We start from the raw sequence: 71,360 nt of genomic DNA on the forward strand, positions 1-71,360 counted from the left end.
TTAAAAATACCTGAACTGGAGTATGTACAATTCAGTTGCGACCATCCTGCTGGTATCTATTGTACTTCATGTTGTCTGGTTCAAGCTGAGTAGAGCAAATGATTCACCATTTTCTATTCAATGTCATTTCGACCACAGCAGACCCGTGGTGTGGGCAAAGTGTAACAGAACAGGGTACTTGGGGGAATGTGTCAAAACCACCTGTCACCTCTGTGCCTGTGAGATGGAAGCCACAATTCTCATTGGAAAAAAAAAAAAAAAAATCTTAATAAAATCTAAGGGAGTTGCATACCTACTTGCCGTGATGTGCTTATTAATTGTCTGTAGTTCATTGAAGATGGACATGGCTATAATGGTAATCATTTCATTGATATTTAGCTTTGTGAGATTTTTTTTTTGCATTCAAATTGCCGGCATGTGAATCCCAGTGAACCACATCAACGACGTGTCACTCACTCTCTTGAAGAAGCCAGTTGGAACATCCAGCAGGTACTCTGAGAGCTAACGCGGGTTTCGAGACGAGCCAATTCACATGAAAACAATTCTGGAATAGAAGCTCAGGAAGTGGTTGTGGTTAAGATATTTCTGGGGGAGACTTTAGAAATGAAACTTGGCATCTTGAGTCAACTAACACTGAGCTGAGCCCTTACCATGGGCTTACTACCCCTACCAATGCTACATTAGCACTGTCTCTTACCAGTTTGCTGCTTAAAACACTATTCTCAATACATTACATTACCTTATTGGCAGACGCTCTTATCCAGAGCGACGTACAGTTGATTAGACTAAGCGGGAGACAATCCTCCCCTGGAGCAATGCAGGGTTAAGGGGCCTTGCTCAAGGGCCCAACGGCTGTGCAGATTTTATTGTGGCTACACCGGGATTAGAACCACCAACCTTGCGTGTCCCAGTCAATTACCTTCACCACTACGCTACAGGCCACCCACCTATATCCCTCTGACAGCTACTATTGTATTTAACTCAAGAATTTATGTATTTGCTACTATTGATTGTGACTGATAACTTTGCATCAGATGTCCCCTTGCCATTGATATACATTTAGGTTAATCTGAATATGAACATTGCTAAATGTTCTGTATTTTGTTTTGGCAGTGCCTGTCTTTTGGCTCAGAGAAATGCTTGCTTTGAATTGTGCCGTTTCCCCCCTTTCTGAATTCCCTTATTTCCTCTTACTTCATGCCCAATGTTCAGAAGTACGATTCAGCATTTCAGCTCTGACCTCCAGAATCACCGCAGATGTTTTGGAAGGACACTGAGACTTGGCACTATGGATGAAAAGTCCATTAACCTCTACAGCAACGGCTCAAAGCTTCAATGCCAGAATTTACCAATGCAATATCGCACTGATTAACAAAACACCCAGAAGACTAGAAGACACGGGTATGTTTCCTCTTTGCACCGGGAGTCTCCGTTGCATTGAATCCCGGAATACGGAAAAAAGGTGTTGGAATTGTTTGCTTAACAAGCAGTTCTGTAATTGCTTGACACCTTACCACTCAGGACTGCTAATACCATAAACAGCGTTGTTGAGGGATGGTTCAGGCAGGGGAATTCCCTGAAGCCATATCAACCTTCCCTGAAGTGGAGGACCTGGCGTGAAAGAAGCAGAAGGTTGTTTTTTTCCGGAGACTTCCAAAGGTTTATTGCTCACCTGCTGGGTGGGCCAGAAGGTGGTTTAGGGAGTAGATGGAGGTGGGGTTGCAGCATATAAATGCCTTACCAGTCTGAGCATTGCTGCTACATGTCATTACCATTCACCAACCTGCTACACCCCCCAAGGACCCTCTCCGTCTCCCGTTTTCCTGGGCTGGTGGAGGCAAGAGCCCTGCCTAATTTTGGGAAGAGACGCTGGAATACTGAATGAGCATAAGCAGGAATAATGTTAAATATTTACCGTTCAACAAATAATAAAATAATTTAGCATCATTATGAGTCAAATGTAAAAAAAAAAAATACATTCTCCCCTACTGTCTCCACTCAGGAGAATTGCATCACGAAGAGGACAACTCTGACTGGGCGGGTCTTCCAACAGGGCTTGGTGCTTTCATATGTGCATGGAATGCAAATTCATGTGCATCTTCAACGGTACCCAGTGTTAAAATCCACCATTTGCTTACCCAAACAGCAATTGTTCATTTTAAAATGGTTCTACTGTGCAGCGTTTATGAGTGTATGCACCCCTTTTCCTGTAGTGCATAACGTGTATATATATATATATATATATATATATATATATATATATATATATATATATATATATATGTTTTTAGTTTTTCTGAGTGACCAGGCATATAAACAACTGGAGATAATTTGATCAGAGGTTTCACAGGCAACAGCAACATAGACTCGAGCTCTCTTATTGTGTAGAGTCAGTCCTCTCACCTCTAGAGGGCAATCTAATACATTTATGGAATGGACAGTGTCTGGGCTGTTCTTTTTGAGCAGTTACTTTGGCCCAAAGTCTTTTGCTTACATTAAAGTACATTGCAATCATTTAGCAGATGCCCTTATCCAGAGCAACTTACGGTACAAAGGTGGTAAAAATATATAAGTAATTAATTGTTTTCTATTTGGTATAAAATGGCTTTATTATTATAGAAAGATATGTTAAAATGCCCGTGTATATGTTATTTCTATATTAAATTGAAATATAATATAACTTGTGATCCTAGCAGGAGCCTGAAGCCTCTTTATTTCCTTCCAGCAAAATTATCCACAGCTCATTTATAGAATCAAGAGGGAGGGGGGTTTACATTTACAGGCTTTTGTGTTTTTAATAATCAACTTTAAGGATTTAAAAGTGTTTTAAACAATATAATTTAAAAAATTAAAAAAACATGACCTGCTGTAAGCAAATTATAAAGACATTACAGCAACATGTAACATGCATAGACAAAACTGTCTTTTTGCATCTTTACCATTTAAATTTAAATGATTAATCAATCAGAATGTTAAATCAGATAAATAAAATGGAAGTAATGCCACAAGAAACCCTAATGATGACAATCTGCACTTGGTGTGAATTTTCCACTTCAAGTAAGAAGCAGGTCTGTGAAAAGTTTCTTTAGACTTTGGCCTTTGCCTCAGGGGTCAGATGAGGAGGGCCAGCAATTACGGGGATGGCCACACAGCCATCTGCTCTCCAGCCAGATGTTACAAGCAGCCACCATCAACCATCAACCATCAACCTTTCTCCTCCGGTCACTCTCTCCAGCCCAGCTAATGTCTGCTGAGCATTACGGGACAAAATGGCTGCCAGGTGGGTGCTTCACAACTGTGGTGTTCTAGGTAGGTCGGTCCCTTCCCTCCCCCCCCATTTCACTGTAAAGGGCTTTGAGGTCATGAGGTGAAAGGTTCCATTTAAATAACTGCAGTGCATTATCATCCACTATCTGCGGTGTGACCCCTCCAACATTAGAATGGAACTTGAGAAGAATTAAAGCCAAGAGTAATATGGTAAATGGCTGGCATTTATATGGCGCCTTTATCCAAATATGAAACACGCATCCTGAAAAAGTTGTGTTTGGGTATTATTGTGGTTTCATTTGACCTGCCATGATAAAATGGTAACATTTCAGTTTCACCAGTAGGGAGCGGAGCTGAGTACCTGGGACACGACATCCAAGATGGGGGCTGAGTAACACCCCATAGCGATGTACTGTAACAAAATCTCCACTCTCTTTACATTTTCATTTTCACCCTGCTTGGGATATCAAAATCCCACCGTCCCATCCCGACTGTGCGTCTGTGCATGTGTCTGTGCGTGAATCTTCATTTCACAAGCGTTGGCTCATAGATTTCCTTTCACTCGTTCCCGACAACAGAATTACGGAGCGTTTCATTACCTGCCCTTGAGCAGAAATGCGTTAATCCTCCAGTATTACTCAACGCGCGGGCTAAGCCGTACGCCTGCAGACCGGAGCGCTGGGCCTGAATCGGTGCCAGACAGCGCCCTGATGACATCTAGCGTGAAATCCCCAGAGGCTGCTGGGTATGCGAGACGATTGGCCGAGCCGCGCGTTCCTCTCCCACGGGATCGGTCACGAGTCGGCACTTCTGCCGAACACTCATCCAGCACTCACACGCTGAACACGCGTACAAAAGCTCTTTCTATAACTGAAGACGAGAGTTACTGGTGGAAAAAGGAAGAACGTGCAACAACAAACAAAAATACATATTTAAAAGTAATGCATTTGACTTTATTTAAAGAGACGTGAATCACACAACCAGAAGAAGCTCCCTTCTGCTTCTGAGGACTGTATGCTGACATTTTGGTCATACAAACGTGTAGCGTCTGCTCAGAGAGCAGACTGACGAAGTAGTATATGGGAGCTTCTGATCCCTCACACTTAAGATCAATCACAGAAGACAATGCTTAGAAGTCAAAAAATACACGTAGTGCTATTTAATCAAAGTCTCCAGTTCCTTGAAAGCAACTGCTTTGCGATTCCCATTGCAGTTGTACCCTTCCTGGGAAAACTGAACCAGATGATACATCAGCATATGGTTGCTCCAGTCATCAATGTCAGGGAAAAACATTGATGGCATTTTTTGGTTTTGTGGTACTTAAGGCAGGTGAATATTGATTCGTCTTTTTGTAGACACAAGGCACCCGATTCGTTGAAACATTCAAAAGAACACATTGCACAGAACAGTTAGGTAGCCAAACAATTACAGTACAGTGCATGTACAGTATGCTCATGAACAATCAACAGAAACCAAAAAAAACAGGCCATTAACATTTTCACAAGAAACAAGGATACCCACAGTAATTTTAACTGTAATAATAAATCAGTTATGATTAGCTGGAGAGGTTTACTTCATTATGAGACTTTGGTATCTTCTCATCCCAAAGAGTTCAAGGTTTTACATCAAATGAAAAACCTCACTTCTCCACATCACTTGGTTATACTTCATTCATACATTTTTTTGATTGTTTATATTTTCCATTGTAGCAGTCTTTAGGTTCCAGATTATAATATAATACAATAACTACAAAGTTGACAAAAAAAAAGAAAAGAAGGAAAACTGTGAAATGTGCACAGCTATAGTGTTTGTGCCACGTAAAATGCTTAAAACTGGCTGTCGTTCGTCAGCACATAGAAAAATAAATCAGTGGGGCTCATTGGTGGAAACAGGAAACGAGTCTATAAACACAACTAAGAGAGCTACAAGGTCTGAACGCCAGGAGGACTGCTCTGCGGTGGAGCGGAGCGCCCCTCCATGGGGGCAATCAGGGCAGTATGCTGGAGGTACTGCGTCCATGTCGTTCACACAGAACCGATGCCTTCCCTCTCTCAGGGACATGAGGCGGAGCTACAGCCATGGTGTAACCCGTCGCTAACTATACACCTGTACAAATATAAAATGGCACGCACACGTGCGCACACACATACGCACACGTGCGCGTGCCCGACGCATTCAACGAAATGTCAGTTTGTTTTCAAACCAGTCGGACCTACTTTTCCCCTCCAGTTTACCTGAAAGTATTTTGGTAAAAAACAAGCCGGTCTAGCACACAGATTTGCTCCGCGGTTACACATTCAGCCGCTATTTGAATATGACAAAAATAGCAAATGTTCTCCACCCCACTCCCCCCCCCTCCTTAAGCAGCGACTCACAGAGGAAATCAATGCTGATCTAACAAGCGAGGGAGGACAAAGTGCAAAACCAGCAGTCAATTAAAATTCACAGCAGACGTTGGCTGCGAAACAGCGTTTAAAATTTTAAATTAAGGTCGTGCCCTACTGTACGCAGAAAGGGAACAGCGGGGACAGCAGTCTCGGTTGTGGAGGTCTGTAAATGAAGTAGCAACGGTTACAGCTAGGCTTATGACGTCAGACATGGGCGGAGCAGCAATTTGCTACGAGTGATTCACGGATAAACTAATCATTGGGATCGTCTGTTTGCTTTGGAATAAAACATTTTTTTTAAAATCTGATTTGTTCAAACAAGTCAGTGATTAACAGCTCATTGCATATCCACCCATTGTAAGATCCATGAAACCTCTCATCGCTACACTGAAGCTTAGTGGACTGACTGACAGTGTGTAGTAACAGTGGTGGGCCAGACGTGCCCAGGCCTTTCTCCGGAGAGGATGAGTTTGCCTACACCAGGCTCCCGGGCCAGGAGACCACGGTCAGCGTGACTTTGTTCTTCTGCAGCTTCAGCAGCGGGATGAGGGAGGAGTTGTTCATGCCCACGGTGGTGGCTCCGTTCACCGCCACAATCTCATCGCCACACCTGCACGGGGGAACAGCCAAGGACGTTTCTCATCTCCCGCAACCAGCCAGGACCCACAGCCAACAAAAACACAAAAAAAGGCAAACCTCTGCATGTCCTGAAGAACAGCAGAACTGCTCGCACTCCCCCCCTCTTGCCTCTCCTCTGACCTCACCACATTTAACCTTTAACCCTTTACGGAGTGACATCACAAACGTCACTAGAATGTTCTTCACTGAACATTCTAATGCTGATGTCACAGAAAAGGAAAAGGATTCTGCCTCGAATCCTAAGCCAAATCAATTTTCAGCAATACTCCTACTCAGTATTGGGGACACACCACAGTTAGTTTTTAGGCCAAGTATTACTAGCGAGCTAGCTAGCTAATGTTAACGTCAATCTCAACACTGGCGAACGGCCCAGAGACATTACAGCCTGGGGGTGTATATTAAAGCAACGTTATTTTGTTTCGGTCGCATGTAGTTCCCACGCACATTAAAACGGTCACATTAAAAGGTTTCATTTTTGAGGTGGCACAAACAATGCAAACGAATGATCGCTACTGTGATCGAAAGGAATGGAGTTTTAAAACATGGACATAAAAATCTTCCACTCACAAAACCTGAGCAATTCAGAATTAAATACATTTATCAGGGTTACAGCAATCCCCCCTAGGAATGAAACCTGCAACCTCGGTGTCGCCCTGAACTCGCGGTTCCATAAATATTATACTGAACTGCTACCCTTGAGCCTTTTCTGCTGAAACCTTAGCACAATGCGGCACATTCATACCGACACCTTCGGCATAGCTCCCAAGCGCTCGGTTATCCATTCATAACGCACAGAAACCCCACAGAGGCGGTCGGAGAAAGGGCCCATTCACACGAGAGCCTGAGTGATACTTCTGCGCCGGGTCTACGCGGCCCCTACGCCATTGAGAGCAGTTATACTTGTGCGTTGGGGCGTCCGCCTCGCCCTGCAATTACACCGCCAAAACGTCATTATATCCCATAATCATTTGCGATTAACAGTATGGATCTTACTTCCGTTAAATGAATGGCGGCTGAAAACAGCGGCGGAGTTCACAAAGAACTGTGAAAGAGCTTGTCCACAAGTGCAAGTACACAGCGAGCTCGACATTTTGTTTGAGTTATACTTTACAAACAACATTTTAATTGCTTAACACTTAAATAACCCAGCACCTCTCCCCGTCCCTCCCTACCTCCCTGTGAACCTTAATTGTTGTCTTTCTGTGATTAACTTTTTTGTGTATCGGTATTTTTAGTTTGGCTAGGTAAGCAGTGTTTGGCTAGTTAAGTTTGGTCACTTTTGCTTTGTTTGTTTGTTAAAAAAAAGAAAAAAGAAAAGAAAAAAAGAATTCAAATAGGCCCTGGCCCTTATCATTGTTGTACAGGCAGCAGTTGAAATTATACTTCCCTCTAGGGTCTTTCAGCGCACTTATCCCTGGTTATGGGTATGCACTTTGTTGTACGTCGCTCTGGATAGGAGCGTCTGCCAAATGCCATTAATGCAATGCAATGCAAGCGGACTGAGGAGGACTCACTTCAGGCGGCCGTCGAAGTGGGCGGGCGTGCCGGGGACGATGGTCTTGATGAAGAACGGCTGCTGGCCGTGGCTCTCCTCGTACCCGCCCACGATGCTGAAGCCCCAGCTCTCCGCGTTGGTCTTCTGCAGGACGATGTCCCGGCACCAGTGCATGTGGCTGCGGAGAGAGAGAGGGGCCCGTTAACACTCCTCCCACCCTACCCTCAAAGCCATTCCGTTTTGTCATCATACATGAAGGGGGAAGAGATTTCCCCCACAGTTTGATTTTTTTATTTATTTATTAATTTTATTTATTAAATAAATCCTGCTTTGGCAGGACCGGAGTGCGAACCTCAGTCCTCCGTGTGAAAATGGCACCCCAGAAATATTGATTCTATAAATTAAAGGAAAATGCTTTGGCATTGTTGGAATTTCAGGAATGTTGGAGATGTAAAACCAACCCAGGGCCCCATTTCCTTCCATCATTTGCAGAATTTCATTTTTTTTTTTTTTGCAGTGAACTCGAGTTTTGTAGACGACATGACGCCACACGGTGATATTGCCCCAACAGGCACAATGGAGTTTCATAACTCGATATTGCACCAACTATAGGGATCAGATTTTCGTTTCAGCCCTTTAGGGACAACAATTGGGGGGGGGGGGTTTCCCCTTGAATCCCCGCTAATCAACTTTCGGCAATATTCCCACTGAGAGAAGTCAATCATTTATCAAGAGGACATGGCGTTTTCTGCTCAATAGTCCAGAATGCAACAGCGTGTTTTCATGGGGCATAGGGGTCATCTCAAACTTTTAGTTGGTTTTTAGTCATTAGGCTAAGTAGTACTAGCTAGCCAGCTAATGTTACATCTAGTCGGTTGTGTACGCCGTACCCTCACTTATTAATGACGGAGTTCTCCCTTGAATGTCTCAACCAGGGGACTTTGGCACCCTTTGACAGCTGACTGCAGGAAAAAATTATCACAACACTGGCAAACAGCCCAGAGACGAGGCCCGGGGGGTGGAAGTATATCAAAGCATCGTTTCGGTCACACGTAGTTCTCACGGAAACTAAACCGTCATGTGCCCTTTTTTTGGGGAAATTTTTGAAAAGGCAAACAACACGAATGTGCGCAGTCATGTACCATCGCTGTGCCCTTTTCTGCTCCGCTCCTCAGAACTCGTTTTTGCTACACGCCACGGGTGCTGTGCCACGTGTGAAAAGCAGTACGTTCCCACTAGAGTGGCCATCTGCCCTCACGCAACTTGGCAAGTTTGCTGACATTTCACGAAGCCGCCGATATTAAAAACGGTAACAAGCAGGTGTTTCGGGGACAGGACGCCTCCATTTGCTGAAGGAGAAAAACGGTGACGCGACCGGGACTTTGTGATATCAAAGTTACGATGGTCGTCCGTAAACGGGAAAAACGAGATGGCGATAAAGCAGCGAATTTCAGCAGGAAAACGACAACTCCGTAGAAGGGACGTGCTCTGTGGTCGGGTTACATTCCGGCAGCGTTCCAACTGCCAAGGCCCACATGTGGCAGCCATCATAGCACAATGAAGCAATATTCTGTCTGGAGCAGCTCACAGAGAAAAGCTGCACTGCAGCATGGAGAAGTAAAATGTGCGTGCACATGCGTACCTACCCACACTCTGACACACTTACAAGCACTCTCGCACTCTCGCACTCTCGCACTCTCGCACTCTCGCACTCTCGCACTCTCGCACTCTCGCACTCTCGCACTCTCGCACTCTCGCACTCTCGCACTCTCGCACACTCAGTTGATCATTCACGACATGGTACAATGAAGAAACGGTTACTGGATCATATCTTCAGTCACAGAGCTGACTGGTCAAAAGGAACACCGCAGTTTAACCAGCTCAGGGATGGGCCTGGCGCAATTCAAGGCGCAACAACACGGAAGTCAGCCCCCGTCCCGTTTATCGAGAGAGACTCTGTACCAGCAGAGTTCTGCTGGCCCATGTCAGTGAGCTGGAGTTCACACGAGCCACTGCTGCCCTGAAACAGTGCTCCAGTCCATCAATGATCGACAGGAGCATGGGACTGACCTATGCACATCACACACTTCAAAAACAAAAACAATGTGGATATTAGATTACATTCATTTAGTGGGCGCTTATATCCTAAGCGACTAGCAGTTGATTAGACTAAGCGGGGAACTCATGGGCCCAACGGCTACAGTGATCTTACTGTGGCTCCACTGGGGCTTGAACGGCAAACCTTCCACATCCCACTCAAGCACCTTAGCCTCTAGAGTATAGACTGCCCTGCCATATCATAAATGTACCATCCCAGCCAGACAAACCCTGGTTTGAGAGGTGCGCCATCATTGTTAAAATGGCCTATACCAGGGACTCCAGGGACATCCACCCCCACCCCCCCGACCCCAGCTGCGGTCCCCGCTCTGAGGCTCACCTGGGCAGGCCCAGCCAGCGGGTCCAGAGGGGGGCCCAGTTGAGGTCGTCCTCCCGGGGGTTGTCCAGCACCTCCAGCTCGTCCTTGTGCTCCGCGTCGCCTTCCTCCTCCTCCTCCTCCTCCTCTCCCTCGGTGATGGTCTGCACCACGCGCAGCACCACGCTGGACTGGGCCGTCTGGGCCTTCAGAACCGACACCGCCTCGCTGTAGGTCAGCTGCGTCAGGTCCACCCCGTTAATGCTCAGCAGAACGTCGCCTGGGCAACAGGAACCGTGGCAACCACAGGGAATCAAGAGCGTGTTTGTGCCAAAGGAGGCACGACTCACACTTTACCTGACGTGAGTCACAACCGTCTTCGCGTCATTTCACACGGTATATACTACATTCCCAACCCTGTTCCTGGAGATAAACAGCCCTGTAGGCTTTCGCTCCAACCCCACTTTGTCATCATGCCCGATTCTATTAAATTAGCAGCTCAACAAGATCTCCAGCTGATAAATGAGGCGTGCCCCGTTAGGGTTGGAGAGAAAACCTACAGGACCGTAGATCAACAACAGGAGCAGGGTTGGGCAGCCCTGATGTAAAAATGTTAATACTGTTGGTACTTTGGACGGGGGTGTAAAGACGTGACGTGAGGGTATTTCTGGCAGGCGGGAGGCGTGCGCGCGGGGCGTACCGGTCTTGATGGTGCCGTCGCGGTGCAGGCAGCCCACGGGCTGAACGCTGGTGATGTAGACGGGCACCCTGCCGCGGCTGTCCCGCCCGCCCGCGATGGTGATGCCCAGGGAGAGCCGCGGCTCCTTCTTCAGGCTCACCGTCTTCTCCTGACTGGAGAACCCGCCCGGAGGGTCCTGCACACACACACACACACACACACACACACACACATGTACGCATATTAACACACACACACAAACACATCACAAAACCATGTTGACTGAAGCAACCTGCGTCAACTTGAGAGCACTGAAACATAAATAATGCACGCATACACAGAAACCCCCCCCCCTCTCTCTCACCCTCCCTCCCCCCCCCCCCCCCCCCCCCAAAGTTTTGAGCAGCTGATACGCACAGGGCGGAACCACAGGAAACGGATTCCAGCGCCAAAAAATGTTTACGTAAACAGACAAAACGGAGCACACAACTCGCTTTGAATGAACAAAGAGGGAGAAGGTAGAGTTTTTGGCAGGTGGCTCTCGCATCACGTCATACGTGCCGAAATCCACAGCTCCCTGCTCCACTCCCAGGGCTCTGGAGCCTGCATCAGCCCCCCCGGAGGGGGGAGGGGGAGGGTAGAGTCACCATGCCCAGCAGGAAGCCCCCCCCTCCCCGCACAGAGCAAAGGAATTGGCTCTGCAGGCAAAAACTAACTGCGACTAGCTTTGATCCTCCGTCGCCCCCACAAACAAACAAACAAACAAACAAACACACACACAGGCAAACACAGCAGCCAGAGCAGCAGTGGCAGCACTCTCCCTTTTGATCAGGAGCGAGGAACGAGGGGAAGCCTTTCATCTCCCCCACCCCCTCCTCCTCCCCCTCCCCCCCTCTCTCGCTCCCTCCATCCCCATTCTGCTGTCTGCTCCCCGGGCCGTTCACCCCTGCAGAAGCAGCGCTGATGGGGCCACGTTTGTGCCGTCCTGGACGTCAGAGGCAGCGGGCTCACCGGGCACAGAGTGGCAGCCACTCACCCGACAGGACATCGACTCACTCTCTCACACTCTCTCACACTCTCTCACACTCTCTCACACTCTCTCACACTCTCTCACACTCTCTCACACTCTCTCACACTCTCTCACACTCTCTCACACTCTCACACACTCTCACACACTCTCACACACTCTCACACACTCTCACACACTCTCACACACTCTCACACACTCTCACACACTCTCACACACTCTCACACACTCTCACACACTCTCACACACTCTCTCACACTCTCACACTCTCACACTCTCACACTCTCACACTCTCACACTCTCACACAGGCACACAGGCACACAGGCACACAGGCACACAGGCACACAGGCACACAGGCACACACACTCATGCACTGGCATACACACGCACACCCACTGGTAAAACCACTCACACTCACACAAACACACACACAACCACAACCACTGGTACAACCGCTCACACACTGGTGCTCCCACTCTCAGGTAACACTCTCACACTCTCACACTCTCACACTCTCACACTCTCACACTCTCACACTCTCACACTCTCACACTCTCACACTCTCACACTCTCTGGCATACGCACACACACAACGACTGGTACAACAGCTCAGCACGTCTCCAGTCTCCCCAGCGTCACGTCAACTGTGCTGCCAGGGGCAAAGTGCAAACTACAGCAGGGCCTGGTGATCTGTTAACCGGAGCCCCACGTCTGCCTCCATACGCCCACTGAGAGCAGAGATTAACTACTCCAAAAACCCTGCCGTGTCATCTGTACAACGTCACAGACAGCAGGGCACATTTCCCACAAACAAGTTGGACTTTATGCGTTTCGTTTCACCTACAGAAAATGGGGGTGACAAATGGGTTTACACACACTCTACCCTTCCTACTGAAGAACCTGACTCCTAAATAATAATTAACATATGACATTTAAACGATCCGGGTTGGAAAAAAAAACAAAACACTGTGAAGTTTTGCATTTTCTCCAATGGAAAGAGCTGGAGCCTCAGAGCTGTAACTGAACCAGTGACTCATTTACATGGCGGCCCTGTCCGGGGCGTGATGTCACAGGGGACCGGCCAATAGGGCGAGGGCGCGCGGCGCTTACCTTCATGTAGGTGGAGCGGCGTCTGAAGTACTGCATGTCCGGAACTCTCCTGGAACCCCTGCCCGGCCCCTCTCCACTCGAGCCCCCCTCCTCAGACACCTCATTCTGCCGCATCACCACAAAGTTCACCCGCACCTCGCTGGCCTGGACACGCACACAGATAAATTAATTACTTTTATTCATCTCCACATACCAAAGTAACATCAAATGACAAACAGTACAGACACACAGTACAGAACTATGACAAGGACACTTCATTAGGGGGTATAGGTAGCAGCAGCGCAGCCTAGTCGAGGGTAGACGCATAGTCCAGAGAATTATAATGTTGTGCATCTACTGTATTAACGCTGGTAGTTACCGTACCCCACACACACACACACACACACACACACACACACACACACACACACACACAGGAAGTTGAGTATACAGTATGCCTAGCAATGGTTCTGGATTGTTTAAGCAATGTATGCGAAACAGGTCACAGGACTCTTTTGTTCCAGATTTACAGTTATCCTGCCAACTTCATAATCCTACTTTGTGAAACAGGCTCCACCCAGCTAACACAAAAAAAAGTTGTCACAATACACAATGCTAGAACATTCGCGAAAACATCCTGGGCAGGTGGTTAGCGATATGGTCATGTGCATTAGCCGGGCTGGTCGTTAGCAATATGCTCATGTGCGTTAGCCAAGCTGGTTGTTAGCGATATCACTATGTGCGTTAGCCGGGCTTGTTGTTAGCTATATGCTCATGTGTGTTAGCCGGGCTGGTCGTTAGCGATATGGTCATGTGCGTTAGCCGGGCTGGTCGTTAGCAATATGCTCATGTGCGTTAGCCGGGCTGGTTGTTAGCGATATCACTATGTGCGTTAGCCGGGCTTGTCGCTAGCGATATGCTCATGTGCGTTAGCCGGGCTGGTTGTTAGCGATATGGTCATGTGCGTTAGCCGGGCTGGTCGTTAGCGATATGGTCATGTGCGTCAGCCGGGCTTGTCGCTAGCGATATGCTCATGTGCGTTAGCCGGGCTGGTCGTTAGCGATATGGTCATGTGCGTTAGCCGGGCTGGTCGTTAGCGATATGGTCATGTGCGTTAGCGATATGCTCATGTGCGTTAGCCGGGCTGGTCGTTAGCGATATGCTCATGTGCGTTAGCCGGGCTGGTCGTTAGCGATATGCTCATGTGCGTTAGCCGGGCTGGTCGTTAGCGGTATGCTCATGTGCGTTAGCCGGGCTGGTCGTTAGCGATATGCTCCTGTGCGTTAGCCGGGCTGGTCGTTAGCGATATGCTCATGTGCGTTAGCTGGGCTGGTCGTTAGCGGTATGCTCATGTGCGTTAGCCGGGCTGGTCGTCAGCGATATGCTCATATGCGTTAGCCGGGCTGGTCGTCAGCGATATGCTCATGTGCGTTAGCCGGGCTGGTCGTTAGCGTCTCGGCGGCTCCGCGCGCTCACCTGTATGATCTGGGCGGCGCTCTCCGGGGTGCCGTGCCGCAGGTCCTGCCCGTTGATGGCCAGCACCTTGTCGTTGTTGCGCAGCTTCCCGTCCTTGGCGGCCACGCCGCCGGCCAGCAGGTCCAGGATGAACACGCCGGCCTCCTCCGACTTGCGGATGAGCTTGATGCCCAGGGGCTCGGAGCGCTCCCTCTTCACCAGCATGACCTGGATGACGGCGCTGGGGGCCGGGCCGTGGGAGGAGGGGGTGGTGGTGGTGGTGGTGGTGGTGCTGGGGGGCGGCGGGTGGTGCTCCGGGCGAGGGTTTCGGGGGGAGAAGCCCTTCTCCTGCATGACGGTGAGGCGGAGCAGAGAGCAGGGCCGGCGGAGCACCGCGATCGCCCGCCGGTGAGGGACACAGGCCACGTTCACATCGTTCACCTGAGGGGGAGGGAGAGAGAGAGAGAGGGAGGGAGGGAGGGAGAGAGAGAGGGAGAGAGGGAGAGAGGGAGAGAGGGAGAGAGGGAGACACACACACAGAGAGAGAGAGAGAGGGAGAGAGGGAGAGAGGGAGAGAGGGAGAGAGGGAGAGAGGGAGAGAGGGAGAGAGGGAGAGAGGGAGAGAGGGAGACACACACACACAGAGAGAGAGAGAGAGAGAGAGGGAGAGAGGGAGAGAGGGAGACACACACACAGAGAGAGAGAGAGAGAGAGGGAGAGGGAGAGAGAGAGAGAGAGAGAGAGAGAGGGAGGGAGAGGGAGGGAGAGGGAGAGGGAGAGACACACACAGAGAGAGAGAGAGAGAGAGAGAGAGAGAGAGAGAGAGAGAGAGGGAGAGAGAGAGGGAGAGAGAGAGGGAGAGAGGGAGAGACACACAGAGAGAGAGAGAGAGAGAGAGAGAGAGAGAGAGAGAGAGAGATAAATTCATTACTTTTATTCATCTCCACATACCAAAGTAACATCAAATGTTAAACAGTACAAACACACAGTACAGAACGATGACAAGGACACTTCATTAGGGGGTATAGGTAGCAGCAGCGCAGCCTAGTCGAGAGTAGACTCATAGTCCAGAGAATTATAATGTTGTGCATCTACAGCATTAACGCTGGTAGTTGCAATAGTACTTCACACACACACACACACACACACACACACACACACACACACACACACACACACACACACACACACACACTTCACAAAATGACTGCTTTACTGCATTTCAGGTGCAGTTCTGCTCACAGCCAGTGGACTGGGATCAGCTGAGCATGACAACTCAAAACGAGGACGTCCGTTTAAATCAGGCCTCAGAACGCTGCGATTAACGAGGAAACATGTTCCCAACGACAGCGCCCAGAGCAGCCCTCTGCTCCAGATCAATGCATCGATTCACAAAGGGGAAGTGGGAGATACATTTATCTAGAAATAAGTAATGTTACCTCCTCGGCTTCACGGCGTATCCCTTTACAGACACCACCGAGCACAAAACCCCAGAAAAAGCAGGCTTGTGTTACAGCCGCGACTGCCGCAGCCAATAGGGGCAGAGGCTCATGTTCACATTTCAAGATTTCTGATTGGCCAAGAACCGAACGAGAAGAAAACAACCCAAGGCTACAGCACCGAGGTCAGGACCTCAAATATTAATACGAACATACTTTATCTGCTTAGCTTACCGTGGCACTGCATTCCACAGAGGCCAGCAATGCTGACGGTAACAGCCTTAAACCAGCCAGTCTTAGCCCCGGTTATACACTGTGCTCTGCTTGAAAAGCGCCTCATTAATTATCATTATTATTATTAGATCACATAATACGCATGGTTTCTTTCCCTTTCACCGCAAAAAAAAAAAAAAATGGGGGGAAAAAAAAACAAACAAACTGCTGAAATCAACAGGAGAATTAAAACGGTCCAACCAGTGGCGTGTTGTAAATTATTAGCCACACCGCTAATGCCTTGCGGGCTATATATAAAACCTCAGAATCATCGTTTTCCAGACGAAGGCCCGGTTTAAAGTCTGCCCGCACGCTGGAGCATGCTGGCCCGGTGTGAGCGACCTACATCTGTCAGCCAGCGTTTGCTGACAGGGTGGAAGGGAGGCAGTGAGACTGGAAACTGGACGCTGGAGGTGCTGTGTGCAGGGTCCCTCCAGGAGGACAATGGCAGCGTTAGTGACGGTTGAGCAGAGCTCTGCGGAGCGCAGGGAGGGGTCCCAGCGGGTTTCGTATGGCCCGTACAAGCCCCGCCGCGCCTCGCTGAGAGCCACTGAGGCACAGAGCTGTCCATCACAGCAACAGCCTCCCGTATTTACCCAACACACAGGGATCATGAGTTCCTCCAAACCCTCCCGGAACTTAGGCAAGCGTTATTTCTTTGTGGGAATTACGGAAAGAAAATAACAAAAAAAAACAAAAAACATTTTAAATATCAATGTATTTTTTTTTGTTTTTTTTTTTGCTGAATCCGTTCTCTTTAAACCCTGCATTATGTAACTAGGTAATTTTTGTCACCGTTTGTTGAATTTTTGAACTCACATCCAGGAGCAACTGAACTGAGTAACTGATCCGGGTAATCATTAACCGGTCGGCCGGGACAGGTTGTACAAAGTGGAATTTTAACAGAAAAATAGTATTTTAAAAAGTGAACACAGAGGGTGATGAGGGCAGGCAGGAATGAGCAGTGGCTTGGCCTCCTCACAGAATAAGGCCTGTTTAGCCTAATGCCAGGGCACTTAGTACAGAGAAGAGAGTCTATGTAGAATAACACCCATTTAATCTAATGCCACGGCACTTAGTACAGCAGAGTCTTAACAGAATAAGGCCCATTTGGCCTAATGCCAGAGCACAGTAGTCATTACAGAATAAGGTCCGTTTTGCATAATGCCAATGTACTTAGCACAGAAAAAAAGAGCATAAGGACTCTAACGTAATGGCAGGCCACTTATTCTGGAAAGACTATTTTTTGTTGTACTAAGGCCCTTTAGCGGAATGCCACGCCATTTAGTACAACAAAGAGTACAGAATACGGCCCATTTAGCCTAATGCCAGGCCACTTAGTACAGCAAAGAGTAGTTATTTAGCCACTTAGTACAGCAAAATTAATGGATGGAAAAGGGAACAGGAGGGAAAGAACAAAAACAGGGGGGCCCCCCTCGTCACCTCTAAGATGTGGTCCCCGGGGGCCAGCTTGCCGTCTCGGGCAGCGAGCGAGTCCCGCAGGACCTCCTGGATCACGATGTTGCCCAGGGGCGTGTCCTTCCCCCCCACGATGCGCACACCCAGCTCCTGCTCCGCCTCGTCCCGGTAGAGCTCCACCACGTTCGCCTCCGCCACCAGACTGGACCTCAGAGGGGCTTCTGGGACGGGGGTGAGACGCCAGCATGAATTCTCTCTCACACACTCACAGCCTCCAGCACACTCGTATACGCTCCGGGTGGAAAACAAGCACCCAGACGCTCACACAGCCACACACAGCCACACACAGCCACACACAGCCACACACAGCCACACACAGCCACACACAGCCACACACAGCCTCCAGCACACTCGTATACGCTCCGGGTGGAAAACAAGCACCCAGACGTTCACACACAACACACACACCTCACAGCCTCCAGCACACTCGTATACGCTCCAGGTGGAAAACAAGCACCCAGACACACACACACACACACACACACACACACACACACACACACACACACACACACACACACACACACACACACACACACACACACACACACACACACACACACACACACACACACACACACGTCTCACAGCACACTCATCCAACACACACACGTCTCACAGCACACTCATCCAACACACTTGTATACGCTCCGGGTGATAAACAAGCACCCAGACTCTCATACTCATGCACATGCATGCATGTACACGCACAGGTTTTACACCCGATATGCCGGGAAATCCACCTATGAGTCACCGAGGCGAAGACGCAAATCTGTTGGGACGCTTCGCGATAATCAATCGCTCAGCACCGCGACCTTCGACCTGAGGTTTCTGAGACTGCAGCGGCACAGGAGCCAAATCGATCAAGCAAACAGGTGAGGACGTTTGGAGGTCACGCGTGTACACAATGAGCAGTGATAAAGATTACGCCAAACAAAGTTACCAGGCAACCGTGAAGTTTGGCCATTATCCGCGGAGCCAGGAGACAAAAACGCTTTCGGGTGTTTCCCTTGGCGGAGGGGCCGGGACTTTTTGACAGCGTGTCATACGTTTGGACACGTTCACAAGGGCCCAGACAAACGCCTGGTGCAGACTGAGACAATGGCCCCCAGCGGTGTGACATCACAATGACATCACATCCCCTCTACTCCACCCCCGCCCTCGCACAGAACAGGCAGATCAAAGGTTGCTTTTGTTTTTTTCCCCCCCCTCCCCCTCCCCTCAGTGTCAACATGGCCCAGGAAACCATTTCCTGTCCTGCTCACTGCCCGACTCTGCAAACGGTTCTCACACAGACACGCTGCCTCTCCAAACCAGCCTCCCACATAATCCAGCCCACAGTCCCCCACACCCCACCCCAGCCCACAGTCCCCAACAACACAGCCAGACCCCACAGACAGAGCCAGCCCAGTGCTGTTGAGACAGAGGCTTATCACAAAGCCTTTTACACTGGGATCAAAGAGGCGTACGGAGACATGGATTTCCGTGCTTTATAACGACGCCGTAAATTAGTGGCTGCACATACAAACCCCAACAATCCCATAAGAGTTTAACGGTGGCTTAGCGTGTCTGGACTGTGAAACTGATGCCGGTGAGCTCTGGAGAGACAGAAACCCACGTGTGTGCATCATGCCGGGGTATAACCACAACCGACCCCACACACTGCAAAAACAGGAATTCTATCCTATTCTCTAGACTTAAATAAAATATTGCCAATGAGGTGAGCCAGTTTGATTCATTTCAGGATTCTCCACTAGGGTAAGATCATTGCCCCCGTCACGCAAACAGGAACTTAAAACAAGCTAATATTTTCTACTTAAAGAGAGAAAAAATGCTGAAGACTGAAACACTTGCTGTGGCAGATGTTTTTTTGTAGTGCAGGTGTGTGTGTGCATGGGGGGGGGCAGGACGACCGTCTCACCATCCTCGCTCTCCTCGAAGGCGGGGTTGACCAGCCCGGGGTCGGCCGGGCCTCGGGGGGCCGCGGCGCGGGTCGGGGGGTGCTTGGCGTCGGCGCCCGGGTCCCCCTCCGCCCGCCCCTTCAACTCGTTCCAGGAGGGCCGCTTCCTCTTCTCCGCTTCCTCCCGGAGCTTCCGGAACGCCGGGCATCTGGGAGAGGACGCGGGGGGAACGGGGGGGGGGGGCGGGGGGAGGGAAGAGGAGAGGGAACGGAGAGGTCAAGGCACAACTCATCACCGGCCTGCCTTCCCTTAATTAAACCCGAAGCCCATCCATTACGCCCTGTCAGTAATACCGACTAAAGATATCCCCTTAAGTGTACGCATGCTGACACGTCCACATTCAGGTGCTCAGCAAGAAAAAAAAGAAAAGAAAAAAAAAATCAATGCGCTTCATTCATTCGGTTTCGCCGGTGACGCGGAGCAGGGCGTTAGCACGTGCTAGCGCTGGGCGCTGAGAGGGACGCTGGGATTTCGCCCAGCGCAGTTATTAGAAGGAGACGACCTATGCAGATAAGGAGCCTTGTTTTACTGCATTGCAGGGAGGCAGGGAGCATACCGGCTGATAAGGAGAAAAACTAGAAACCTCTGATCGGTCTGATTAAGTCACCACTACCACCGCCGCTGCAGATTACTTAACCTCGCCTCCTCAGGCTCGCTCTCCCTCTCTTTCTGCTACACTGCACCCCCCTCTCCACTACACCCTCCATCCCCTGCTTTCCCTCACTCTCTCCCTCTCTTTCACACTCATTCACTCTCAGTCTCTCCCTTTCACACTCATTCACACTCAGTCTCTCCCTTTCACACTCATTCACTCTCAGTCTCTCCCTTTCACACTCATTCACTCTCAGTCTCTCCCTTTCACACTCATTCACGCTCAGTCTCTCCCTCTCCCACATCACCACTACACCCTCCATCCCCTGCTTTCCCTCACTCTCTCCCTCTTTCACACTCATTCACTGTCTCTCCCTTTCACACTCATTCACTCTCAGTCTCTCCCTCTTTGCCCCGAGCGACTAATCACAGGACAATCTTTACCTTCCAGTGACATCCTTGCTGACCACACAGATAACAGGCGGAACACAAACACACACACACACACACACACACACACAGTGAAAACTAATCTCCTTCCTGATAAGCATCACAGGAAAAACCGCTCATTTGAGTGGAGAAGAGGACAGAGAACACAGGGCTCAATGCAGTCAAATGTGTCTATCGTGAACGTGGAGGTACGGCTCAGAAACCCCTCAACTAAATCATCCAGTTCTGTCCGGTTACACCGCTCAACAGAAGTGAAATCATTTTGCAGGGATCCATTATTGTCTGAGAAGAAAGGAAATATGATCTAGAACGGAATGTAAACACGGGACGAGATCACTTCCTGCAGAGTTCCTCTTCCGACGGCGTTGGGCACTAGCTAGCAGCCCCCAATAAATCCTGCGGTTAGTGTATACGGTGCACTTTTGTTTTAGATTAAATGAACGATTCATACTCGACAGATGCTTTTGATAGATTCAGCAGATTGCACTCTACTTTTTGTCCTCCGCATACTCCTTTCCTTCCCGCCCTTTACCATCTCATTCCTCATCACTCTTTCACTAATCCCCATCCTCCTCCATCTCCACATTCCTCTTTCGCTCTCCCTTCATTCTTTCTCCATCACCATTTCCCTCCTGATCCCATCCCCCTCTCCCCGCCATAGTCCCCATCCCCCACTCTCCCTTTCCCTCTTTCTCCAGTTCCTCTCCTCTTCTTGTGCTTTACCATTGCCATGACTTTATTTAGCTCTTAAATAGCAACATTTTGTTTGAAATGTTGTCTCAGTGAAGCACTCTAGCTTTTTGTTTGCAGCCATGGCAACTCCAGGAGAGACAGCGTGTCCACAGCACCTCTGATGTCAGACAATAATCAGATATGAAATTCCTGAAAATGTGAGCTTCATACTCAATTTAGCTTTGCCGGCAGAGCCACTCACTGTTTGAGTAAACATGTTACTTGAAAGTTAAATGGCTCTACCGGCAAAACAAAAACAGAAAACAGTTCTATATCTCATCATTCTTTACCGGCACACAGAAAGAGGTGCTGTGGTGCAATCTCCTGGATTTGGCATGGGATGGTCACTTTATATAAGTGCTATATAAAGATGTGTATCTATATAGATGTATAAAGATGTATAGCTATATAAAGATGTATACAGGAAGCAGCAGGGGTGGCCTGTAGCGTAGTGGTTATGGTAAATGGCTGGGGCACGCAAGGTCGGTGGTTCTAATCCCGGTGTAGCCACAATCAGATCCGCACAGCCGTTGGGCCCTTGAGCAAGGCCCTTAACCCTGCATTGCTCCAGGGGAGGATTGTCTCCTGCTTAGTCTAATCAACTGTACGTCGCTCTGGATAAGAGCGTCTGCCAAATGCCAATAATGTAATGTAATGTGTTATTATACTAGGATTTCCCACACCTCCACTCTCACACACTCTCCTTTCCCACCCCTCCCAGCAACAGCCCCGCCCCTCCCATCCACAGACCACACCCCTCCCATCCACAGGCCACACCCCTCTCAGCCACAGCCACGCCCCGCCCCTCCCAGCCACAGACCACGCCCCTCCCATCCAAAGACCACGCCCCTCCCATCAACAGGCCACACCCCTCTCCGCCACAGCCACACCCCTCCCCGCAGCCCCGCCCCTCCCAGCCCCGCCCCGCCCCGCGGCCCCGCTCACCTGTTGTGCAGGTGTGGCTGCAGCTCGCAGCGCTGCATCTGCTGCTGGCAGTGCGCGTGGAAGGGGCAGAGCACCGTCAGCTTGTCCAGGAGGTTGCGCACCAGCAGGCTGGAGGCGCGGCACTGGTGCAGCTGCAGCCGCTGCCGGTCAACGGGGCAGAAGTCCTGCTCGCGCAGGAAGCTGCTGAGGCACAGGAAGCAGTAGGTGTGGCCGCAGGGCGTGTCCATGGGCCGCAGCAGCGGCTGCAGGCAGATGTGGCACACCAGCTCGTCGTCCACCTCGTCCTGGTACTCGTACAGGTGGCCCTCCTGCCCGCCGTGGCCCTGCCCGCACTCCTTACACACCTGCGCCCAGGTGAGCCCCGCCGGGGCGGGGGCCGCGCCCGCTTTGGGCTCCGTCATGGCCGCCAGGTCCTCGGGCGGAGAGCACCACTTCCCCCCCTGTTCAAAGAGTGCCGGTTTTTCGCCTACCCCCCTTTTCCTGCGTCTGCCCTTTGTCCGCTCGGAAGAGCAAAATTAGTCCAGTCTAGTCCAGAAAAGCAAGATTGTTGGGGAGATATATCCACACAAAGCCCTACTGTCCGTAGGTCTTCATCCTGGACTTCTGTAAAACGAGAAAGAAGAAAAATTGAATTGAAATGACACACATGGCCTCTTCCTCTCTTTCGCCCTCCCTCCCGCTTGCTCTCTCTCTCTCTGCACACGCAAACACACACACACACACACACACACGCCGCTCTAGTAGACTTTGTTGCGCTTGTGCTGGCCCGGCAGGAAATGACACGGCACCAGCGAGTGCCAACAACCTGGAAAAAAGATCGCAGCTGTTTCCTCTTAGCCGATTTCCTCAGGAACACAATTCTTTTCTTGGCTAAAAGTCCCAATTCACTCCATAAAAAGGCTAAACCCCCTGCAGAATAATCCGGGAGAAGAAGAAGGGAAAAAAAAAAAAAAAGAAGTCAAACTCAAATAGGAGGGAACAAAAGCTCTGTTAATATAAGAGAACTTTGTGTGAACCATGATGCAGCCAAGCAATTCTGTTACTGACCACCCCCCCCCCACCCCCACCCCCACCCCCACCCCCACCCCCACCCCCACCCCCACCCCCCTTCTCCTCAGCCAATCGAAAACAGGCCACCTCCCCTTTGGCGAGGATTTTAATCTCTGTTAATTCCCTCTCGTGGGAATGACTGCATCGATAACGAGTGTGAGACTTGGGCTTTTCTTTTTGGTCAGTCGCTGCGCACCCATGAGAATCCAGCAGGCCTCCCGCTGACTAGCACACAGCAATAAGTGCCAAACACTCCATTCTACCGTTACTGCAAGAAAACACAAGCACATGTAGCATACAGCCTGGGTCACCTAAGCAACACTTTTCCGATAAGTAAAGCATTTCTCACGATTTAGCCATTCCTTAACAAGCCGTGAATAACTGCAAAAAGGAATCTTTAAAGTCTTTAAAAAAAGAAAAAAAAAAAGGTTTTTAAAGTAAAAACTTTAAAATTTCCCCCATTGGTTTGCTGACCAAACACTCACCTGTAGAAAACTTTGCACAAACTTTCAGACTTTGCTTAAACAAAACCCCACGACCCCTCACTCCCAGCACAGCCTTCGGTTTAGTCCAGTAGGCAGGTTTAGTGCCACAGAAACGCTGCTCTCCAACCCAGCGCTCTGCCTCTTCAGTTAATTTATCTCCCGCTCTTTTCCCCCCATCCACCTTAGATGCTGATATCAGCGATGTCATGCGCCCGTCCGCTCCCGCATGCAAACAAGAGACTCGAGCAGAGCAGCTGTGTGGCTGCCTCCAGGCCAACTGAAACCAGAGCCCACACCTCCAGCAGAGCAGGGCTGCGCGCGCCTGTGAGTGTGTGTGTGTGTGTGTGTGTGTCTGCGCATGTGTGAGTGTGTGTGGGTGTGTGTGAGTGTGTGCGCGCGTCTGTGTGTGAGCATATGTGTGTGTGTGTCTGCGCATATGTGAGTGTGTGTGGATGTGTACGCCTGCGTGCGCGCATCTGTGTGTGTGTGTGTGTGTGTGTGCGCATCGGTGTGTGTGTGTGTGTGTGTGTCTGCGCATGTGTGCGCACGCCTGTGTGTGTGTGTGTGAGTGTTTGTCTGCACATGTGTGAGTGTATGTGGATGTGTATGCCTGGGTGCGCGCGTCTGTGTGTGAGCTTGTGTGTGTGTGTGTCTGCGCATGTGTGCGCGCGCCTGTGTGTGTGTGTGTGTGTGTGCGCGCGCACGCGCTCCCACGCCTCTGCTGACACATGGTGGGAAAAGACTTGTTTGTGTGACTTGTGGCCTGGCGGTCTGTGGGAGCTCTGTGCGTGCGTGACTGGGCAATGGGGAGGCATTCAATCCGTCTACACCAGCCGGGGGAGAGCCAGGGAGGAAGAGGGAGGAAGAGGGGGAGGAAGAGGGGGGGGTTCAGACTGCTGATGTTGCACTGTCGCTGGCAGGCTCGATCCGAGAGGGCCAGCCTCTAGACTGACCAATTACACAGCAGCTGGATTCTGTGTGCAAACACACACACACGCACGCACGCACGCACGCACGCACGCACGCACGCACGCACGCACGCCGCCCGAGGTCAAACAGGACAGCCCACTCACTCGTGGGGCCTCTCTTCTCAACTCACAACTCATTTTCTACCAAGCTGCTGGATTCACTGAACTCATTCAGAGAGTCGTCTACCATTTTGCAAGAGAGGCTTTTTTTTTTTTTTCGTTAGGTAAAGACATGTTCAGTACATATGCGGTCCTGCAAGGCAAGACAATTTAAGCCGGGAAAGAACATCTGGTCTTAATGCCCAAGGCATGATTTCCAGACTGAAATACAAACAGGGTCCACTTCACCGGGTGGAAGGAAAGAAAAATCAATTACCACACACTATTTGCATGTTTATACCCGCTACATCTTTTAATCTCGGATATGAACAGACCGCTACGAAGAGCCAGCTTTGATCTGCATGTCTTGCCACCCCGCACAATATGTGAGCTTGCGCTCGAGAGAGAGAGACAGGCGGAGGTGGAGGCTGGAGGGAGATGGTAGAAAGAGAGGTAGAGGGGTAGAAAAATGTGGGGGAGGGGAGAGAGAATGAGATACAGAGGGGCAGAAGAAACAGGGGGGAGGGGCAAGAGAGAGGGACAGAGGGAAAGAGAAGACAGAGTTAGAAGAAACAGGGGAAGGGGGGGGTGACAGAGAAAAGGAAGAGAGAGGAGATGAGAGGTGACACCCAGCTGTTGACTCTACAGATTAGAGTCAGGACAGGGACGAGCATGTTAATTACAGAAGGTCCCAGATGAGCACAGACTGGGCTGTCTTTTGCCCCGTGATGGATGGCCTCCGCTGTCTTCCCCAGATGCTGGTCTGAGGCGTGAGGACAACAGGCACGTCCTGCATCTCCAGCGCACATCCCAGAGCAGCGCTGAACACGGCGCTTTACAGCACATCCCAGCACAGCGCTTTATGGCAGACAATCACAGCCCCTTTCAGTACAGCACAGCACACCACTTTACGGCACTGAACACTGCTCTTTACAGCACATCACGCCGCTTTACGGCACTGAACACTGCTCTTTACAGCACATCACGCCGCTTTACGGCACTGAACACTGCTCTTTACAGCACATCACGCCGCTTTACGGCACTGAACACTGCGCTTTACAGCACATCACACCGCTTTACGGCACTGAACACTGCGCTTTACAGCACATCACGCCGCTTTACGGCACTGAACACTGCGCTTTACACCGCTGAACAGAGCGCTTTACGGCACTGAACACTGCGCTTTACAGCACATCACACCGCTTTACGGCACTGAACACTGCGCTTTACAGCACATCACACCGCTTTACGGCACTGAACACTGCGCTTTACACCGCTGAACAGAGCGCTTTACGGCACTGAACACTGCGCTTTACACCGCTGAACAGAGCGCTTTACGGCACTGAACACATCGCTTTACAGCACATCACACTGCTTTGCGGCACTGAACACTGCGCTTTACAGCACATCACACCGCTTTACGGCACTGAACACTGCGCTTTACACCGCTGAACAGAGCGCTTTATGGCACTGAACACTGCGCTTTACAGCACATCACACTGCTTTACGGCACTGAACAATGCGCTTACAGCACATCACACTGCTTTACGGCACTGAACACTGCGCTTTACGGCACTGAACACATCGCTTTTCGGCGCGCGAATGCGGTAAACACAGCCAGGGCCTGCCTGTTAATTTTCCTCAATAAATATAAATGCTGTTTCAGACCCTACCTGTCCCTGGGGTCACGAGTATTTGGGCTTCACTGATGATTAGTGTTCTCTACCTCTGACAGCAGCGGGGGGTCAGAATCATATCTCCCCAGACACTGAAGCACATGGTAAACAAAACGAAGCAGGTTCATTCTTACGACCTTTTTCCAGATCAGTTTTAGGACTTCGGACATCTCCAGAATTATTTTTATGCAGTGCACGTTCCGGGGATACTTTCACAACAAATTGCTGCATACGAAATATGAGTTCAGACTTAAACAGCGTTTTCTCCAAAGGCCTCAAAAAAACAAAACAAAAAAGACAAACAAACAATGCTTTCCGTTATTCATCTATTTATAAACCTGCTCTGAAAGATACCATAAACATAAAGGGAACACACACACACGTTATCTTATGGTTATGGTCTCTGAGCACCTGGAATTCTGGAGGAGGGATAGTCCTCTTTTTCTTGAGACAGTGAATCAGAATCAAGTCATTTGTCATCTGACGGGAGTAGGAAAACATTGTTCCAGGCTCCTAGAACATACCAGAAGTATGTGTGGATTCAGACCTTTTGACTGAATTGAATAACATGAGGCTATTATTATCATTATTATGCTACTCATACTGGGTGACTACACCATCTGCGGACAGGGCCACTGTCAACTTGAAAGGTTCCTTTCTCCACAAGACAAACATTTTTTTTGAACGTTTAACGTGGGGTGAAAAACGATCTCTTTATACCTATAAATAAACAGACGCCGTGGACCTTGCCTTCTGAGAGCAGGAGTGGAAGTCAGAACGTGACACACGCGAAGTACGCAGCCTCAGGAAGCCCTCGTTGCTGGTGCGCCTGCGTTTACCCTTCACCTGTACGACTGGCGTGTTTGCCTTCTTCAAATCAGCTCCGATCTCTCTCACTTTCACAGTTCAAGTGCACGGCGGTCGATCTTGCTTTTGGCCCCGCCCTCGCGGTAAAGTGCACAGGTGTTGGCCGTGTAGCGCAGTGCAAACTCATAAACAGTCTGGCCGGGAGTGGCGAACGCGGTGTTCCCCCTGTGCCAGCCTCCTTTCACTCCTTTCACCAGGGCCTGTCTAGATAAGCGCCAGCTGACAGATCTACACTCACCTGCCCACCGAATCAAATGTCAGCCATTTCAGTCCTCCGAGGGCCTTGTTTATAACACCGCTGTGTCCACTGCAATAACTTACCAAGATTTAAGCATACCAAGATTTAAGGGCATTAATTTACTTTGCTCTGCTTCAGAGTCCCTCAAATGGGCAAAGCAGCACCTATCAAGCCAGCTAAGGCATACAGCTTAGCAGTTCAACCACGGTCCCTTTCAAAATATGATTCCTGCCGTCCCCAGCAGCAGTTCACATACACAGCTATATCTGACACTGCGAAACTCATTCAATATGTGCATGACTGCATTCAAAGACCGCGTGTGAACCAAGACTGGTTTTAACTTGTTTTCATTATGAAGCCAAAACAGTTACCAGACTAACGAGATCAGAGGTGCCCCCATCTATAGCCCAACCAGCCTCGCTCGCTAACATAAACAACGTTCTGTTTGTCATTAGGAGCTCAGTCGGCCAGATTTTTCCACAACAGTCTGACATATCACTCTGTGTACGAAGACAATGTCTTCATTAATGACATGACAACACTATGTACAATAATGTAATAAAAACGATAAACAGTTATTCACGTAAATAATACAAATACTAAACATCAATAATAATTTTGCCACTGAAGTCTGGAAAGTTGTCAAAACCTAAACATGTGCATTTCTATCCACTTTCCAAGTAAACTATGAAATGGTCAAAACCGCCTTTAAAAAAAAGAGAAAAAGAAATCTACATTTCCGTTCTATCCAGGAGAAATGAGAGCGGACATTGTTTCTCCCGCTGGCACGCTCCCTTCGAAAATCATAAATTATGAAACTAGTCTAACTGTTACCCTGACAGCTGCGGTACAAGGTTAACAACCGCACAAACTTTTGCCGTCAGTGGTTTGTGCAAACGCAGTTCAAAATGGGAAATAACCGATATGAAAGCCATGATAAAATATCTGTACCCGGTCATTTCAAATGAAAGTGTGTGAGACACAAAACTACCAACCGATACTCTCGCAGAGCCGGAGGTTGGCTACCGAGTTAGCCGTAACTCGAGTCCCATCCATACCGCAGTCTTAAAATATTCAACAAAAACCATTCGGACTGGACCCATTTAGCCTAACTTTGACATATGCTGTTACTTAAATACACGATCGATGAGGCTACATACATATGTAAATACAAACACTAATCGGTAGACCTAAGCTGAATGATTATTTTAACGTCCTGCTTTCGTTCCGAAGAACGATACTCGCCTTACCTGTGTAGCAGGGGGTTTTCCGGAAGTGTTAAAACAAAGAAGTCGTTCACTATACGCTTCAATACGCCGTAAACTCACCGTGACTTCGACGAACTACATCGGGGAAGTGTTGTTTTTACAGTTTTGATCGAGTCCTATTCCATACGTTTCTACCCATTCTCCGACACTGCCTCAGGTGTTGTCTAGTAGGACACCCAATTTCTTCCCAGTTTCGAACAGCAAACAGGATAGGATCTGACGTTTTATACAGGAAGTCAGTGCAGGTAATATTCTAATCAAGCAGGTCACTTTTACTGCCTACATTAGCTGTTCTAATATTCTTTCATGAATATGATAACTTAATTATTTAACGTAATGATTCCCTATAGCATTTTATTTTGTCCAGATCAGTATTTACTTCTGGTTATTGTAAAAACAGTGTTCAGCAGGTAGCCTAACAGTCTATTGACAGCATTATCTTTTGTTATTTTCCAAATGTGTAATTATTTTCCGTTAGCCTACCACAGCACTGAAAAATAACAACACCTAGGTCCTAGGGCAAATAGAGCATTCGAATTGCAACCGTAGAGGAATATTATTAGACATGGAGCGCCCAAAGATGCTAAAATATTCAGTAGTTTACAGAAAACATTGATATTTTCTGTTAACTACATATAGCTGAAGCCCAAAATAATTTAATATGCCGTTTTGCTGGACTGGCTGCAAGAACGAGACATGCCAGCTCATTTTGACAGCTGTGCTGTACAACTCAAGGAAACATTGAGGTCTTGGCAAGGTGTTCTTCTCTACAAAAGCTTCACCCCCTTTTTTCCAAACATACCATTTTTGGGGATGGCCAAAAAGTTCAATTCTGGTTTTGTCAGTCCAAAGCACATTGTTCCAAACTTCAGGCTTCTCAATGTTTTCTTTTGCATACTTCAGACGCTTCATTTTGTGTTGAGATCATTCTTTCTGGTAACTCTACCATGTAGGCCTTGTTATTTAATGTATGTTGTATTGTTGTCCTGTGAACAGCTAGACCTGTGTTTGCTACTCTTTTTTGCTGTAATGTGCGGGTTCTTCTGAATATTTCTAACCAGGTCTTGGGCCATTCTATCTGAAAATTTTATTGGTTTTCCAGACCTTGCCTTGACTTCAACTGTTCCATTAATCTTCTACTTTCTGACAGTGGAAATATGTAGTTTGAAACTTTGCGAGAGTATTTGTAGCCTTCTCCTTCTTGGTGGAAATTAACCATCCTCATTCTGAAATTCTTTGACACATGGCATTCTTTGATTCTTTGAATTTGTTTAGAGGAACCCATGGTTGTTAACACCAGACGGAACAGCCACTGCAGTTGGATACGTTTGAAGGCATGGAGTTACTTCAGAATAAAAAAGTAAATCACCTGGATCTGGGCCTTAGTAATCATCTTTTTAAAAAGTAACAAAGAATAATCCAAAGGGGTTCCCAAACTTTTGCACAGGGCCCTTTTCCTTTTTTTAAATAATTTATAAACAGTAAAAAATGAAAATAAAAAGCAATCTTGCTTTAAAATTTGCCGAAAGGTCTCATGTTTTACCATTTAGAGTTCAGGTTTGCCTTCGATCACGTACAGATTCATCGCAACAGACATTTAAACCAGGGGTGTCCACATTTCTGCACTCCACTGCCAATTTAGCCTATTTTCACCTGTACATCATTTTGATAAAGCCATTCCTCAGCTTATTATACATTTATTTGAAAATGTTTTAAGTTTGTTAATGGTAACCGGCTCGTGCTCCTGGCTGAACATTCTCATGAAACCTGTCGTTCAGACATTTCTGGGCTGGTAAGTAAGTAGTTTGCATTTTGCAAATTGAAGGGAGGAGAACTCTGTTTTACTTTGTACATGAGAGTTATAAGTAATCTCATGTTACTTCTGATCAGATGAAACATGTTTTTTTTTTTGCTTCCCAGTCACCTGTGACTCAATGGAATTTACTTCACAGTGCAGTTATATGCAGCTGCTCACACCTATGTCAGGTCCCCAGGTTCCTTGGCATTGCTTACCAATACTATGAGGTATCCTCCTGACATTGCATGTGATATCATTCACGTTTGCTTTACAGAAATAGATCCTTCAGCCTTTTCATTTTGACACTTATCTTTTCTGACAGTCTTTACCAAATATTTACATTATACATTGTTCTATTCCTTCAATGTCTTAAAAATGACTGCCTCCATCCTTTCTATCATATTACCATATTTATCTTAATGGACACAGTTTTGGTCGAATTTCATGCATATAGTATTACCCTGCTGTAAAATACTGCTATGCCAGCTTGACCAGCTTGAAAATTGAGCTGGTCCAGTTGGTCATAAGCCGGTCTAGCTGGTTATGAGCTCGTCAACTAGCATGGTCAAGCTGGTCTAGCTGGGTATGAGCTGGTCAACACGCTAGTGCTGGTAATTTCTCTGATCTTGACCACCTACCAGCTTGACCAAACATAGCTTTAGCTGGTCAAACCATGTCGAGCTGGTCTGAACTGGTCAACCAGTTGCCTTGGCTGTTTTTTTCAGCCAGGTATGTATAGATTATCATGATATTTCTGTCATTTCTGATGAAAACTGGTAGCCTGTGGAAGCCAGGAATATTCTTGAACAGACGTAATGCAGTAATGATCCTTCAAATCCTAAATGACTTAAAGTTACCCTGCCTGTGCCAGGGAAAGCACAGGTTTTTCCAAATTCCGCAGACATGTGAAACCTCCAACTACTGGGCCCGACCTGTACTCCTGTTTAACAGCGTTATGACCAAATAAAATAATAACATAAATAGAGTACTATATGTTTGTGCACAAATATATGAATAATTATCAAGAAGACTCTTGTTTCTACTGTATGTCGAGAAATGCAGTTACTTCAATTCAATATGTTCACTCACAGTTGACATGTGTCATTAATGTAAAATTGAAAATAAGGACAAGAAGATGTGGTGGGCTTATCAGAAAGAAATGTTACATTTTCTCCAAATTTGGAATGCCCATTACTATGTTTTCCAAATATTTTGGAAACACAGGCATTACTTTACATGTCATTTGGCTGACGCTTTTAGTCTAATCAACTTGCAGTTGCAGGAGACAATCCTCCCCTGGAGCAATGCCGGGTTAAGGGCCTTGCTCTGTGGCCACACCGGGGATTGACCCACCAACCTTGCAGGTCCCAGTCGTGTACCTTAACCACTACGCTACAGGACACCATGCATGCATGCATCTCCTTCAAAGTGCTTGCCGCTAGCTGCAGTCTTTCACCCTTCAGTCCGGCAGCTGTGCCGACCCTGCCCTATTCCACAGTATTGTACCTACTGCCCCACTGCATCTGCACTGCAGCCACCCTGATTGACCAGAACGGTCGGTCATGTGGGGTGAGGCGAGGAGCACCCTGCCGACTTTACCCCTTCATCCCTGCATGGTGCCACGGCCAATTATCTTATGGCTGCCAGCCACAATCAGTACTGCCACGGCCAAGGCATTATTGCACTGAAAATGAGTTTATCTGGGCAGGCCATCCAGCTGCAAATGTATCATATTTGTGAAAGCTTTGTCTTTTTCAACTGTAAAATATTTCTCCCCAGCTGTATAAGGGTACCGTGTCACCTTCTGTGGTGTTAATGAGATTGATGAACATATTTGGGGACCTTTGTTCATTCATCCATACAGAATCTTTCCAGGATCCGTTTGTGGTCAAGCTTGAGTTTCCTGGCAGGGGCAGACAAAAATGTTTGGCCAAAATGCCTTTGTAATTCCTGGAGTGCATGTTTACACTGACTTTGACAGGAGACCCAAGACCATGCAGGGCCGCCGGTCAAAGATCGACCACCATAATTTACCATAGGTATGACTTTCTTTGCATCATTCTTTTGCTACCAAACCCACCCCTGGTGAGCATGCCCAGAAAGATCAATATTGGTGTTATCTCACCAGAACGCACAATTCAATTTAACACCTATAGCCACATAAATGTTTGACTATGGGTTAATATATATATATCACAGGTTAATATACTCCAGTGGCGTGACTTTAGTTTCCCCGAAAAGTAATTGTTTTACCTTAAAAAACGATGGTGTATAGTAACCTGTTATTTTTTTCCCTTTCATTTTCCCGTCAGGATTTATGGTCAACAGGAATCACAGTGGGAGAAGAGGAGTTGTCCCTGACTGATGTTCAGTAAAGTAATAAGACTTGGTTTGGAAGCCTGTAGGTTAAAAAGGCTTTTGACACTTAAAGAGTGTCAGCCTCTTACCCCCTGCAGAAGGCAAGGGAAGTCTCCCTCATAAAACTGCCCATTTCAGGCTTGGTATCAGTTGATTTACTGCTTCATGAGAAAAGGCAAAGACACAGAAAGACATTTTATAAGCAGTAGATAAGACAGGGGGTTTCAACAGGGGGTTCCTGTGTTTCTGAAAATATATTTAACGTATTCTACCAGATTTTTAAGAATCAGAAGTTAATCTTTTATTGAAAATGGATGGAGCTTTGCTGTAGGTTTTAATGTTTTTCTTTAATACTTGTAAAACATTTATTGGTACCAGCTTGTAATTTCTTATTCTTTTAAATGTTTAGTTTCCATTTTAATTTGTTATATCCCAATACTACTGAGAATATTTCTTCCTCCCAGAAACATTTTGAAGGATTATACTTTTTCAACAAAGGACAAATGCAAATTGTGTTCAAGTGAAATTTAGTGACTTCTTGGTTAACCAAGGTTCACAATGGTACAAAATAGCCCCACCTTGTGGTCTGTTGAAGGATACCAGGACACACATTTGAAAGGATATCAATTATGTGTGTGCGTGTGTGTGCTCGTGTGTGTGTCTGTCTGCCCATGTGAGTGATTCATACAAGTTATTACAAAATTAGACTTATTACAGTGAAATAATCTCTTCTCTTCTGAAGCCATGTCCACCTTTCATCTGTATTGAATTAAAACAAGTGTACTGGCTGAATTTCCAAAACTGTAAACTGTAAACTGTAAAAATCCATCACAAAACCAGGGCATTGAATTGTCTCCTGATAGCCAATTGGAAGTGCAGGAAGTGTTGTGAAACAGGCAAACACAGATCCTGAATGTGGTGCATCCTGGCTCTCACACACAGAATGTACACATGGGATGTTCTCTGTTTGAGAAAGATTTCCCACAAACAAAAACGAGGCTGTTTGTCTTCCCTTGGATCAGTAAATATCTCTCACACAAACAGGCCTCTCACACAACAAGAGAAGGGAAACTTACACCCCGTGGACAGCTGCACTCTCTGTTTGTGTTCTTTGATGTTCTCGTGAGAGAGCTGATAATGAAGCCTTGAACATCTTAATCCTGTTTAATTGAACTGCACTTTTACTGTGTATTTCGCCCCGATCTCTTGAGATGCCATTCTCTTGAGTATGGTGCGAAATTCAAGGGAGAAAAAAAAACAAAAAACAACACAATTATTAATAGCAAATTTGCATTTTTAAATACAACTCCTGTACAAATTCAATTAGATATAGTGCTCTCTGTGTAGCTACATAAAAGAGAGCACTACTTCAGTGTCACTGTTCCAAGATTTATGTAATGGAGTAAGAATTGCTCCTTGCTTTTGGTTCGGGAACAATAAAGCTATGAATGTCACCCTCCTTTAAGTTTTTAAGGTTGATAGAGCAAAAACACGAGTCGCCTTCAAAGCCAACGGAAACAGGGAACAGGAACTCACATAATTATCTCCTGTTGTGCTTGTGTGCTCTCTGTTAGCAGGAATGTATTATTTATTTTGCATCCCATATTCACACACATTTGCATTGTGGATTTGTTGACAGCTAAAATGAGAGAAGATGGTTTGAAATCCAGAATGCCATGATCTTTACAATGAGTGTAAAGATGAGAGAGGGAAAGTCACATGGGTGACAGAGAGAATGTGCGCTGTGTGACTCAGACATGTAGTGCAAGGCCACAGGAGCACAAGAGAGTCTGCCGCGTCCTGCCCGTCTAAAACAAACGGCCACCCTTAAGACCTTTCAATTACTTAAATAAAGTGCCTCGTTAAAATAAATGACCTGTGCTTTCTGCTGCTGCCCTGTCCAGACTGGTGTATATGCCTGCATGCACACACACGCACGCACACACACACACACACACACACACACACAGACCTATATGCAGGTGCAATCCAAATCACTCCATTACTGAGCTGTTGCCAGGGGGTTAGTGAAGGCACATTAACTCCACAGGCAGTAGACCCCCCCCCCCCCCCCCCATCCTCACCTCAACCCTTCACAGGCAGTACACCCCCCCACCATCACCTCGACCCCTCAAAGCCAGACAGCCAGGCATCTGTTTCAGGCCACAGCTTGCACCCTCCCCCCTCCTCCTCCCAACCTCATGCTCTGTCTGGCCTCCACATGCAGACCCTAAATCTGCCCAGGGAGACCGACGTAGTACCCCCCCCCCCATTACACACACAAACACACACACACACACACACACATACACATACAGACACAAAACACAGACACACACAAACAGACACAAGACACATACACACAAAAGCACACACACATACACAACACACACAAGACACAGACACACACACAAGACACACACACATACACACGACACACACGCATACACAAGACACAGACACACACACACATATACAAGACACAGACACACACAAGACACATACAGAAGACAGACACACACACACACAGCCCAGTGCTCCCACACCCCCACCTGTGTTGCATTGTGACATTCAAGTGTCGCTTTAACGGGGCCATGGTGAGGAGTCAGTTCCTCGTCTCCTGGCTCATGTGGCCACAGTGATAATGTTATGACTCTCTTTCCCCCCCTCCGACTCTTCTTTCTTTCTTCTTTGCATGGGTATTTGCTTGCAACCTTTGCTTGTTTCTTCGGGAGTTTGTACTTTCTATTCCCTTTTTCTGGCAGAAAAATGGCAACGTTCCTTTCCGAGGGCTTTCTGTTTGCGGGCTGCCTGCTTCAGGTTCTACCCCTGGCCCGGACGCGAGCGGAATAATACAAAGAAGTCATTGTGTCCGTCGAAAGATCTCAAGGTTACGCAAGAACGCGCAGTCACGTTGGCCACTTCAAACATAATCCGACGTCTGACTATTCGAGGAGGGGGGAAAAGGGTGTGCGTTCCAGTGTCGGGGCATACTTTGTACCTGCGATCCTTTGTGCGTCGGTCAGCAGGGGCTTGTACACGCTCAGATACAGGCGCTCGTGTTTGTATTTCCTGGCTGTGGCCGTGCTTTATGGCTCCACTCGAGGTCTGCTGGTGTGGCCTGGTCATCTGTTTGCCTGTCCTTTGAAAGGGGAGCGCCTCCTCTACCGCGGACCACAGTGCGCTTGTTTGTACCTGTCGCGTTGTCCTGCTTGTCCACTCAGCGTGACACTTTGTAACCTCTTATCACTCACCCAAAGATCAAAGCCTGACAGTGATCCTTATCAGATAATAGCCCCCCCCCCCCCCCTCCTCTGTCTGAACCACCACCACCCACAGAAAACACACACACACACACACACATGCCACACACAGCACTGTGCTGACCAGCACCCTCTGTGCCTAATGGCAGTTTGGTCTGTCCACGTCTTATCAATTTAAAAGTGTCTTGATTCCAAAGCCCTGCCTGTGTCTGTAAGGGGGGAGGGGGGGAGGGCTGGGATGGGCTGCTCTGTCCTCTGTCCACCGAGCTGGGGCTTCCTACTCCATCCTTCCACATTCAGGCTCAGCTCAGCTCAATTGGTTTTTGCGGTGTGCAAATTACGTTTGAATGCCACTGTGCATTCTGCAACATCCCGTCTGTGATTTTCCGAGGCTGTGAAGCTGTTCTTTGATTGGCTAAAACATACGTCTAGGTAACAGCATGACGTCCATTTCCGTATGACTGGTTTGAAAAAAATTGTTGCATTCCATTCCAAGGTGTGTGATGGTATTTCTCACACCCCTCCCACGGTGTAATATCTCACCATAACATGGGTGCTTCTGTTTGGCTTGGCTATCTGTACTTATCAGTGGTATCTGTACTTATTTGCAGCTATAAGGCTATTACATATACTTCATTACTGTACTGGGTTGCCCACAAGTTAACCCTCTGAGATGTTTGAGATGCTTCCACCAGTTTCTCTCTATATTTCTGTTAGGTGCATTATTGCACAATCAGGGCACACACACACACACATAAACACGCATGCATGCACACACACGCCCACGCAGACACACACAGTCACACACACAAACACGCACACACAGTGACTCAGGCATGATCAATGAATCAATATTGCTGTGTATTTATTTGCATTTTATTGTCCTTTAGACTTTACATTAGCAGTCTACACCTGGGGCAGCTTTAAACCACAGCGCAGAAATGACACTGACACGTGCAGTGTGAAACCAAATGATTTGGGTGCAACGATGCAAACGAAACGTCCGTAGGTATCACGTTTGCACTGACAGGGACAGGGGAAGGGCAGACAGGAACGTGCGGAGCAGAAAAGCTGGTGTCCAAAGTCACGACCTTGCCCTGACCTGGACAGAGGAAGTGGTCGCACCGCGCAAGACAAAGCAGGAGAAGAGACAGTCTGAGAGCCGGGGGGCGGCCGGGGGGGCTCGAACAATGGGGTAATGGGGTCGCACATTCGGACCGCGGCCACACAAAGGCCAGGGCTGGCCCACCCCACTGCCACACATTGTACCGGCGCAGGCATTTCACACTGGCCCGCGAACAAGCTTCCAATCAAACTACTGTTTAACCTGACCTCTGGGCCATGCAGATGTCGGGGCCGAGCCGGGTGGGATGTGACAGATACCTCGGAAAAGATGACTTTGTCTTTCGCCTGCGCCCCCCCCCCCCCCAGCCCCCTTCCCTTCCTCCGGTGCTCTCCATTCTCCCTCCTTTAAAGGACATCAGACAGTGCAGGAAACAAAGCCAAACGGTTCAGACTTGGTTGTGGTGGCTGCACGCTCTGGCACTCTGCATACCTGAGATGAGCTCAGCTCCTACCACAAAACTGACTGTTCAGTCATTTGCCAGACAGTCTTTGTCAAAGAAAGTCTATATAACACATCAAGCACACGCCACTCGAAATAAGGCAAACTTCAAATATAGAAACATTGAGTTCTTAGATGTATGTGGAGAATCTTTTTTTTAACATTGAGTGTGGTCTGAGAAAGGTGGGCTCTCAGACGTAAGCGGAAAACAGCCAGTGGATCTGCCTATAACCGATGGGCGAAGATCATGCCACCATTGTTCCTGCTGCGTTCTCTATTGCAGGAAGTGCCTCTATGACAGGATGTCCATTACTACCGTGTTGCCCCTTAATTACTTTTTTTTTTTTTTTTTTTAAATGCATAACATTCGTAAGCGGCAGGCAGGCCACAATTTCAATGTAAAGAATAGACTGACTATGCGAGACCGGCTATACGAAAGCGTATGAGCGTCTGTGGAGGTATAAAGGGCCGGTTTTTTCCACGCAGAGATGGGAGATGGGTGGGGACGGCCCCGCGGGGAAGCGGAGGCCCCTCTCGAGCCCTCCGTCTGGGTCTCCGGCCCTCTGGGCAGAGCCGGAGGCTCAACGGGCCAGCCCGCCCCGCCCCTTACCTGCGCTGGCCACATTTCAAGGTGCCCCGAATATCAAACAGGCGAGCGCCTTTGAAGTGGACAGAAACACCAAAACGCAGTTTTGGCCCGAGTCGTAAGGACCTATTTGTCCCCTATAGTCATTCGCTGGCTCCCTGTTGAATATCTATGCCTTCAAAGGGGCCGGGTCGGCCGGCCGGTGGGCCTGTGTTACAGTAGCCGGGACGGGGCTCGGACCGGAAGAGGCGGAAGGTCTGGGCAGAGAGGCCATCTGGCCTTCCAAAGATTTGATATTGATTTATTGGTTGTACATAAAATGGAAGGACAGCAGCTGGCTGCAGCCCTGAGCTTTCAGAGATGAAATTAGCCCAAAAGACCCTTCCCAGACAATAGGGTCCCCCCCCCCCCCCCCCACGTCATCAAAGCTCATTCTCAGCCCTTCTGAATGGGCTCGTTTCAGACATCGCCAATTCAAGTTAAAGGCTGTGTCTGGACAGCTCTGTGGGGATGGGGTGTTCTCTTGTGTTTCAGCGAAAGCTGCGTTTTAGCTGCGGCTTACAACTTTCACTGTGATGTGGTTTGTGCGACATTTGGTCTGTGACCTTGGCCTGATGTTCGTCTCATATTTGTGTGTGCGGTCCCCTATTACTTGGATTGTGAGAAAAGTGTGGACAGTGATTTGAAACGACAAAATAACTAATCTGATCTAAAGACAAAGTATTTCTGTGTCTTCACAAATCTTATTTGTTCATGGAAATACCTATTCTGAATACATGTAAGACACAACTATGAATGCCAATTTAGGCAGCATTATTCGTATGTAGCTTGCCAACTATTCTAGTACCGATTTATTGCTATCCTTCCATAAAATCTATGTAGTGTTATGTCAGAATTAAAATAGACATATGAGAGTATGTATGATCTATAACTACTTTTGGAAACTAATGTCTGGTGAAACTAGTTGTGGGAAATACTTTTACGGTCATGTCTCTGGGTCAGAAATACTCATTTGTTTTAAAAAACCTCCACCTAATGTCAAGAAGAGTGGGTCCATCTGTATTATCTCAGGACCTGAAAAGATGGAAGTGTCTGTGTCTGACTTTTGCTCAGGGTCGACATTTAACCCCCCCCCTTCACCGAAACACAGACCCCTGTGATGATATAGCAAAGCCCTAATGAGGTGAGAATTTTATTGCTGTTGTCTCTCTGGCTAGCAACCACCAGCCTTGAAAATGAATGGCTCACTTGGACCAGCCAGAACCAGCATGGCCCAGAGCGCCCTCTACTGGTCAGTTCCACTTCCTGCACAACATTTTGTTCATAGCGCATGCTATCCACAACAGAGGAGATAATTACATTGACAAGTCACGAGGCTCTCTGGCCTGCTTTAGTGATGGTATCTCTGATGGCTAAGCAGCTTAATAATAATAAAAAAAGATTTTAGACCAGCAAGATCATAAACAAAATTACTTATTTAAATTTGATGGAGGTGAAGCATAGATGGATTTCAACTGCTTAGTCTGAGTTTGTTTCAAGCAAAGACTTAACTCAAGACAACGCAGCCCACGTTACCTGGTAAAGAAGTCTCTCTTCACCTGGGTGAGTGTGGGGAACAGGGACTGGGCTGGTAGCCACTTCCCCAGCCAGTCTGAGACCCCCAGTTCCTCTGGCAATTCACTTCAAAGTGTGAGATCAAGAGCAGACATGCGCATGTGCCCAAACTAGGGCATATGGCGCATGACAATGCCCCGGCCAGCTTCCTCCTGCTGCACAAGAGTCACACACACTCCCAAAGAGGGTCCCGCGTTCCAGCTTCCAGGAGGAATACGCTCGGTCATAGGCGGGCATTACATTACATTAATGGCATTTTGGCAGACGCTCTTATCCTGAGCGACGTACAATTGATTAGACTGAGCAGGAGACAATCCTCTCCTGGAGCAATGCAGGGTTAAGGGCCCTGCTCAAGGGCCCAACAACTATGCAGATTTTATTGCGGCTACACTGGGGATCGAACTGCTGACCATCATGTACCTTAACCACTATGCTACACGCCACCCTTAGTGCCCACAGTGGGCACTATGCAGCCCACTGGGAAAGGGCCCTATCACACAAAATGGCTGACCAGGAAGGGCTCAGAGGGAGATGAAAGATGTGGAAGCGGCGTCTTTTTGCGCCTGGCCCGGTCGGAGATTCACGCAGGGCCGCGCCTGGGGCCACTGGCGGAGCCAGCCCCGGCACTAACTGACGAGACGGAGTAGCACGCGTGCACACTTCACGCCCCTTATCTCCCGCCAACGTCACCCCGTTATCTTGTATTAGGAGCCACATGCATGTGAGGCCCGACATCAAAGACGGGCCCTTCTCGGCACTTTCAAAGGGAAGCGCTGAGTCTTTTATGACTCCTGGGAGCGGAGAGATTTCTCATTCCCACTCTGACATCCTTCACTCACAGCGAATTGACGCTGCCAGAAGACCCATGATATGAAACACCCCTCCCTATGACCAAGAGCTGCATCTTTGTCTGTTTACTTTGATGTCCCTCCTCCAGATTTGGGACATAAAATGGCCTCTATCCATCCCCATGGCTGTGTCTTGTATTGTATATTGTATAAATAAAAAAAGAACTTATCTTTACCGTTTCAGAGAGAGTTGATAAAAAAATAAAAATAAAACTGTGCAAGGGGTGAAAATGGAAAACCCATCTTTTTCTCCACTGTAAAACCCGGATCACTGAGACATTTGAATTATGTGTAATGAAAAATGACAGGAGATTTCAAGAGAAATATCTCCGAGCCGACAGTTGATCGCAACAATTTCACAACACCGCTGTTCTGCGTGCTTCGGAGTCATGCTCTAATTCCTATTTTAATTATGTCCTTGAATGAACCAAAAAGTCACTTCGCGGTACAGTATACTCTTACTCCCAACACCCCACCCCACCCCACCCCCGAGCGAGGGGCAGAGAGCGGGGCTCTCTTTTGAACAGGCTGTCGTTTCCTCCGAGCAGCTCTGTTATTCCAGTAGCCTTTGTGAATGAGCCAAGTGGCTGGGCCGCAGACAGGAGGTAGGCCCTTCACAGAGAGCCCAGGTCGTCAGCCCAGCAGGGGAGGAGGGCATCCCTGCCGGGCAGACACAAGCAGAAAACAAACACTGCCCCTGACAGGAAAAGGCCAACAAGAGCCTGCGGAGAGGCACTGAGAGAGAGAGAGAAAGAGAAACACTGTCAGACCACCTGGGCATTGACAGTAAATCTGAACAAGAGCAGTGTCATTGGTTTTCCAGAAAGAAAAAAAAAAAAGAAAAAAAAAAAAGTCTATATCTCAGCACAACCGAGTACCACTCTTCCGTTGAAGGCGATATTCTGCAACAGACCATGACTGATGCTTGGCATCACTGTCTGTCTCACAATGGCCATGAATTCATGACAGGAAAAGCACACAGAGCATGTTAAGAATTTGTCTCGATAAAAAAAGACAGGAGTGACTTAATTGAAAACTACTCGAACAACATGTCACTTCACAAGTCAAATGGCAGCTCATTTCCTGAACTGACTTCATCTAAAACGGATTGATCCCAACCCTCCTCCAATAAGGATCTGGCTAAAATATGTTAGCATGCTCCAGCCATTCGTTCCATATGGTATAAAATACATAATACACATTTAAACTGCAAACACAGCAAAAAATCATATGATGGGAAATTATGGGTGTAACTGAACTGGTCTAATGCACACTCCAAGATGCCCAGAAAGAAACAGCTGGAACTAGGAGCCCTCAAACAGTAGCTTAGCAACAGTGTCAAAACCGTTATTTCAAAATGTGAAGGAACTGACCTCTGTAATTAAAAGCAATATATCAAGCATTGGCACAATGTTATTAACTACAATGCATTAACACATTAATGTACTGTCACAATCTGTTCAGGGATTGTATCCTGGTATAATATCTTGTCGCAGTCACAGTACAGAAATCCCAAATAATGAATGAATCAGAATCCAGAGCTTAATGAAGGGCAGATGCACCCCGCTAATCAAAACAAGTCGTTAAAAATAAAGCTAGCTATTCAGAGAGAAAAGGTTCTGCAGGTACTGTAAGAAATAACAGTTCGAAACAGGTCGTCGCATTACCTTTTTGACTGATGTTTGCAGTAAACAATATTGATATGAAGTCTGTTTTAAATTTGTTTAAATTTTGTCTTAAAAATAATATGCACACATCCTCCCGTAGATCCACTGCTTAATACTGTATACTTAATATGTATAATTAAAGGATGCAGTGTACATTGAGTCGAAGTGTCCCTGAGCAAGACACCTAACCCCCAAATGCTCCTGACGAGCTGGTCGGCGCCTTGCATGGCAGCCAATTGCTGTTGGTGTGTGTGAGTGTGTGAGTGTGTGTATGAATGGGTGAATGGAGAAGCATCAATTGTGCAGTGCTTTGGATAAAGGCGCTATATAAATGCCTGCCATTTACCATTTTTGCCATTTGTTGAGAAATCATACCACTGGATTCCTGTGTCAAAGGCTCCACCTGCTGGTTAAAACAGAAACCTGGAGCCTGGAGCTTAAAGTCTTGTTGTTGATTTCTCAGGGTACAGGCTGTGTCAAATTATAGAGCCGACAGGCAGGTGAAATCGGTGGGATCCTAGCCTAACTGCTGAAATTGTCAACAGCTCACCACTGATATGAAATTATGTTTAATGCTAAAGAACCATTCACAGAGAACATGGCAATAAGCCAGACCTGCTAATAGGTTTAGATAAATAATAAAGAAAGAACTTGTGTTCTATGCAAGCTTAATTTCTCAAGACATTGGCTGTAACAAAAATACAGCATACGAAGTGATCCCCAAAGACCAAAAGGTGCCTTCAACCCCACAGGCCTGAAGGAGGCTTCAGTTCCTCCTTACAGCTAGACCCCACCCAGTCTGAGCCGCACGCACCCCAAGATCGTGCCCTTTCCCCCACTTGCCAAACACAAATTTGGAAAAGTGTGTGCAGAGCTCCCCCTGCTGCCCATTATACAGAATACACAATTAGTCGATTTAATTTCCCTCAGCACAACATTCAATTTACTTATTCGGGAAAAGGAGCAATTTTCAAAATGACCATTCATAAATGCTAAATCGTGCCACTATTTGTAATTTTTTTCTACAATTTTTTTATTTGATTTATTTATCAGTACCATTTGGTATATGACTTCCAAACGTCTAACATAGATAGCTTGGTTAAGCATATCCCACAAACAAAATTAAGTCAAATAGATATCTGATCAAAATAAAACAATGAGTACTTCAAAAGGTAAAATAGGCCTGTGTACAAAATATTAGTTCTTACTGCTATGGCATGTCATGGCACGTTTTGATAATTTCAAAGAGAACCTTAATTCACAATAAAACATACTTTATGGCTTCCTACATCAGCACCACTTAGTGTATGGTATCCTGACTTGAAATACGAGTAAATATGACACAAACAAAATAAGGTAAAATAAATAATTTACTCACAATTCCAAAGTTAGGTCAGAAAATGTTTTTTTCTTTTTATGTAAAAAGTTTCCAATCAATATGATAGGAAGTTCTTCAAAATGTATAACAGGCCTGGCATATTTACAAAAACTTGAATTGATACTGTAATGCATTTACATGTTTCAAATGGTTGAAACAGGAGCTCAATTTACAGGAAGATATAGATACTGCATGTATAAATCACAGCAGAATTCAATTAAAATGCATGTTTGAAATAAATTACGATTTATTATTATTATTATTTATTCAGTTGAGAAGTTTTGTAGAAAAATGGTTTGTGAAATATCTGTTTTTTAATTTTCAGATTTCTTTTTATTATGATCATATCATTTTCTTTTCTTTTCTATTTTATATCAATGTGAAAAACTATAATTATACAAATGCAAAAGATGTTTTTTACCAAAAATGGTCATTTAGCCACATTTTTGATGATATGTATATGTAAATGTTCCTGTAATATGAGGTCCTGGTTGAACTGATCAAAACATGTTGAGGCATTTCAGTACCAATATTTGTACATACTGTAAGTCATTTTGATTGGAAACATTCTACCTGACCCTGTACTTGGTTGAACATCTAACACATCAAATACATTTTCTGCCCAGACCTAACTTTGGAATTGTATGTATTTTTTGATAAATGATCTGACTAACATTTTACTTGTGGCTGTTCTCAACCAAGATATTTACTGGTATTTCAAGTTTGGATACACCAAGTGACGCTGATGTAGGAAGCCATCGTACATGTTTAATTGTGAATTAAGCTTCTATTTGAATTGAAAAAATGCCAAGACATAGCAGTAACAACAGTATTAATTTTTTGTACATAAGTAGGCCCATTATACATTTTGAACTACATGAAGTTTGAATATGCAACACTTCTATTTGACTTAATTTACCTTGTGGCTGTTCCAACTCATTCTGGATCCCGCAGTATAAAGAAAATTCACACAAAGTTTAAGCAAAATTGGAGTGATCAACTCCCACACCTCTGCTTGATTTTTCACGGAATGAGCCAATGTACACACAGTGGGTTATTCTATGTCCAGCTCAATGTCCCACTCTGGAGGGCGATGCAGCTTGGCCTGATTTCCTGGTGTGAATACTTGGCTACTCCTTGCCTACCTGGATCAAAATTCTTCTGCAGCTAATTCTTCTGCGGCTAATTCACTGCAGCCTGCACAAGTGAAACATTGAGAGTGCCAGACAGTATAAGTAACACGTAACAATCACACCACAAATCTCAGACAAAGTGCACATAACATAAGCTGCTTGAAAAAGTAGCTAAATACATCTTTTATTAGTAAAAACATATATATATATATATATAATGACATTTGGCAGACGCCCTTATCCAGAGTGAAATACAGTTGATTAGACAGGAGACAACCCTCCCCTGGAGCAATGGGCCCAACAACTATGCAGATTTTATTGTGGCTACACTGGGGATCAAACCTCTGACCATCATGTACCTTAACCACTACGCTACAGGCCACCCCAGCATGCACCCCAAAAACAGCTGAACATTCTGGCTTGGTTAAACATAGCTCTAATAAATGAAGTGCATTTACTTTAAATAATAGGGTTTTTTTTTTTCTGATTAAGTACAGGAAAATATTTAATCAATCAATGTTGAGGCAAAAACTATGGAATCACTCAATGTTGAGAAAAAAATTATGGGATCACCAACAACAAAAAAATCACAATTAGTACTTTGTTGCTTCTTCAAGGAATGGACTCCACAAATGAAAAACAATATTCTCCATCAACCTGGTTCCAACTTTCTTGAATAGCGGTCGACAGATCAGCTTTGCAGGATGGAGCCTTGTCATGGACCATTTTTTTATTTTATTTCCACCATAAAATTTAAATCAGATTAAGATCCCGACTATTTGCTGGCCATGTCATTGAGTTGATATACCTTTCCTGAAGAAAAGCTTCAACACTCTTTGCTCTGTGACAAGATGCATTGTCATCCTGACTTCCTCATCACCAAACCATTTTCTATTGATGGAATGAGAAAGGGGTCCAAGATTTCAATGTACACCTGTGCAATGTACACATGTGACTGTTGAGGTAATGGTTTACTGGTCCTTTACCTGACATGCAACCCCATATCATAAATGACTGGGGAAATTTGCTTGTTTTCCTCAGGCAGTTATCTTTGTATGTTTCATTGGAATGGCACCAGACAAAAGTTCCAGCATCATCGCCTTGGTCAATGCAGATTTGTGATTCATCACTCAATATCAATTTCATCCAATCATCCACACTCCATGATTTCTTCTCTTTAGCCCACTGCAACCATGTTTTGTTCTGTTTAGGTGTTAGTGCTGGTTTTCGTTTGGCTTTTCTCTATGTAAATCCCATTCATTCAGCCGATTTCTTACAGTTCGGTCACAAACATTGACTCCTGTTTCCATCCATTTGTTTTTCATTTGTTTAGTTGTGCATGTTATATTTTCAAGGCATATTGCTTTGAGTTTTCTGAGTGCTTTGACATCTTCCGTGGTCTACCTGTATGTTTTCCTTTTGTAACCTTACATTTTGTTTATACTTGCACCAAATATTAGACACAGCTGCCTGGGAACAACCAACATCTTTTACTGTGTTGGAGTTCCTTCTTGAAGGAGTTTCATAATCCTTTCCATGTTTCAATTGACAGCTCTCTTCTTGGAACCATGTTTCCCTTCAATTAGTCAAGTCCAACAGCTTGATAAGGTCTGCAAACACTGCAGACTAACTTGCATATTCAGAAATACAAATTACAAAGTGATTCCATAATTTTCTCCTGGACATTGCGTGATTCCATCATTTTTTCCTCCACTTCATCGGGAAAAAAGTATGCCATTAATTAAAATATTCTAATCTAATTTGTTTGAGGTATGTTTCATGAAGCCAGAATGTTCAGCTGTTAAATAAAATTAGTTTCGTGTCTCTGTCATTTGTTTATTTGCTATGAATTCAATTTTTAAAAAAAGCTGGTTGAACATTCTCTAAGTGCGCTGATTCCATCATTTTTGCCAGGGGTTGTAGATATTGAAACCGCCCAAGAGAAGTGCACCGCAACCAATTTGCAGCTCTTTTGAGATGTATGCTACGCAAAGGGCGTTCAGGTTTCACAGGTTATGTTCCGAAACTATCTTTTTTCAACCAGGCGTTCTTTTATGCCACATGCCATTAATGTAATGTAATGCAAAACGAGTTCAGACACAATTTGTCAAATTATGTTGCAGTAGGGCTAGCTACAGTAAATATTATTTTTCTGTATTAATACAATATATTTCATGTTTTTAAAATAGCTATATTAACCAGACTTAGACTTGTGAATGCGTTTTCTTTACAACCGTAGCCTAAATGATTTCAGTCCACACGAAAGAGTGGTCCCGAGGTGAACTCTTTGGTATTTTCTCACCATGAGTTCTGTGTATTTTTTGCAACCGAATCCTTCCCACCCCTCCTCCACCCCATACTCCACCCCTTTTCGCATAACTCTACAGACAACATGACTGGTTGTCTACTGAGAAGATGATGTCGGTGTAAACATCCACTGTGTTGGATTTACTAAATTACAGGCAATACATCCAGATTGAACTATTGTAGGCCATTCATTCTAACCGAACAACCGAATAATGGCAACCGTCAAAAAGGATGAGAGACTGACAAATTCACAGAGCTTCCTATGCGTGGGATTTGCTGGAATCTTCAGCAAAACAGCCACGTCTCCATTGGAGGTTGTAAAGATTAAAAGTCAGATTGGGACGTTTCACAGCAAAATAGGTTTTTTAAACACTTTTCTTTTAATCTACAAGAATGAAGGCCTGCGAGCATTGTGGAAAGGAAATATGGTTTCGTGCCTTCGGTTGTTCCCTTACAGTGCGATACATCTGGCAACCTACAAAAAGTAAGTATATTCTTGATTATTGCTTCATAAACACAGTCAGTCACTCCATTTATGAACCAACACTAGCTAAATAGTATATTTTTGGAAGTGCGTGTGGATTTAAGAACGTAGCCAGTCTAGTTAGCCAGCTCAGCTAGCTAACGGTGCATCATTTCGATTGATTGTGCAGCTTGGCTACAAAGTTAACAAGCTGGTTAACTGTTTCACTAATAAATAACACATATCAAACAACCAAAGTTTATATGTAGCTTATGCGAATAGTTAGTCTAATGGTACACAGCAGATTATTAGCCATTTAAGTGTTAGCATTATTATCTGGCGAGCTAGCTTGTTGCTGTCGTGAACAAACTGTAATATTGGTCTGTAGCTTGCGAATGTGTTGTTTCTCATTGAAATTAGTTGTGGGGCACGACTTTGTCGAGCTTTGCCGCATCAGTTAAATTTAGTTTCTTATTCTTATAATTTGATTAGCAGCTTGCGGTTTGTTTTCAAATTCACTTCCTCTTAGCTAAATTCACTGCTGTTCATGTTCCGTGACATAACGCTCACGCCTTCCATCCTCGTCCAATGAATTTGCTTGAAGCAACTCAGCCGATAACAGCGTCAGCAAATACCTGGACAGATCCGTCGTGGGTTTGTTTGTTTAGCTCAGCTGCACCGGGCGTATCATACAGTTCAGTGACCGGGAGAGCTTTACAAATCACCTATCAACGATTAATCAGTTTTCGGGGTACATTTATGGCTGAGTGAATCTAATCTTGCCATTGAGTAGTGTCAGCAAAGTGTGACCTGCCACCCATAAAACCGATCACGTTATGAAACACGTGCAACTATTATGCTGAACCCAGTAGAAAACATTCTGTAAATCACGTCAGGGCAGAGTGACATAATCATCTCCATTTTCGTTGAAAATCGTAGGCCTAAACTTTGAACAATGTATAGTGAAGCAAACTGTAGCTTTTCTGGAATTAATACGCCAGATACTGTGCATGGATGACGTATATTCAACGAAAAGTGATCGTATAGGGTTATACTTTAGAAAGTACCGGTAATTGCGTTCTAATTTCTACCGTGTAAGCTATAAGAATAGCTGTGTCGTATTAAAGTGTCTAATTATTATTTTATTTTTTTAAATACTGTCCATATTTGAAGAAAGAGTTCTGTTTTTTTTTATTCAACCAATCAAATGTGCTTGGATGCACGAAATGAAAATGAAAAATTAAGTTCTCGTTATTCAGGCGTTCGAGGTTTTTATTTCCTTTTTTTGTTTTGTTCAGTTTCAGTTTAGCCGACACCACTCGTTTTGACCAATTCATAACAATGGTTTTAGGGGATGCGTACATTGCAAGGATGTGCTAGCCGAACCAGTACTTGCGCTGGTGCATATTTAATATGTATTTATTTGTTGGGTTCAGGATTGTCCACTTGCACATGGACGAATTGTGCTACATCTCTCAGTGGAGGGCTATTGCTGCCGGTGGACTGGCCGGGATCGCCGCTGCCCTGGTCACGTACCCCCTGGAGGTGGTGGAAACAAGGCTCATCGCCCAGAACTGCCGGCAGCCTACGTACAGGGGAGTCCTACACAGCCTCTCTAGCATCGTCCACCAAGAAGGACTGAAGTCCCTCTATAGAGGCTTCTCCCTGACAGTCATCGGTATGCTTGAAACTTGAAGGACGGACATGTTATGCCTCATATTATCAATAACATAAAAGCATGTGTGTTGTGGGAATTTCGTTAAACTGGCTTTCTGAATCTGGCCACCTAGTCATCGCCCCACATCCGGTTGGCTACACAGTGCCATGCATTCCTGCCCAGTTGCATTCCCAGGTCATCGCTGCAGATGTGAGCGGAGTTCTCACTTAACCTACTTGGTTACAAATCACAGTCAATATATCAATCAATTATTTGTTGACGTAATCGTAAGTTGTTATGTCATTTAAAGTTTTAATTAAGGCGATGGGGGCAGAATGTGTAGCATCCATTAGGAAATTTAGTTTCTCCGAGAGCGCAGTGTAAGAGATGTCTGCACTGGACTTATTTGACCAGAGGGATGCTCACCCCCTACTGGCCCATCAACATCACTTCCAGCAGCAACTTAGTTTTCCCAGGAGGTCTCCCATCCAAGTGCTAAACAAACGTACGCCTGCTTAGCTTCAGCCATTCGGTAGAAGCCCGATGTATGGTGGTATGGCTGCTAATTCTTCTAGATGCTTGACGTGTGCTCACACTTGCGTGTTCAATGCGTTATTAAGACGCAGAGCCTCGTGAGAATCGAATATTAGTCTGCAGCCAAATTGTAAATGATAGTACAGATTGGTGAAAGCTATCCTCTTAGCTCCTTCAGATAGATCCTTTTTTTGAGAGGTTCGGTTTGAGAATTGGGCTGGATGGATTACCTAACGGATGCTACGCAAAATGTTGTGTAAGTTCCATGGGCATTTACCATCTGCTAAATGCCTGTAATGAATGCATGTAATGCATAATGAACGGAGATCTTCGTTCGGCCGCAATGCAGTGCCTGGTTTTTGCTGTGTTCCCGTAGGTGCTGTGCCTTTCTCCCTGGGCTGTTATGCGGTGTACATTAATTTGGAGAATCTGTGGCAGGAGCCCAGCTTTCGCTTCACGCCGCTGCAGAACTTCATCAACGGTTGCGTGGCCGCGGGTCTGGCCCAGACCCTCTCTTTCCCCTTTGAGACGGTCAAGCGGAAACTGCAGGTCAGAGCTTTTTACATGTACATGTTCACTTCAGTTTACACGTCAGGATATCCTGTCCGATGTTTTTTTATTCTCCCGGTTTAATATATGGGAATGCTAGAGGACACATTTTGGGAAATGTGCAAGATCAGTCCAGAAGAGGGCACACTAGCCCCCGGTTCATTTCTGTGGGAGTCATAATAGCATGGGTGAATCTCAGACCCTGTGCGCCTTTTAGACAATGTTGAAATTACATATTCAAAATGACATATTACACAAACCAGATTGTTGCATACAACGTCCTTATTTCAACAAAATATGAACTTGTTTTAATGAACCTGCCAGATATTGTTCTTTGGCATTTCTGATTTTCATGTGGTTATTGAGTGATTTTGTTCACTTGATGTTTAGAATGCATAGGAATAACAACAAGAGTTGCGAGGGAATAAAAAAAGATCACTAGACAACAAATTGGACGGTTGGAGGCTAGTCTGTGAAATTCAATAAATATAAAATTTGTGTGTATCATGAAACAATAATGGTTAATACCATATTGTGCTGCATTGTAATGAAGCCTTACAGTGCTACACAGGATAGTACCTTACCATAATGATAGCGCATCTGTGCTACGGGTTCTCGTCCACATCAGACTTGCCCCTCTTGGCACAGGGAAAGCAGTTATTGGAGGAACAACCGGACTTGAAATGGCACGTGTGATTGTAAGAGCACTTCGCCTGCATTCGGTGGTCTATTCTTAGGCCTGAAGGTGTTGGGGCAGCTGGGAATGTGGACCTTCAGGGTCCAGTGCTGGTATCCAGAGCTGTAGATGCCATCCATAAAAGTCCATAAACCGCACAAGAGGCACACTAGTGCCTGGGTTATGGTGAAATCTGATGGCAGCATTTGTAAAAATCTATCTTGTAACATTTTGTTATAATTACGGACGAGACTATGAAAGATGGGAGAATGAAAATGTAAATGGCAAGTGTGCGGTTCAACAGACAATTTTGAGACCTTAATTGCATTGGAGCTGACACAACAGGAGACGTTAAACAGAAACAGAAAACCCACTCGTATCCAGCCGTTGGAACACTGGGCGACCAAACGCAGTAACCTTAGCAGCAATTCATGACTGGAGATCAGATGACGAGACAACTGAACACAGTTAGACGTTTATTTAGGTTTGTTCGTGTTGTAGAAGTTCAGTCTCACAAAAAAGGTGTTGTCCAGCTCTCCAGTCTTACATGGCAACACAATGTGCATTTGCTGAAAGCCTGAAAAGACAGGAAATTAAATTTGTTGACCTCTGACAACATGCTACAGCCCTGTATAATGTCGACTGTATGTCAAAAAAACATGTGCTCAGCACTGGGCAGATTGTTTTAGATTCAAACATCTCAAAGAATTCATAATCTTGGAGTAGTGCACTGTAAAGTGTTTGCCAATTTTGCATATTAACGTTAGGCAATATACAGGTAGGTCCATAGATATTTGGACATTGACAAAGTTATTGCTATTTTGGCTGTCTACCACAGGATATTGGAGTTGGAAGTAAATAATGAATATGAATATTTTTTATACTTGATTGCATATGCCTTGCATGCAATGACTTCCTGGTGTCTGTGACCTGTCAACATCATCAGAGTCTGGGTATCTTATTTTCAGGTTGTCCTACAAGCGATACTGAAACTCTTTGCATTTGAATGGATCTCTATGGGAATTGGGGGGCGGGACTAGATTCTGATTATGCTGTGCAGTATAGAACACATTTCTTGCCTAAGTGGCGTTATGGTTTTTTCTCCTGAATAATTATTCGACTGAATCCCATGGAAAAATTATTCAGGAGAAACAACCCTTGAAGTGATCCATCCATATCTGCTGCATATCTGACAACAGCATGATGGTTTGAGGGTCAACTATCCTGTGGTAGACAGCTAAAATAACAATAGCTTTGCCAATGTCCAAATATTTATGGACCTGACTGTATGCATGATTTAATTCATGTTGTCAAAGATCTGGGCTGATACCTTGATGTAGAGTGGGGCTGATCAATTTAATTTCCTGTCTTGTAAGGCTTTTCCGTTGGATCTAAATTGAGTTATTTTTGTTCAAAAAGTCTTCGGTTTTTGGCGGTATTTGGTGAGCCCGTAGCCATTGTAGTAGACCTGTGAAATGGCATTGAGATTAGTTTTGAAATGGGTGAGATATCGAATTTCACAATTTCATGTTTTGAATGGAAGTGCCAACCAACGCTACCGCGCTCACTATAATATGCTATCTATATATAGCACAGTATGTTGTGTGGAAGGCCCTGCCTGTGAGTGTGGGTCTTGTATGGTCCCTCAGGGCTAGCGTTGTGTTTCCTACACAGTCGTTGGGACTCCTTGTGAGATCGGGGCTTGTTTTTCCATGGGGGACGGGCACTTGCCTGCAAACAAACTTGCTGCAGCTTGGTTGCGTAACCTCACGACTTGGAAGTACCTCTGAAAACCTGCATTGCCCAGTGGAACTGAACCATAAACGGGAGCGATAAAGAGCAGACCCTCCCTGTTGTGTTTTCGTCACATGTCCGCCCATTTGTTGCCGGACATGTGACATTTGAAAGAGACAACATGTGAGCTGGAGTGTGTAAATATAGCATTTGAGAAATACAATAATTATTCTCGACATTCACAATGTAGGGAGTCCAGATTCACAGTTGTTGTCCCACCCCCCCCAGCACTCTGCATTTAAAGACAAGGAAAGTTACACTGACGCTGTGTTTCAGACAACAGAACTATTGCCATCACACACCATGTCTGAAAATGGCAGAATTGCACATTTTGTGAAATGCTCGTTTTAGCTGAAGCTACTGTTGCAGGTAGCGGTCTTTAAGTACAATCTTCTGAAGCAATCCTAACATCCTGTGAAGGGCAATGGGCGTCACTACCCATACCAAGTGAGTCAGAGTGACTCGTGAATCACTGTGCCGACAATGCCTTTAAGGGAGGCTGATTGCAAAACTCTACACTCAATTTGCTTTGTAAATGGAAGACATAGGCTCTATTGCTAAATAAAATTCTGTAACTGGCAATTAATTATATTGCTAATTCAAAAACAATTTCCTGGTCCTGACAAATTTCAACCATTTGGTCATGAATGTCTTTCAATATTCGAAGAACATTGGACATTGTTTAATGCTTAAGCAAGCTCAAGAGAAAGTACTATCAGTATTACTACAAAGTTGTTGTTAAGCCACGCTTCTATAAAGGAAAGATGGATACACGTGGATATATGTTGTTTGGTCTACTGGACATCACCCCTTGTGAGCCTGAGTGTGTTCCTCCTTCCAAATGTAGACTTTTGTTATATTAGTCTATATTACATATACAATTGTTATACTGGGTAATTTGCCATTGTAATTGTGATGAGCTTGCCTGGTAACATGCAGGTACAGTATCTGCATTCACGACTATAGCCTGTGATAGTACCTTGCAATGACTACCTCTAAGGCAGGTTCCCAAACCTCTCCCCATGTACCCCCAGCCGTATCCAGGTATTTGAGGCGTTCCACCTCAAGCTCACCTATTGCAACTAATCAAGGGCTTGAGTGGCAGTGTAGCACTAATGTTTATGACCTGGGCTCGTAACCCAAAGGTGGCGGACTTGATTCCCAGGTAGGACACATGCCCCTTGTACCCTTGAGCAAGGTCTTTAACCTGCATTACTTCAGGAAATGTGTAGCTGGATACTATGGAAAAAGCTATGTAGCTATGTAAACACCTTTTTTAGGCATTTATTAGACTTATTTTTTAGACTTCTAAAAGGCCGTAGCCTTTTCACTTAGAGTTATGATGCGTTGTGTGTTCAGATACGCTCTTGTGCATACCACTGTTGTAATGGTGTGGTTATTTGTGTTACTGTCACCTTCCTGTCAGCTTCGACCATTCTCCTCTGACCTTTCTGTCTGCTGCTCACTGGATTTTTTAAAACCATTTTTTGCAAACTCTAGAGACTAATGTGCATGAAAATCCCAGGGGATCAGCAGTTTCTGAGATACTGAAACCACAAAAGATCATTCCACGGTCAAAGTCACTTAGATCACATTCTTTCCCCATTCTGATGGTTGATGTGAACATTGAACAACTGAAGCTGCTGACCCGTATCTACATGATTGTTGTATGCATTGCACTGCTGCCACACAATTGGCTGATTAGATAATCGCATGAGTAAGTAGGTGTAATAAAGTAAAAATGTTCCTAATAAAGTGCTCGGTGAGTGTAAGTTGTTCTGGATAAGAGTGTCTGGTAAATGCCTGTAACGTATTTTAATGTCCCCGAGGGGACTTAGTACCTTAGTCCCCTCGCACTGCTCTGAGGTGCGTGGCCACGGCACTTGCACACTTGACGGGTAATTGTCCTCTGTCCTCTGTCCTCTGTCCTCCAGGCCCAGAGCGCTCTGCTGCCGCACTGTGGCGGGGCTGACGTCCATTTCAGCGGCACGCTGGACTGCTTCAGGCAAGTCGTCAAAAACAAGGGGATTCTGTCTCTGTGGAGCGGCCTCACCGCCAACGTGATCAAGGTACGGCTTGTCTACATGCACCCTCTTTCATCTGTTTGGTTTTCCCTCTTTCCTTTTAAAGATAGTTTTTAGGCCTTTTTCAGCTTTATTGGACAGTATATAGAGACAGGAAGAATGGGGGCGAGAGAGGGAGAGACATGCGACAAATTGTCAGACGGTCGGATTCGAACCGTTGACGTCGCGGCTCACAATGAGCATGTGGTCAGTGCTCTGCAGGCTGCGCCACCGAGACACCCCATTCCTTCTCTTTCCTTAGGTGCCACTCACTGGCAATATTCCAATATCTGATATTTAGAGCTTCAGTCAGTTTATGGTTTTATAATTTAACTTGTACGCTCCATGTCAACGCATGTTCCCATGACCCCCAAAGTATAGAAACAGGTATTGCAATAGTAAATCATTTATTTCAAATGGAATATTACTAAGATCAAGTTTTTTTTTTTTAATACTGGGTGGAATTGGAAAGCGGTTAGAATTCCATTCCTCTATAAAGATGCACCAGTGAGTGGAAAATCATTAAAGTGACACGGTACGGTATTTTTTATGCACACCAATGCTCTGAAACAGGACACGTAGATTAGTCCTATTCTCCTGAGGCTGTAGCCTGTAACACAGTGGAATGTAAACCAGGCGGATACAGCCACGCCCAGAAACAGCACAGCACTCTCAGATGAAGCTAAACGGGTTTCCCTTTGGGCGTACCTTGGTTACCTACCTGGACTAAAGACACACCCTCTCATTTTTGCTCAGTGGTATTCTATGTGTGGATCCAGCCTTTTTTGGGGAAGACAGTGCATCACAGAAAACAATGCCAATACTGTGTCCTCTCTTGTTTTATTATGCAAACATCCATACAAGAATCTGGATATTGCAAAACATAACAATGTGTATAATAATTTGTCATTTGTCAGAGATTGATTTCATTTAACTTTTGATTTAATCCTGGTCAAATTGCACTGCTTATGGATGATTCTGATTCAGTCTGAATTTCAAGGGTTTGGACAACGGCTTTACACTGACGGCCTGTCACCTTGCAGCATTCCATATGATAATGCGAAGCCTCATTCCTGGCAAATCTGGAAGTCCAGAAAGTACATTTTGTATGAAATGAATGCTTTGGAGTTGCCTCAAAAATATGAATATGAACCTTTGGGTAGGATTTTGTCATGTACCTTAACCACTACGCTACAGGCCGCCCATTAAGCTGAAGAAATAGAAAAAGGTTACACACAGGCATATGCATTGATACATATTTTGGTGTTTTGGTTTCTTCAGATTGTGCCCTACTTTGGCCTGCTCTTCAGCTGCTTTGAGATGTGCAAGCAGATCTGCCTGTACCGGAACGGCTACATCGTATCGCCGCTGAGCTACCAGCTCACCCCGGGCGTGGACCAGAGCCTGGGCCCCTCAGAGCTAGAGGAAGTGAAGCGGTACCTGAGGAACAGGAACTTCTGCGCAAAGCAGTCAACCATCGACAACCGGTGGTGACACAGGCCTCCAGGCCCTAAGGCCCCAAACTGCTGAGGAAGAATCCTCAACTCAGTCTGCCTGCACCTCCCCAAATGGAGCAGAAATGTTTGTTGGACAAGTTTGGGGAGGACACTGTGTCTCGATTGGGGAGAAGCAATGGTGCGGATGTTTACTGCATAGTTTGTGGTGTCCCTGTGAATTACCCGAGGCAGTACATAATGCAGTTGGTCCAGTTGTTAGGAAGCGTGTATTCCTCATGCCACATTGTATTTGCAAGTGGCAATGCATTACACGGCAACATTCACATACTCAGCGGTACTTACTTCCAAGTAAGTTTGCGTTCAGGCCACAACCTGCAATACCATTCTCTAAACTTGAAGCTTTTGTGTGAATTGCCTTTATTCATTCAAAACTACAGGGAGTCCATAATGCACAGTATTATGTCATGGTTAGGTTCCAAGCACATCCAAAATAAAGGATAGGACACAGAAATATGAAGCACTGATCTACTGCTGCTAAAGAGATTTTTTTCTGCAGAATCATTGGAATTATGTTAATGCATTAATGCTAATACAAGTATTGCTGGCATTGTGTTTGATGCACACATCTACACCAAGGAAATTTGTGTGGTTATTTTTTATGTAGATCTACGTTAATTTACTTTAATTATCTCGTAATGGATTTTTTTCATTCCTGAAATGAAGTGCCAATCAGATGCTGAAAGCACATTGCCACATCTCTAGAAATACAGACCACTCCATTGAAATTTCATGGAAAATGCAATTACTGTCTGTCATATGATGTTTATAAGTATTTCATTTACTAAAGAAAGTGTATTTTCATATGTGTAATAAAACAAATGTGCATTGAATGATTTCCTGCATATTTCTCAGTCATTTCATGTGCACCGCTCTAGTAGGTTGTATTACAGTAGTCCCCACCCTGGGTTTTGGAGAGCTTTGGGATCTGGTTTCCATTCTTTCTCAGCTCTTACTTGATCTATTGAACGAGCCAGTTGATTACGTAGTTTAGCTCATTTATTGGGATTGAATTCGTGATTTTACGGAGAAAACCAAATGCCAACACTGTGTTGTGCTTAAATGTCTGAATAAGCTCTTTTCCCTTGTGTGCCTCGCATTCATATGAAGATGAGTCCTGATTTTAGCATGTTCATTCATTCATTCATTATCCTAACCCGCTTATCCTAAACAGGGTCGCAGGGGGGCTGGAGCCTATCCCAGCATACATTGGGCGAAAGGCAGGAATACACCCTGAACAGGTCGCCAGTCCATCGCAGGGCACACACACCATTCACTCACACACTCATACCTATGGGCAACTTAGACTCTCCAATCAGCCTAACCTGCATGTCTTCGGACTGTGGGAGGAAACCGGAGTACCCGGAGGAAACCCACACAGACACAGGGAGAACATGCAAACATAACACAGAGAGGCCCCGGCCGACGGGAATTCGAACCCAGGACCTCCTTGCTGTGAGGTGGCAGTGCTACCCACTGCACCATCCATGCCGCCGATTTTAGCATGTTAATACACATAAATCCATTTACAGTAAATAAACATATATTAACTCTTGCCCATAAAATGAATTATTGCAACATTGAAGAATATACTAAATGTTTGTGTCATACTGACATTTCACTATTCCAATAAATAATTTGCCTTGAGTCATAAATACTTTAAAACCATACATGTTGGGCTGAGCGGCACGGATGGTCCAGTGGGTTGCACTGCCACCTCATAGCAAGGTCCTAGGTTTGAATCCCGGTCGGCCGGGGCCTCTCTGTGTGGAGTTTGCATGCTCTCCCCGTGTTCGCGTTGGTTTCCTCCGGGTATTCCGGTTTCCTCCCACAGTCCAAAGACATGCAGGCTAGGCTGTTTGGAGAGTCTAAATTGCCTGTGGGTATGAGTGTGTGAGTGAATGGTGTGTGTGCCCTGCAATGGACTGGCGACCTGTCCAGGGTGTATTCCTGCCTTTCGCCCAATGTATGCTGGGATAGGCTCCAGCCCCCCGTGACCCTGTTCAGGATAAGCGGGTTCAGATAATGGATGGATGGATGGATGTTGGGCTGAGATAGATATATCTCAGTTCAGGACAGTAAGATGTACTCTCTAATTAGTAATAAAGAACCAATAGGTACAGCCATGTCTTTTGTCACTGAATACAGTGCCTGAATAAAGAGTGTATACAGAAGAATAGGCCTGCTTGATAGCCTTTAAAACTAACCAATATTTTCTAAATGACAATTATTTAACATGTATGACATTTTCATAGGTCAGCTCTTGACAAGTATCATTATGAAACAAATCACCTATATGATGCCAATGTTCCAAGTAGACTTATTCTTTGCACAAGTTTACTCTGGGCCAGTTTCACAGATTAAGCCTAGACCTAAAGTCCATTTTGAATGTTAATTCTACATACAAAACTCACTTTAGTCTCGGCCTAACATTAATCGGTCTGTGAAACCAGTCCCTTTTATTCGTTCAGATGTAATTTGCCAATCACAAATTCATACAGATTGAAGACCTTCCACTCGTAAATATATACCAATACCAATTTCAAACCATTTATTTAGCTATTTAACCTTGAAATAATTGTTCATATCTACAAAATCTAGTCATTCAACCCCTCCTTCACACCTTCGTAATGGAACAATCCAGGCGTCATATGATGTAGTGAATATATTTAACGTCATCCTCCGAATTCCCGCGTTGTCTCGCGAGCATATTCGTATTAAAGCCGTACTCCTCGAAACACTCGGCCATTTCGACTGCACCGCCGTCGTACTTGAGTGTCACGGCTGCTCAGCATTGTCCGCCAGAACCAACGCCTCCTTGCCCACAGTAAAAGATGAGTGATACCCTGATTTCGTTTGGCAAGGACTTCTTGGCCGGTGGCATTGCGGCTGCCATTTCCAAAACAGCTGTTGCCCCCATCGAAAGAGTCAAGCTTCTTCTTCAGGTAACGTGATATTTCATGTTGGCAACTTTGCTTGTCTTTGCTAACGGATGCCGTTTAGCGTCAGCTAGGTTCGTTAGCGTGAGCTGCATAGTTGGCCATTTTTAACGGAATTTAACAAACTACATTTGTATTCTCAATAGTTGGCCAAATAAATGATTGCTCTTGCGTTTGACTTTCAATAGAAGATCATTCACTGGAATTTAAGCTTACAAGATCCCAAGCTAGCCTAGGTCCAGTCAAGTTACATAAGAATGCTTGGCTAATACGCTAACACTAGGTTACGCGACCCATTGTTGCAGCCACGGCGATTTAGCACGGCACAAAATGAATTACACTCTTTGACTACCGTTAATCTACTTTAACGGTCTTGTTTTAATCCTTTATTCGTTTTGCAATATTCTGGATTTCCCGTTAACTACATAATTAATTGGTGGGTCTAAGTTAACGGAGGTCATGTATTTATGTAGCTAGCTAACGTTAACCTTTTCATGAATGCACGTGTAACGTTAGCTGCAGCTAAATTGGCTTTTCTGACTGGTTAATTTTCCTTCCTTATGTAATGTTAGGCCTGTTTTGTTTCCCGTCTCGAAAAGCTGTCTGTTTTTTTCAAAGTCTGTCACCTTGGTCTGTAGCCAAGTAACGTTTTCTAACGTGACCTGTATTAACACATCAAGTTCATTAGCCACTAGCAGTGTCGCTAACGGTACAGATGGTAGAGTAGAATACCTACCGTTAGTTGATTCGCTATGCGACCGTGCTGATATTCGTTCCTTCAAAGGCTCATTGACATTGGCTGACTTGGCTAAGATTGGCCGGCAAAGTTACCGTAAGTTACTAACGTTAGAAGCTAGCTAGCGGACGTTAATAACTTGGTACGCTTAAAAGCTCGATCTGTCAATACACGTAGAATTGTGATAACCATATTGTTGTGAAAAGCGGTTTGGGGAACACATCTTCTAAAATGTAGCAATATCTTTGTGTCTGCTGCCAAGGTCGCGACAAGGGTAGGCCTCGCCGCGCTCGGGCCTTGCGTGGATTGGCTAACCTTAGCAGTGAAACTTCACTTCCTATTTTAAAGTGGTTGCGGCCATTAGCTAGCTAGGTACTTAGCCGGATTCATTTTTAGTATGGCTTAAGTTGATTAAATTGATTTGGTTTACCGTTTTGATACAGGAATGCTAGCGAGCGAACTGGGTTGAAGGTAATTTCTGAAGGTTGTGACATTCATTTAACATTAAGGACAATTGCATGTTTTAGGTTTGCATTTTTGCTTTACTGTTAAGATGACGAATTCAGACTAGATACTTGCCAGAAACCCGTAGCTAGCTATTTTAATATTCGCTGCGTTCGTTAATCATCGGTTGCTAGGCCATTATGCCAGGTAAACTTTTCTCGTTCTACTTATCAATTTGTCCCTAGCTACTTGTTCCGAACGCGTAAATATAGCTTAGGAGGCAGAGCGGATGGCTTTTGATTGTAGTAAGTGCCGTGTAAATGAAAATGAATTGCTCATTTAATCGACAGTGTACGCCTTCATGATTCACGTTTTGTTTTTTTTTTAAATACAGGTGCAGCATGCCAGCAAACAGATCACCGTCGATAAGCAGTACAAGGGCATTATGGACTGCGTCGTCCGCATTCCTAAGGAGCAGGGCTTCATGTCATTCTGGAGGGGTAACTTGGCCAATGTCATCAGATACTTCCCCACCCAAGCCCTCAACTTCGCCTTCAAGGACAAGTACAAGAAGGTCTTCCTGGATGGCGTTGACAAGCATACCCAGTTCTGGCGGTACTTTGCTGGTAACCTGGCCTCTGGTGGAGCTGCCGGCGCCACCTCTCTGTGTTTCGTCTACCCGCTCGACTTCGCCAGAACCCGGCTGGCCGCCGACGTTGGCAAGTCTGGCGAGAGGGAGTTCTCCGGGCTGGGCAACTGCTTGGTGAAGGTGTTCAGGTCTGACGGTTTGAAGGGCCTGTACCAGGGCTTCAATGTTTCAGTCCAGGGCATTATCATCTACAGAGCTGCCTACTTCGGCATCTATGACACTGCTAAAGGTACTTTTTTTAAAAATTTTTATTTGTTGACCCGTTTGTTGGCAGCATTGCCCCTGCCTTGTTGCGTCATAGATGATGCACCTTTGGGGTTTCCTAAGGTGTCCACGGCTATAATGGGTCTTTGAATGCTCATGTAACCCAATTTGATGGATGTTGTAACCATTTGTATGGTAATTGTCTGACTTTCCTTATGGGTTTCTGTTCAATTGCGTTCAATTTTTACATTGATATTTTCAATTCAGGTATGCTGCCAGATCCCAAGAACACCCACATTGTTGTGAGCTGGATGATTGCTCAGTCAGTCACTGCAGTGGCCGGACTTACGTCCTACCCCTTCGACACCGTTCGCCGTCGTATGATGATGCAGTCCGGGCGCAAAGGAGGTGAGCACGACTTGACGCTGTACACTGGTCATCCTACTGCCGTGGCTATAGTTTCCATCTCGGTGCTGTTCCCTGTCTGTGACTTTGGAATTCTGGCATGCTGGCTCTGTGCTGTTCAGCTTTAGCTGGTGTTGTAAATTGACCAATGTGTGTCCTCCTCCCCCCTCTCTCCCAGCTGACATCATGTACTCCGGCACAATCGACTGCTGGAAGAAAATTGCCCGCGATGAAGGTGGCAAGGCCTTCTTCAAGGGAGCCTGGTCCAATGTTCTCCGAGGCATGGGTGGTGCCTTTGTGTTGGTCTTGTACGACGAGCTCAAGAAGGTCATCTAAATCCTGTTTTGTATGTCCGCCATTAATGTTGTTCAATGGTGTTATCTGTAACATATCTTGTACATTTGGAGGACTGTCAAAATTCCGCCTTATTTATAGGGACCAACTAGTGCTCACTGCTAGTTGCACAGGGGGAATGTCATGCGTTTCTTTCGCCCCACTTGATCTGTTTTCTTCCATCAATGTCATTCCCACAACCCTGTTGGGCACAAAAAACGTCTACCTTTTCATCCAGCCAGTCTGTTTTAGTCTGTACTTTAATAAATTTACCCTTCTGATTGAACCTACTTTCTGTGTGTGGCTAGCTGTCGTTCTTTTGCACCGAGGTATGCGTGGTGATATCGAGCCTTCGAGCCATGAATCAAGAGGGGGTTCACCGTTCAGTTCGCTGACTTGACACTCTTGGTTTAATTTCCACACTGGAGGCCCGGCTGGTGTGTGGAATGTTTGGGATGTGAATTTGAGAGCGTGCTGCCTGTCCTCCATGGTTGGCACTGGGCCTCTGCCAAAGTAAGCTGTGAAGGTCTTAAGTTGGGTTACTGTCACCGGTCACATGACCGGAGTGCTGTGGCCTGAAGCTCGTCCCATGTTTGTAAAATATCCTCAATGTCTTGACAGCTGATTGAAAGCAACAAGTGTAATTATAGTCATGAGACATGTTTGAAGTGCTGCTTACCAGATCGCTCCTTACCACATGGTCAGCTGAGGGCTGGCTGGATTGTTGTAGTCCTTGCAATCTTTTCAAGGGCTACAACAATCAGCAAGTTAAATCAGTCAATTTTCAAATTGTGTTCCGAAATTCTACGTCATACTTTAAGAAATGGGCGAGACTGGGTCATAACATCCCCTGGTGGTTAACGAAAGCCAAGTTGGATTAGCAGTGACATGAGGTGGATTATACTCTATTCTAAATATACTTTCCTTATCTCCTGGGCCTACTGTGGCTCTAGTACGGTGATGTGTAACTGCTCTACAGGGACTTTAACCTTGAGACAAGTATGCTGGTTCAATGGCAGGGTGCCCAAGCTGGTTATGTGCACTGCCCTGCTCTAGGCTATGGTTTTTTATGCCCTTGCTGATGGTTCAGATTCATTGATCTGAAAGCTAACGGTGCTTCCTAGACTTCGTTCTGATGGCCCTCTGCTTTAATTTCTCCTAGAACCGGGGTGTCAAACCGAAATCCCCGGGGGCTGCAGTGTCTGCGGGTTTTTGTAGTTTCCTTTCCATTTGCTGCCACTTAAGGCCTTAAGGCCTTAAACAAGGCAAATGGATACTTTAACCAATCAATGACTTGAATGAACCATACGTGCCCCGAACGCTCCCAAAAAACAAAACTGCGGCCCTCCAGGACTGGCATTTGACACCTGTGTCCTAGAATTTTTATTCTGGTTTTGTAATTGTGGGGGATGAAACTCCTTTAAAGATCTGAGGTAACACAGGAAATGGCAAATCCCATGTAGCATGAAAACAGTTGCTCTGTGGGACAATTTGTGGACAAACTGACAGTGTTTGGTTCTTTGCACTTAAATGGTCAACTGAATGCCGGCCTTCCTCTGCCAAATGTAAACTGTTTATAAAAGTATAATGTTGTTAGTATTACCCATTGGTTTGCCTTTTTGTTTTTCCCCATCATCCAATATGGTCTGGTAGTGTCCAATGGAGAGATGAAGCCCTTAATGATGAATGATGACCCTTTCTGGTCGTATGCTAAGAACATTTGCCTGTTCAGTCTTGGTGTAATGTGCACATATGCAATCGGGTTAAGGCTTAGTCAGAATCACCATCTGCTAAGTACCTAAGTCTGTACAAGGAATTTGAAATATAGGTGCAGACATGCATGGACAATGCAGACGTATGATGACCTGATTTCAACAATGCCTGGAGACCCTGGGCTAGAGGTGGGCAACGATTCCTGCAGGGTATGACAGGGCTTCTAGTTTTAGTCTTCATTTCCCAATTCTATATTTCACAGCAACCAAATCATAGATTTTTTTTTTAAGCTGCATCAAGATGGGCACATTTATGGGCTCCTCTTTATCTGGTTATGTAGTTGTTTTTTTCTAGTTTTGCAGCGCAGATTATCCGAGAGGAAATGGGAGATGTTGGGTCGCGTTTAGTCTGTCACGTGTCCTACACCACCGTGTAAATACGGTTCCTCATGCCACCGTGTGGTGAAAACATGCAGTGTAATAAGCAGGGCAAAAGTTATGTGCAGGAGTCTGTAAACCTGGGGCCTTATCTATAAAACTGTGCTTAGGATTCACGTCAAAAGGTTGCGTAAGCATGAAACCTAGGACGTGCGTACGCAAAACAATAGTCTGATTTATAAAACAGTGCATACGCACGTCCCACGCCAATTTTCCTTTATAAATCACAATCAACTCTAAATGTGGCGCAGCTTTGTCGGCTTCATGGCCCGCCCACAGTTGCCTATAAATAGGCAGTGAAACACCCCTAATGAATACGCATTTCACGAAGACGACAATGGCAAACGCTGAAAAGAAGGCCACGAAAAGGGATTTCAGCCATTTGATTTGCCTTTGATAGCTACAGGTGTGGGAATTATCCTGTAAATGACGAACAGTTCTGCACAACGAATGTGATGATGACGATGATAATAATAATAATACACGTTATTTGTCTAGCACCATTGAAAACACAGTTACAAAATTAAGAGATAAAACGAACAAAAATGTATAACAATAAACACATTATAAAACGTAATATATGAATATGATAACAATATATGAAACTATGCTCGTATCTGCCCGACTGACGCATTGTAAACGGCATCAGTGCAGCGCAATTTGTCCGACTGTTCACCATATTATTTATGAGAATACATTTAATAACATGAAGTATTGTTTAACAATTCGTCTACATATTTGAGGGATTTAAATCCGTTTAAATCATATTTTTTGGGCACTCCAGGGAGCATCAATCAAACAGCTGTTTGTTTATTCGTTGTAAGAGAGGCTTTTATCCGTTTTTGCAAATTAACTCTTCGTATATGATACGTGAGAGGTAATATTTCATTACATTACATTACATTACATTACATTACATTACATTGCATGGCATTTAGCAGACGCTCTTATCCAGAGCGACGTACAACAAAGTGCAAATTAAACACAAGAACAAGTGCAAATAGGACCTGAGAGGACAGTATAGTTCCGAGTCCTAGTGTAAACATGCAGAAAATCAGAACCCTTTAAGAGTACAATCAACAACAATCAATTTCGATTTATTTTACACAGTGGTATCTGTTGTATATCATTTTCGACTTCTTTCGTCGCCAAATGTTGTGTTGCACTTAGGAAGGGAGAGAACCCGTATAGCGAGATTCAACAACACAACACTTTAATAAGTATAACAGGGACGAAGCACGTCCTTACAGCAGCCATACCCAGCCACAACTCCCGGCAAATCTTTATACCTTTTTAAATCCTGTTTCACTTCCCGTTTTCCTGGTCTTACGTCACGAGCATTAAAGGCACAGTTTCTCATTTGTCCAGTTAATGTGCGTACGCATGGGTCAGAGTTTCCGTGGAGGACCGCACATTTTCCGGTCAAGTTCGTTTTTTATAAATGCCAAAGTTTGCTTAGAAAGTGGCGTACGCATTATTTTGTGCCTAGGCAACGTTTATAAATGAGGCCCCTGGAACGGAGGCGCTTCCGGGTTTAGTTGTTTTGAATCACTTCATTGATTCAATTAAGCAGCTGATTACATAGATCACCTCACATGGTTTCCAGCCCTGAATTTTTTATTTTTTTAAAATAGATTTCTTAGTGGTATAATTCAGACAATTGCAGTAAAATAACCTTTTAAAAAATGGGTGAAGATACAGAAAGGGACATAGCGTAATGCCAAGACAAATGTGCAAGAAAAGGAATGATGTATGTTCATCCATATTTACCCTTGTTTATTTTAATTAGACCTCTTCTAGGGTTTGCTAAATACATAGCAAATTTAAATACAACGCAAGTTTCTGGTCTTTTTTCTCCCCTTTACACTGCAGGGGCGTCATTTATAAACGTTGCGTAGGCACAAAAGAATGCGTACGCCACTTTTTAAGCAAACTTTGGCATTTATAAAAAACAAACTTGACGGGAAAATGTGCGGTCCTCCACGGAAACTCTGACCCATGCGTACGCACATTAACTGGAGAAATGAGAAACTGTGCCTCTAATGCTCGTGTTGTAACTGTTTTCAATGGTGCTAGACAAATAACGTGTATTATTATTATTATTATTATTATTATTATCATTATCATCGTCATCATCACATTCGTTGTGCAGAACTGTTCGTTATTTACAATCAATCAGGATAATTCCCACACCTGTAGCTTTTCAGAGGCAATCAAATGGCTGAAATCACTTTTCTTGGCCTTCTTTTCAGTGTTTGCCATTGTCGTCTTCGTGAAATGCATATTCATTAGGGGTGTTTCACTGCCTATTTATAGGCAACTGTGGGCGGGACATGAAGCTGGCAAAGTTGCGCCACATTTAGAGTTGATTGTGATTTATAAAGGAAAACTGGCGTGGGACGTGCGTATGCACTGTTTTATAAATCAGAATATTTTTTTGCGTACGCACGTCCTCGGTTTCATGCTTACGCAACCTTTTGACGTGAATCCTAAGCACAGTTTTATAAATGAGGCCCCAGGATTGCCCGCGTTCCTCTGAGCCAATGACTATTTCACACCTCTACGTCCTACAATACTATTGGACAGAGCTTGTGCTGATCAAAGGAGAGACCCATCCCTCACTGACCAGAACTGTCCGGCGCTTGTCCTTTACTGGTAAAATATGGAACAACTTAAACTTAAAATATATATAAAAAAATTTTGTACATGGCATGAGCACTTCAGTATGCACGTTTCGAATGGACAAATACGGCCCTTTTACATTATAGGGGAGCTGTATTGTGAAAAAAAAGTCTTCCACAAAACTGCACCACTGTTGCTATACGCTTAAAACGATCCAAATATCTGCGTTAGACTATATTTTGCACTCTATAGCCACATAATTAAATCCATATAAATATTGTCAAGTGATATGCTACGTTTAAGTGTGCCTTCGGTTCGGTAATTGTGGCCATTGCCTTTTTTTTTTTTTTTTTTTTTAAGTTGGAGAACGTCAAGAAGCAAAACCGAAACCGTCTTATGAATGAGGGTAGCCAGGATGTCGAACTTCAGTACCCGCGTGGACCTTCGATAGAAATGTACCTCTGTATCTGCGGTGTTCTGTTAACCCTTGGCCTAATTTTGTTTTTTTCGTACTATGGATTATTTATCATCGAATTCGTGCCGCAGAAACTATGTTTATGTCACGAAAAAAGCACTCAGACGGATCTGTCCCAGGAGAAAATGCCGTCTCAGGTACGTGTACCAAAGCTGCTTTTTGTGTGCTTTAATATGCGCTTTCACTGTGTTGACGTTTAAGAAACTGCAGACTTTTAATGCGTCATTTCTGTCTTTCCAGAAGCGCACATTCCTCAGACTAATCACAAGCTCCGTAACTTTGACTGTAGATGTTGCAGTGAAGTACAAGCAGTGGCGGTTCTAGAACTATATAAATGGGGTGTCCATGGGGTAGCCAGTAGGGGTGGGCGATAGTTTTCGGTTCGATACGATACCAAGTAATACTAGACCAGTGTCGTCGATATCGATACCGATACCTTTAAACATTACATTAATGTCATTTGGCAGACGCTCTTATCCAGAGCGACGTACAGTTCATTAGACTAAGCAGGAGACAGTCATCCCCTGGTGCAATGCAGGGTAAAGGGCTTTGCTCAAGGGCCCAACGGCTGTGCGGATCTTATTGTGGCTGTACCGGGGATCGAACCACCGACCTTGCGTGTCCCAGTCACGTACCTTAATAATAAATGCGGTTGGAGGAAAATGTGTGTATATCGATATTTTCTGGGAGAGATCGATACCAAAAAAAAAGTCACAGTATCGGCAGTATTGATACTTTGGTATTGATCTGCCCACCCCTAGTAGCCAGTGGTCCAAAATGGGTCTGGGTCTGTTGTTTTGGAACCTGACAGTTTTTTCCATAAAGAAGTTAAATTGATATTTCAGTTCATATTTCTTAAAATCTACTCCTTTTCCCACATTTAAAAAATCTTTGAATCCAGAATCTATGAATTGCGAATATTTTTTATTTCAATAGTAAATGCTGCATGTAGTTTAACAGCAGTAGGAGACTTGCTGCTGGAAGTCTCGTACTTCACTGAAAAGTCCGTTCTCAGTGTATTTGACCTGGAGGCTTCATGTTTTCACATCACACTTAGCAGATGAATGTGCTAGTGTCAAAATCTGTACCTACCATAGATACACTCAAACATCCAAGTGAAGTAACAATGTGATCTTTTTTTTCATGGCATTTCCTCCCCACCCGTGCATTACCCCATAGCACCCATACATCGCCCTGGATACATTATTTGCATGTATTTTTGTCAAACTCGCTAAATGAATAGTTTTACAATGTCTGTGTTAAAAGCATTTATAATATAGTTCAAGTAGAAAAGGAATATTGACTATAATCGATCGGCAGTTTTCCTAAAATATCATCATCCACACTTAGCCGACATTTTTGTTTCAAATCTTTATTTGAATCAACAATTTGTAGCCTAACTTCTGCTACTGTAGCCTATTTCTTTAATTTCTCTTAAAGGCATAGACACAGACATGGGGGTTGGCGTCAGAATGATGTCACACTCACGAAGGCATACGTTATGGGGCACATCACAATCTTATGAATGGTAAATGGTAAATGGTTGGCATTTATATAGCGCCTTTATCCAAAGCACTGTACAATTGATGCTTCTCATTCACCCACTCACACACCGACAGCGATTGGCTGCCATGCAAGGCACCGACCAGCTTGTCAGGAGCATTTAGGGATTAAGTGTCTTGCTAAGGGACACTCCGACACAGCCCGGGCGGGGGATCGAACCGGCCAGACAACTGCTCTTACTGCCTGAGCCATGTCACCCTGAATATAACAAGACATGTTAACATGCTCCGGAAGATTACGTTATGGGGTACATCACAAGTTCACGAGTACGCCTAAACAAGCTACGGAAATGTCATAGTGGTGATGCATGGCTTTGTGTAAATATGCTAATGAACACACAATTCCTGCATTGCTGTTGGCTGAAGTGCTTTTAAACATGTTAAGGCAATCAAAAATGGCATGTTAAGATGGAATTTTCTGCCATGTTTAAAAAAATTATCACGATTAGACATAAGACATCTGCTTATTATTGCAGCAGCAGATCGTTTATGGATGACACAGTGCCATAGCATGGACCGTTTTGGGATCACTGAATTTCCAGTTCTTTTTTTTAATTTATTTTTTTTACTGCATGATGACAGAGATGTTGCTGCCTGCCCTCTCTTGTGTGGGATTCCTCTTTTCCACCCATTTAGCCTAGTTCGCTCCATGTGTTTCCTTCCCATTCCTGTCCTCTCTCCTCTCCCCAGGTCCCAGTCAGGTGGAAGGTTTGCTTCCCGCCAACATGGCCGGAATATCTCTAGCCTGATCTTCCCTCCCAGATCCGCTGGTGTTGATCTCTGTGTGGCCGATGGCCACTGCCAGTCCGCCGTCCAGAAAGCAGACTTCATATGGGCCTATGCCTCCCACCTCAACCTTGACTTTCTTGCTTTAACAGAAACGTGGCTCTCCGGATCAAATAGATGCTATCAACAAAAAACTGGAAGAACCAGAGCTGTCACATGAAGTAGTCCTACGGTGCCCAAATGTGAAGAAGTCTCTTCAGCAGGGTAAATAGACGGTTTTGTTCTGCAAAGGAACAGGGGCGGCTTGTAGCGTAGTGGTTAAGGTAAAGCCAGGCCCTTAACCCTGCGTTGCTCCAGGGGAGGATTGTCTCCTGCTTAGTCTAATCAACTGTACGTCGCTCTGGATAAGAGCGTCTGTCGAATGCCAATAATGTAATGTAATGTAATGTAATGAAACATGACACTAATGAAAGTGCTATTCAGTGCTACAGTGCGCACCGCAATTATTTGGACTGTGACACATATTTTGTTAGTTCTTTACATTACATTTACATTTACGTTTCAGTCATTTGGCAGACGCTTTTAATCCAAAGCGACTTACAAGTGCATAGGTTCTTCCACAAGTCAAAGCATCACATCCATAACTAGGAAAATACACATGAAATGCTGTTCTAAACATATAGTCATCATAAGTGCAAAATATATATATAATAATAATAATAATAATAATTGTTATTATTATATATTTTTTGGGTTAGACAAGGAGGATAGGGATATCAGAAATATCAGAAAGGGAGGTGGGGGAAATCAGGAGGGAGGACTAAGGTAGAGTTTGAAAAGGTGTGTTTTTAGTCTGCGTCGAAATAGGGGGAGGGATTCTGCTGTCCTGACAGTGGTAGGCAAGTCATTCCACCACTGAGGAACCAGAACGGAAAACAGGCGTGAACGTGCAGCTCGACCGCCAGGTGCACGTAGAGAGGGAACCATAAGGCGACCAGAGCTGGCAGACCGGAGTGGTCTAGCTGGGGAGTAGGGAGTGATCAAGGATTGTATGTAAGGTGGGGCAGTCCCCTTAGCAGCCTGAAATGCCAACACTAGGGCCTTGAATCGGATGCGTGCGGCAATAGGAAGCCAGCGGAGGCCAATGAGAAGCGGGGTGACATGAGCCGACCTGGGCTGACTGGTGATCAGGCGGGCTGTAGCATTCTGGACCAGCTGGAGGGGCTTGATGGCACACGCTGGGAGACCGGCTAGGAGGGAGTTGCAGTAATCCAGGCGGTAAATGACGAGCGCCTGGACTAGGAGCTCGGTGGCTTTCTCCGTCAGGAGATGACGGATACCGCGTATATTGTACAGAAAGAACCTGCAGGTTCTGG

General features: G+C 45.5%; 5 protein-coding genes across 7 annotated transcripts in view; 4 read left to right on the forward strand and 1 right to left on the reverse strand.

Annotated features, from left to right (window-relative positions):
- Positions 1–295, forward strand: part of chic1 (cysteine-rich hydrophobic domain 1) — a 9,732-nt gene extending 9,437 nt beyond the window's left edge. The window contains exon 6 of the mRNA XM_061236871.1: positions 1–295. This exon is cut by the window's left edge and continues 3,236 nt beyond it. The gene's annotated coding sequence lies outside the window, so the exon portion shown is untranslated.
- Positions 296–4,198: 3,903 nt separating this feature from the next.
- Positions 4,199–29,193, reverse strand: lnx2b (ligand of numb-protein X 2b). Of its 3 annotated transcripts, none has more exons than XM_061236781.1 (10): positions 29,034–29,193; positions 22,323–22,925; positions 19,565–19,752; positions 17,608–17,801; positions 14,474–14,893; positions 13,019–13,162; positions 10,902–11,076; positions 10,226–10,481; positions 7,808–7,966; positions 4,199–6,264 (listed from the first exon to the last, which is right to left on the reverse strand). In XM_061236781.1, the coding sequence occupies exons 2-10, from the start codon at positions 22,721–22,723 to the stop codon at positions 6,129–6,131; spliced, it is 2,073 nt and encodes a 690-aa protein (XP_061092765.1). In that variant the 5' UTR covers positions 22,724–22,925; positions 29,034–29,193; the 3' UTR covers positions 4,199–6,128. The 3 variants fall into 3 exon arrangements, with proteins under 3 accessions (XP_061092765.1, XP_061092763.1, XP_061092764.1); XM_061236779.1 differs by having other exon boundaries at positions 17,608–17,804; XM_061236780.1 differs by lacking the exon at positions 29,034–29,193 and adding an exon at positions 23,858–24,100 and having other exon boundaries at positions 17,608–17,804.
- Positions 29,194–47,561: 18,368 nt separating this feature from the next.
- Positions 47,562–57,576, forward strand: slc25a43 (solute carrier family 25 member 43). The gene is made up of 5 exons (XM_061235487.1): positions 47,562–47,973; positions 49,389–49,630; positions 50,520–50,692; positions 55,097–55,231; positions 56,507–57,576. Exons 1-5 carry the CDS (start codon positions 47,702–47,704, stop codon positions 56,717–56,719), a joined length of 1,035 nt encoding a protein of 344 aa, XP_061091471.1. The 5' UTR covers positions 47,562–47,701; the 3' UTR covers positions 56,720–57,576.
- A 1,899-nt stretch (positions 57,577–59,475) lies between these two features.
- slc25a5 (solute carrier family 25 member 5) lies at positions 59,476–62,739 on the forward strand. Its single transcript, XM_061235919.1, has 4 exons — positions 59,476–59,684; positions 61,253–61,736; positions 61,979–62,119; positions 62,295–62,739. Exons 1-4 carry the CDS (start codon positions 59,574–59,576, stop codon positions 62,450–62,452), a joined length of 894 nt encoding a protein of 297 aa, XP_061091903.1. The 5' UTR covers positions 59,476–59,573; the 3' UTR covers positions 62,453–62,739.
- Positions 62,740–67,598: 4,859 nt separating this feature from the next.
- Positions 67,599–71,360, forward strand: part of LOC133123168 (uncharacterized) — a 6,827-nt gene continuing 3,065 nt past the window's right edge. Inside the window, exons 1-2 of the mRNA XM_061233482.1 lie at positions 67,599–67,833; positions 70,137–70,248. Of these exons, the coding sequence (XP_061089466.1) occupies positions 67,618–67,833; positions 70,137–70,248 (328 nt within the window). The 5' untranslated portion in view covers positions 67,599–67,617. The remainder of the gene's footprint in view (positions 67,834–70,136; positions 70,249–71,360) is intronic.

This window comes from Conger conger, chromosome 3, assembly GCF_963514075.1.
Source record: "Conger conger chromosome 3, fConCon1.1, whole genome shotgun sequence".
NCBI lineage: Eukaryota > Metazoa > Chordata > Actinopteri > Anguilliformes > Congridae > Conger > Conger conger.

What these genes read in the sequence shown, in the direction of transcription:
- slc25a43 (XM_061235487.1), top strand. Translation starts at nt 47,702, where the DNA reads ATGGCAACCGTCAAAAAGGATGAGAGACTGACAAATTCACAGAGCTTC. An exon ending in CATCTGGCAACCTACAAAAA is followed by an intron (nt 47,974 to 49,388) that starts GTAAGTATATTC and finishes TGTTGGGTTCAG; the next exon opens with GATTGTCCACTTGCACATGG. An exon ending in TCACCGCCAACGTGATCAAG is followed by an intron (nt 55,232 to 56,506) that starts GTACGGCTTGTC and finishes TGGTTTCTTCAG; the next exon opens with ATTGTGCCCTACTTTGGCCT.
- slc25a5 (XM_061235919.1), top strand. Translation starts at nt 59,574, where the DNA reads ATGAGTGATACCCTGATTTCGTTTGGCAAGGACTTCTTGGCCGGTGGC. An exon ending in GAGTCAAGCTTCTTCTTCAG is followed by an intron (nt 59,685 to 61,252) that starts GTAACGTGATAT and finishes TTTTAAATACAG; the next exon opens with GTGCAGCATGCCAGCAAACA. An exon ending in GCAGTCCGGGCGCAAAGGAG is followed by an intron (nt 62,120 to 62,294) that starts GTGAGCACGACT and finishes CCTCTCTCCCAG; the next exon opens with CTGACATCATGTACTCCGGC.
- lnx2b (XM_061236779.1), bottom strand. Translation starts at nt 22,723, where the DNA reads ATGACGGAGCCCAAAGCGGGCGCGGCCCCCGCCCCGGCGGGGCTCACC. An exon ending in CAGCCACACCTGCACAACAG is followed by an intron (nt 19,753 to 22,322) that starts GTGAGCGGGGCC and finishes GTCCTCTCCCAG; the next exon opens with ATGCCCGGCGTTCCGGAAGC. An exon ending in CTTCGAGGAGAGCGAGGATG is followed by an intron (nt 17,805 to 19,564) that starts GTGAGACGGTCG and finishes CCCCCGTCCCAG; the next exon opens with AAGCCCCTCTGAGGTCCAGT.